General features: G+C 41.1%; 2 protein-coding genes across 7 annotated transcripts; both read right to left on the bottom strand.

The window, feature by feature from the left end:
• Positions 1 to 24162: 24162 nt before the first annotated feature.
• LOC108429569 lies at positions 24163 to 48299 on the bottom strand. Of its 6 annotated transcripts, XM_037539921.1 has the most exons (7): positions 47815 to 48299; positions 42019 to 42109; positions 41058 to 41199; positions 40857 to 40961; positions 39029 to 39139; positions 33115 to 33244; positions 24163 to 25687 (listed from the first exon to the last, which is right to left on the bottom strand). In XM_037539921.1, the coding sequence occupies exons 6-7, from the start codon at positions 33239 to 33241 to the stop codon at positions 24234 to 24236; spliced, it is 1581 nt and encodes a 526-aa protein (XP_037395818.1). In that variant the 5' UTR covers positions 33242 to 33244; positions 39029 to 39139; positions 40857 to 40961; positions 41058 to 41199; positions 42019 to 42109; positions 47815 to 48299; the 3' UTR covers positions 24163 to 24233. The 6 variants fall into 6 exon arrangements, with proteins under 6 accessions (XP_037395818.1, XP_037395819.1, XP_017557108.1 ...); XM_037539922.1 differs by lacking the exon at positions 33115 to 33244; XM_017701619.2 differs by lacking the exon at positions 42019 to 42109.
• A 17367-nt stretch (positions 48300 to 65666) lies between these two features.
• On the bottom strand, positions 65667 to 68541 carry LOC108436246 (mRNA decay activator protein ZFP36L1). The gene is made up of 2 exons (XM_017713017.2): positions 68385 to 68541; positions 65667 to 67962 (listed from the first exon to the last, which is right to left on the bottom strand). Exons 1-2 carry the CDS (start codon positions 68436 to 68438, stop codon positions 66877 to 66879), a joined length of 1140 nt encoding a protein of 379 aa, XP_017568506.1. The 5' UTR covers positions 68439 to 68541; the 3' UTR covers positions 65667 to 66876.
• Positions 68542 to 72089: the final 3548 nt, after the last annotated feature.

Here is a 72089-nt window from a genome sequence, read left to right as displayed (position 1 = left end):
CTTTACCCTCACAGCCTCTTCAATAAAGCAGTGGTCATCTTAGAGGTGTGTTTGGGGTCATTATCATGCTGAAACACTGCCCTGCGACCCAGTTTCCGGAGGGAGGGGATCATGCTCTGCTTCAGTATTTCACAGTACATATTGGAGTTCATGTGTCCCTCAATGAAATGTAACTCCCCAACACCTGCTGCACTCATGCATCCCCAGACCATGACATTCCCACCACCATGCTTGACTGTAAACATGACACACTTATCTTTGTGCACCTCACCTGATTGCCGCCACACATGCTTGAGACCATCTGAACCAAACAAATTAATCTTGGTCTCATCAGACCATAGGATATGGTTCCAGTAATCCATGTCCTTTGTTGACATGTCTTCAGCAAACTGTTTGCGGGCTTTCTTGTGTACAGACTTCAGAAGAGGCTTCCTTATGGGGTGACAGCCATGCAGACCAATTTGATGTAGTGTGTGGCATATGGTCTTAGCACTGATAGGCTGACCCCCCACCTCTTCAATCTCTGCAGCAATGTTGACAGCACTCCTGCGCCTATCTTTCAAAGACAGCATTTGGATGTGACGCTGAGCACGTGCGCTCAGCTTCTTTGGACGACCAACATGAGGTATGTTCGGAGTGGACCCTGATCTTTTAAAACGCTGGATGATCTTGGCCACTGTGCTGCAGCTCAGTTTCAGGGTGTTGGCAATCTTCTTGTAGCCTTGGCCATCTTCATGTAGCAGAACAATTTGTCTTTTAAGATCCTCAGAGAGTTCTTTGCCATGAGGTGCCATGTTGGAACTTTCAGTGACCAGTATGAGAGAGTGTGAGAGCTGTACTACAAATTTGAACACACCGGCTCCCTATACACACCTGAGACCTAGTAACACTAACGAGTCACATGACATTTTGGAGGGAAAATGACAAGCAGTGCTCAATTTGGACATTTAGGGGTGTAGTCTCTTAGGGGTGTACTCACTTTTGTTGCCAGTGGTTTAGACATTAATGGCTATATATTGAGTTATTTTGAGGGAAGAATAAATTTACACTCTTATATAAGCTGCACACAGACTACTTTTCATTGTGTCAAAGTGTCATTTTGTCACTGTTGTCCCATAAAAAGATATACTTAAATATCTGCATAAATGTGAATGGTGTACTCACTTTTGTGATACACTGTATATAATATATATTATGTACTCATAAATATTTTTTAGATATATATATATATATATATTTCACTAAAAAATCAACATGCACACACACATCATCTAACCTGCTAAAAGTTCTAATAATAATAATAATAATAATAAAAATAATACATAGGTGGTTGGTTTATCACCATTGTAAACATTACCTAAAGCTTCTGGCCCATATCTGCATGATTTTATGCACTGATACATGATAGGTGTACGGGTCTTCTTAATAAAGTGCTTGATGACCGTATATCATTTTAAATTCACAGCATTTAGCAGACGCTCTTACCCAGAGTTATACCCGACTTATAAGAAGTGCGTTGTCTATCTAGAGAAAGTATCTTTGTTAGTTACCAATAGTTTAGAGAGAAAGACAGTCCTGAGCTCAGATGGGGGGGGGGGGGTGCTCATTTAAGTGCTGTATAAAGAGGTGTCTTCAGCCTACATTTGAAGACAGCTAGAGACTCTGCTGTACAGACAGACAGTTCATTCCACCACCTGGGTGCCAGTACAGAGAAGAGTCTTGATGCTTGTCTTCCACATGCCTTCAAATTTTCAATCCATAATTTATCCATTAATTTATTTTTGAGGCAGTTCTGAACCTGCCCAATGAACTGAGGAGTCAACAGTTACTTTTGGGTTTGTATGTAAACGTTACAGCTGCAGCAGCTCTAGATGGAGGAGAGCTTTTAGCTCAGTATGTCAGTTTCAAGTACCAAACAGCCTGATTTGGCTTTCTGTTCCTCCTCTTCTGTTCTTCTCCTCCGCTGTTTAACTGTAGCCTAAAGGACATGTTTTCTTTTTTTGGTATATAATGAGAAAGTAAACAAGCTTCTGGAAAACGTATGTTGCTTAGACAAAAAAACAACAACCAAAAAAAAGTGTGTATTCTGGAGTGTGTTAGGCAACATGCGTACAAATGAGATGGTGCTTTTAGACCAGAACTTTGTGTATTTATTTCATTTATTTGACTGTTTTTGGTTACAGTTTGTACAGTTGTCCAGGCAATTGAAGCACATGTTTTTATCCACCTTTAATGAAAATGCACAGCAGTGAAAACTTGTCAGGGGTATTATAGCCCTTAGGTTCACTAACAGCATCATTATGTGGTCATCAAGTCACTTTGCTGATGATACACATAAATGAGAAGATACAACATGAATAACGGAAAAGCTGTTGTAGCTCTTTACATCCAGCTTGATGTTTTATTATAGTGAACTTCAGACAGCCTGAGAGAAAGAGAGAGAGAGAGAGAGAGAGAGAGAGAGAGAGAGAGAGAGAGAGAGAGAGACAGAGAGAGAGAGAGAGACAGAGAGAAAGAACACAGCTGCAATGATAAACAGCACACATTTATTTCTGCTTCAAGAGAAATTTTTATTTAAGTTCCAAAATCGAACCCTTAAACTCAGTTACCGTGAATTTAATCTTATACTTTTATATCCATGTGGTGAAACGTTTAGAAATGATTGCTTACAAAGGTTGTTGTCCATTTGTTAAATGTTTACAAGTGGTGCAATCAAACAGTCAATCCTGTCACACTACTGAATGTGACCCATTCAGAAAGGAAAGCATGAACATGTATATTTTAAATATATTATTTCATTTCAAAATGTAGAAACCAGATGTCCAAAGAGTTTAAGAGATACAAACAACATTAGGTAAGTGAAAGAATGCAGTCTTAGTGAGGGACTTGATATCTAGATCATAATTAAGTGGTGAGTCAACAGTTTCTGACCACAGCTACAGGCATAACAAGCACACCATTAATGCTAACAAAAAAATTTTGGATGCTTTTGATAGTAAAGATTTAGGACTGACCAGAACAACTTCAGTTTTATCAGTGTTTAGCATGAGAAAGTTATCGCACATCCAAAGCTTTATTTTGGAAATACATTTAGATTAGTGTATTGGGAGCGGAATCTGAGGAGGAGTGTGTACTGAGATATGAATATCATCAGCATAGTAGTGAACATTAAGACCATGGCTATGAATAATCTGGTGGTAAAATTGTAGATTAGGAAAAGAAGGGGTCCAAGAACTGAGCCCTGAGGAACACCACATTTAACAGGAGAGAAGGAAGACTTGTGTGAACCTAGTGTGATAAACTGTTGTCTGTTTGTAAAATATGACATGAGCTATCATGCGACTGTATCAGTGATTCCAGTGGAGAAAAGATGAGAAATAAGATCACGATTAACAGTTTCAAATGCTGCACTGTGTGTGTGTGTGTGTGTGTGTGTGTGTGTGTGTGTAAGTTTCTCAAAATAATTACTTACTATTGCAAATTAAAGGCATAGCAGTTCACTTAATAATTAAAAAAATATTGATTTTAAATGTCAGGATTAGGCCTCTATTCTAACAATGTGCACATTTAAATCAAAAGAAAAAAAACCTAAGAAGACAGAAGAGTCATTTTATAGTGCCAACTTTCGAAATTACAGACAATATCAGCCCAGCATTTTAATACAAGGTTGATAAGGCAGATACAATGTGAATGAGTGTGTGTGCATGGAGGAATAATGGGGCAGTTCTTCTTATTGAAGGGTTGAGGCAGTTATATTCCCACCCAGTGAACTGAAGAGTCAACAGTTACTACAGCAGTGCTGGATGGAGGAGAGCTTTTTGCTCAGTATGTCAGTTTCAGGTTTTTCAGTGTGTAATAAGAAAGTGAATAGGTTTCAGGTGTGTTGCTCAGATGTGTGTAATCTGGAGTGAGATGGCTACATGTGTAAGAGTGAGATGGTGCTTTTAGGCCAGGTCTTTGTGTATTTATTTAGTTTATTCACCCAATTTTATTCCAAAGCAGCAACAAAAGAAGTAGAATTGGACTGTGAAGATGAAGGTTACAGTTTGCAAAGTTCTCCAGGAAGCTGAATCTTACATTTACATGCACGTTTAATGAAAGAGCGCTGGAGTGAAAACTTTTCAGAGGCATTGTAGCCTTAAGGTTAATTAACTGCATTGTTATGTGACATCATGCAGTCACTTTAACGATGGTACAGAGAGATCAGAGGATACAGCATTGATAACGGAAGAACTGTTGTTGTAGCTCTTTACATCCAGCTTAATGTTTTATTATAGTGAACTTCATTTACATCTGTGTCAGCCTCAGACAAGAAAGAGAGATATTTTAAAGCTTATTCACATGTAAGATTTTTGTTTGTTTGCTTTCAATAATTTATTTTTGAGCCTTAAATGTACATTTTGGCCTTAAATGTACAGTACATCTGGAAAGTATTCATAGCACTTTTTCCACATTTTGTTATGTTACAGCCTTATTCCAAAATGGATGAAATTCATTTTCCCCCCCAAAATGCTACATACAATACCCCATAATGACAGTGAAAAAAAGTTTGTTCGAATGTTTTGCAAATTTGTTACAAATAAAAAAACAAAAAAAAATAATAACATGTACAGTTTGGAACCACCAGGACTCTTCCTAGAGCTGGTCGCCCAGCCAATCTGAGTGATCGGGTTAGAAGGGAGGAGACCAAGAACACAAGGGTCAGTCTGACAGAGCTTCAGCATTGCTCTGTGCAGAGAGACAACCATTTCTGCAGCACTCCACCAATCAGGCCTATATATTAGAGGTGCCAGACGGAAGCCATTCCTCAGTAAAAGGCACAAGATGGCCCACTTGGAGTTTGCCTTGGAGTTCACTGAAACACTCCGAGTTCATGTTGTCAAGAAGAATTTGCATTTGTGACAGTTTATCCTGTTCAAAATTACTACTGTTATACTTTCATACTGTAAGTTTACTTGCACCTTAATCTTTAAATGTTAAGTACCACTCGTTCCAGCTTACCAGTTTTTATCTGTATCCATGATGAGATGGGATGTGTGGAGTCAATACATCTTAAAAATATAATTTCAATGGATTATGGTACAGTTATGTTCCCTGACTAAATGTGCAACTTATTCCCTGTAAAGGATGTGTACTTATTTTCATTTAGAAAATCCCCCCAAAATCTTAACTTTGACAATCATAGACAAAATCAAAGCATAACATTGTTTTAAAATAAGCACATATACAAAGTAAAAACACTTTGACCCAGGCTATCAGAGAAAATTTTGGCAAAGTACACAGATACTTTTGTCATGCTTCCCTCCGGCTCCTAAGCCGAACAGGACTCTATTTCCCATTATGCTACTGACTCTCACATGACCCCCAACCAATGTCACATGACTTTCATATGTTCACTGCAGGTAGTGAGTGGAATAAACCTGCCCTCAAGAATGTTTTTCGCCATGGCTTAAACCCAGAGGTTTTAACTGAACCAGCCTGTCGAGACAACAAACGTTCATTGGATTGTCTCATTTCACTTTCTATATGCCTGGATCAGCTCCTGAGTAAATGCCCCAAGGAACATATTAAGCTGTCCAATCCAGTTAATGCTAAGGTCCAGAATGTGATTTACAGTCCTGTCACCAAATTAAACCTTCTTTCTGAGCACATGCGGAGTGATTTATACCAGTTGTCAAGAGAGAAATGTCTATGTCGGCTCCAGGGTGGTCTATACCTTTATTGTGGAGGTTTGTATCACATTCAGCATGACTGTGGACTGCATCCACACAGAACCCAGGTGCCAACCCCGGGAAAGTGTGGAGAGTGTTCCCACAAAGGGGTTGGTTTCCAAGTCATTCTTTTTGCCTGTCTCTGTATGCTGCCAACAAAAGTCTATTTGTGTTTCAGCCTTGATCGACTCGGGAGCCAAAGATCATCAGGACATTGTTACCCAACTCAATATCCCTGTGGAGTCATTACCACACTCACTCTCTTTGCCCTTGTTGGACTCCCCTTGGGACAATCACCCATAACACAGAAAACAAAACCCGTCCAGTTACAAGCTAGTTTTTTTACATTAAGAGGAGATTTCAGTTCTAGTCCTCCCATTTTCAGATTACACTCTCATTTTAGGTCTACCCTGGTTAAAGAAGCACAATCAGGTCATTGTGTGGTCACAATGTGACGTTTTGTCTTAGTCCCATTTTTGCTTAGATCACTGTCTGCTTAACCACCACGTCTCTGTAAAGTCTACTACCATAGAAAGTCCAAATATTTTCACACCTGTTAATGTTCCTGAGGTGTATTCTGACCTGATCAAAGTTTTCAGTAAAGAGAAAGCTATGAAGTTCCCACCCCATCGCCCATACGACTAAGCAATAGACCTGATAGACAATGCTCCTCTGCCCAAGTCTTTCATATATCCTTTTACACATGAGGAGGAACAAGCTATGGAGGAGTACACTGACAAAGCTCTCACACAAGGATTCATACGCCCATTTAAGTCCTGCTCTGCTTCTGGCTTCTTTTTTTGTGAAAAAGAAGGATAGTGCGTTAAGACCCTGCATTGACTATCATGCCCTCAATGATGTAACTAAAAAGTTTGCTTACCCTCTTCCACTGATCCCAGTGGCTCTTGAACAGCTGAGAGGTGTGCAATATTTCACGAAATTAGATCTACGCAGTGCCTATAATTTAGTCCATATTTGAGAGGTAGATGAATGGGAAACTGCCTTTGTCACCAATAGGGGGCATTATGAATACCTGGTCGTGTGCTCTGCATTAGCGAACGCCCTGTCAGTGTTTCAATCCTTCATCAATGATGTTCTACGTGATATGTTGGATACATTCATCATTGCTTACACACACATGCACATCCATTTCAAGTACTTAGTGATCATAAGAACCTATAATATCTTCTTACAGTTGAGTGTATAAATTCTCATCAGACACTTTGGTTTTCTTCTTTTCTTGATTTAGAATGTCTATCACATATTGCCCTGATAACCATGACACAAAGGCTGATGCTCTGTCTAGAGTATTCCAGGAGGAGAGCAGGGAGGAGTTTAAAGCAGAAATTATCCTTCCATCCTCAGTAAGAGTTGCACCCATTTGTTAGGAACTTGATGAGGAAATAGAACATTCACTAGCTGAAATATCCAAACCCGAGTGATGTCCTGAGGGTGAACTTTTTGTCCCAGAGAGATTTATAGAGATTAATCTCGTTCTTCGTTAACTTCTGGTCATCCTGGGGAGACATGCACCCACCAGCTCATTTCAGTCTGTTACTGGTGGGAATCCTTTAGAGAGGATATATATAGATTTGTAGCCTATTGTTCTACATGTGCTCAAAGTAACACTCCCAAAACATTACCCACAGGAAAACTCATGCCATTGCCGGTTCCAGCTCCATCGTCCATCGTTACATTTAGCCATAGACTTTGTCAGAGACCTACCTCCTTTGGAGGGCTACACTACGATTCTCATTATTATTGATAATTTCTCTCACAGTGTCAAGTTTATTCCCTTTCCATCACTACCTAGTGCTATGGACACAGCTCTTGATCTTTACACACATTTTCAGACATTTTGGTGATGCTGAGGATATACTGTCAAATAGAGCTGCACAGTTCATGTCGAGAGTTTGAAGGACTTTTTTTGAGCATTTAGATGTTAGTATCAGTCTCACCTCTAGCTATCACCCTCAAACTACATTCCTAAATGTAATGGTACTGTCACGCTTCCCTCCGGCTCCCAAGCTGAACAGGACTCCATTTCCCCTAATGCTACTGATTCTCACATGACTCCCAAACACAGTCACATGCCTTACCCCCCCACCCCACTCTCAGTCTCCTGATTGAATGCTTTCACCTGTGCCTCAGCCTAAATATTCTCACCCTGATGTTTAATCCTTTGCCAAGTTTTGACTAGCCCACTAGCATTACAAAAGGTTAGGATTAGGGTTAGGGTTGTCTGTATCTTTTTTGTGTATGACCTTTGTTTCTCTTTTTGACTCCGTGCTTTGCCTCTCTCTTTGGACTCTATTTGCCGGTTTCGGATCTTTGCTTGTTTATATACTTCGATCTTTTGCTATATGTCCCTTTGCTACTTATATTTTTTGCTATTGCTGACCTGGACTGTTTTTGACTACCCCTTTGTGTCTAAGCTCTATATTAAAGCCTTTCTTCTTAATCTGAAGACTCACCTTCAACCTCAAAAAGTGCAACCTTATGCAGCATTCATTGACCTTCTAAGGGCATGTGGTATCAGAGATGGGTATCCAGACGAGTTGCAACAAGATTCGGGCTATCCAAGACTATCCTGAGCTGAAAAACATCAAAGAAGTTTAGTGGTTCCTCGGCACGGCAGGATAGTATCACTGTTTCATTTCCGTTTTCCCAGCGAGCTGCACCACTTCATCGGTTGAAGAAGGGAGCTGTTTGGAATTGGGGCAGTGCATGTCAAAATGCCTTTAGGGATATTAAAGTAGTTCTTAAATTTGCCCCTATCTTGTAAGCCCCTGATTTTTCAAAACCCTTTGTGGTTCAGACCAATGCCAGTGACAATGGAGTATGGGTGGTTCTCACACAAAAGGCCCAGGACCAGGAGCAAGTCATTGCTTATGCTTCTTGGTTGCTTAATCCTGCTAAACAGGCCTATTCAGTGTCTGAGAAGGAGTGTTTGGCAGTGGAATGGGCAGTTGAGAAATTTAGGCAATACCTGGAGGAACATAAGCTCACTTTGGTCTTGGATTATGCTGCCCTTACCTGGATTTTCAATCAGCCAAGGCCATCAACATGACCATTAAGTTACAGAGCTTTGACTTTAAGGTTGTGTACCATAAAGGTCAGTGTAATGCGGTCCCTGATTCGCCATCATGCAGTCTCCCTCCAGCAGCACCTCTTGCCATCTGTGAAGCTTCTTTACCTTTAACCCAACTCCCAGTGTTGTGGGAAGAGATTGGCACCAGCCAGCTGACAGACCTAGAGATTCAGCAACTAATTCAAGAAGTCAAGCATGACCAAAAAGAACCTAATTGAATCCACTATATGCTCCAGAATAGCTTTCTCTTTCTGAGACTCCCAGAGAAGGCTGGTGTACACAGGGACCAACTGGTGATCCCTTCAAGTCTTCACCTTACTATCCTCATGTATGCCCATGACAACCCACTTAGTGAACGTCTAGGCAGAATGAAGACCCTGATGAGGATACTCAGTGTGGCTTATTGGCCAACCATCAGAGAGGATGTCTGGGAGTACTGCAAACAGTGCCAGGTTTGCCAGAAGTACAAGCCTAGAATATCTAAGCTCAGCAGCCTACTATAGTCCACTGCTCCTGTAGAGCCAGGTTACATGTGGGGTCTGGATTTCATGGTCATGGTTGGTTACCATAGCAGGTGGGTTGAATTGTTTCCACTCCATACAGTTAAGATACCACAGCTTGTGTAAACTCTAATCAGAGGCCTTTTTATAGGTTGGGGATCTCCAAAGTACCTAGTTTCGGATGGAGGACCACAGTTTACTTCCCAGTTGATTCATGAAGTAGGGAGTAACACAAAAATAAACAACAGCTTATCAACCTCACCAAATGCATTAACAAGGTACTGAAATCCATGATCTCATCATATGTTCAGGACAAACACAACATGTGGGATCGATGGCTACCAGAATTCAGGTTTGCAATCAATTCAGCATGGCATGAGAGCACAGGATTCACCCCTGCAGAGCTTGCACTGGGAAGAAAGCTCAAAGGACCTTTGGAGAACCTTATCAAACATGCTCCTGACCCTAAGCAGAGTGCTTATAACAAAATTCAGCATCTGCAGTAAATGCAGAACATGGTAAAGGAGAATGTTCAATGGAGTCAGCTCAGGCAGGCCTGATATTACAATGCCCAGAGAAAGGAGGAAGAGTTTAAAGAAGGCGAATTAATGTGGGTAAGGGCTCATCCCATATCTCAGGCTGAAACTGGACTTTCTGCCAAGCTAACTGCCAAATGGAAAGGTCCAGCCAGAATTGTACAACAAATCAACAAAGTTAATTACAGGATTACCCTGACTCTCCAGGGGTAACAGACACAATTCACATAGAGAACATCAAAGGTTATTACCCAACAGTACCTTTCACTGCGGGGAGGGGGTGTAACAGATATACCTCTGTTCCAGTAGTTGCATTTTGTGTTTGGTTATGAGGCAATGTAGGTTAATACAGCCAGACCTCTAGAGGGAGCTAGTTCATCTTAGTGTCTCTAGTATCCCTATAATGGTGGCAAAGAAGAAGTTAAGCAGCATGGTGACTCCAACAAACAAACCTCTGTTGCTGTGGAGAAGCTCCTGTTGTTCAATTTTCCCAGTCCTTTGTTTGAGGAACTTCCATTCCCTTGTGTTGGATGTTTTTTTTTTTAAACTTTGTGCTGGGTACAAATATTTTCAGTTTTTCAGTCGTAAATTCATTTGATAATACCTGTGTTTACAGAAGGACTTTTGTGGTTCCTATTTGTGAACTGCTGGTGACAAGAGAAGATTCAATATGAGTGTGATGTGATGGACATTCTACTGTGGGACTAACTCAGCTTCCACACATCTCTGTCTCTCCAGAACAAGGACTGTTTTGTGCATTTGTGTGTGTTGGGTTGTGGGTTAAATTACTTATATCTGTGTAGACGTGGGACTAACTGATTTTATATTGCATATTCCCCTTTTCATCTTTGCAATAACACCAGAAAAGGTATACTATATTTTTTGTTTGCTTGTCCATTCATTCATTCACTCAATGTAAGATGTTCTCATTCCCTGCATTTTTATATAAACTCAGTAGGAAAAAGGTCCTATTGGGTGTTATAGCAGAACAGTCAGTCTGTGTTTTCATTTATATTTTTAGTGTATACTTGCACATTAGCACATACTGAGACATATTTACAGCCAAGATGGTAAAAGACATAAAATGTTGTGACTCCCAAGGTGGTTTAATTTTTGTTGAAAGGACAATATGGCTCTTTTTAACATGCCAATCGCAGAGTTAAGTCTACTAAGGGGTGACCAGCATGTGACCGTTTGCTCGCACTGACCATGACTCAGTCAGGATTGCCCAATCCAGCCCAGTTAATGACCATGTTCTGTGGTCCAGATTTTGCGTGGATTGCCTGAAGTCAAATTGAAGTAAAAATTATTGTTATAGCTACATAAAAATGTCTAGGTGCTACAGCTATTAGCTACATTTCATACAACTGTAGTGGCTACAGCTATTAGCAAAAACAATTTGTAGTAAGCTGCAAAAGATGGCATGCTACATAGCTGCTCCCCCATCCCTGAATAGCAGTCATGTCATCAGCTATTTAATAGCACAAAAACTTATGCCAAAATATATTTTTATATATATTTTTTTTCACATGCTGTTGTGCAAATGGAATAGACAACAGGTGGAAATTATTGGCAATTAGCAAGACACACTCAATAAAGGAGTGGTTCTGCAGGTGAGGACCACAGACCACTTCTCAGTACCTTTCTGCTTTCTGGCTGATGTTTTTGTCACTTTTGAATGTTGGTGGTGCTTTCACACTCGTGGTAGCATGAGACGGACTCTACAACCCACACAAGCAGCTCAGGTAGTGCAGCTCATCCAGGATGGCACATCAATGCAAGCTGTGGCAAGAAGGTTTGCTGTGTCTGTCAGCATCGTGTCCAGAGGCTGGAGGCGCTACCAGGAGAGAGGCCAGTACACCAGGAGACGCGGAGGAGGCCGTAGAAGGGCAACAACCCAGCAGCAGGACCGCTACCTCCGCCTTTGTGCAAGGAGGAACAGGAGGAGCCCTGCAAAATGACCTCCAGCAGGCCATTGTGTGTGTGTATATATGTATAATATTAGTATTGGGACTCACCTTCTAATTCTTGAGCCCAGGTATTTCAGCTTCACACATTGCTAACAGGTGGACAAAATTAAACAAAGTCTTGCAGCCTCGATAGACAAACACTGGCAGTAGAATGGGTCGTACTGATGAAATATCATAGAATGCCACCTTTGACATGAGTCAGGTTGTGAAATTTCTGTCCTGCTAGATTTGCCCCTGCCAACTGTAAGTGCTATTACTGTGACATGGAAATATCTAGGAGCAACGACCGCTTAGCCATAAAGTGGTCGACCACATAAACTGACAGAGTGGGACTAGTGAGTGTTGGAGTGCAGTGTCTATCCTCTGTTGAGTCACTCACTAATGAGTTCCAAATTATATCTGGAAGCCACACCAGCAGAAGAACTGTGTATTAGGAGCTTCATGAAATTGGTTTCCATGGCTGAGCAACTACACACAAGCCTAAGATCAAACTGCCCAATTCCAAATGTGGAGAGTGGTATAAAGCACAATGCCACTGGATTCTGGAGTAGAGGAAACGTATTCTGTGGCGTGATGAATTGCACTTCTGTATCTGGCAGACTGAAGGATGATTCTGGGTTTGGCAGTTGTCAGGCAGAACATTAACTGCCTGACTATATTGTGCTAACTGTAGTTTGGTGGAGTAGGGATAATGCTATGGGGTGTTTTATCAACTTTGTGGGAACATTTTGGGGAAGGCCCTTTTACATTCCAAAATGACTGTGCTCCAGTGGATAAAGCAAGACCCATAAAGATATGGATGATATAGAAGAACTTGAACTTGTCGAAGAACAGAGTCCTGACCTTAACCCCATTGAACTCCTTTGGGATTAATTAGTACAGAGATCATGAGCCAGCCTGTCTTGTCCATTATCAGTGTCTGACCTCACAAATGCTCTTCTGGATGAATGGGCAGAAATTCCCATAGACACTCTCTAAAATCTTGTAGAAAGCTGCAAAGGGGGAACCAACTCCATATTAATGCAAATCTCTCATTCTGAAAACACATTTAAATTTGGCTCATGAAGGCCCCTCAAATCTGATGAGTTTGATGCCACTGGTCTAAAATGTCTAACATAAGCAGTCAAAATATATCAATGTATAATATCATTATATAGGACAGTTTAAGCTAGAGCAGATGTTTTCATTTGTCTGGTTGGCCTCCCTTTTCTTACTGGACAGAACCCTGAACTGCCACACATGAAATGAATACACACAGAAATAGATTAGAGGGTAGGGGAAATTATAGCTGTTTGCTCTCTTTGTGTAACTGGATGCCTATGTGATGTTTTTTTTTATGTGCAGCAGCCCTATTTTTATTCTGTTCTCTACAAAAACATTAATCATGCTGATTATATGTGGAGGAGAACCAGCAGTGTCTAATATTTTTTGCTCTGTAGATCTTATCATACAGTTGCACCGACAAACTGTGTTTTTAAAAACATGTTTTTTTTTAAAGACTCTTTGCAAGACACTGATTATTTTGATAGCAGTGATTTGCAGTTCTGGCTCTCTCCCAGACACCCTTAGTCTGAGCCTCTAAGCTCAAATTTGCTCAACTTTTTTTCAACATAGCACGTACCTAAATTTGATGCACTGGTCTAGTCGTGCACCCAGAGGTACAGACTTTCTGCACATCAAGCTGGTCGCAATCAGCATTCTCTCTGCCAAAGTAATCAGGATTTTGTCAGCTGCATTCTGATTTGTTGTCTACATGTCTATCACTGGGTCTCAAAGCCAGGGATGCAGCTCAGGAAGGCAGTTATGGTCCATTGTGTAAGATTCCAGAGTGTTAAGATGCTGCAGCACCAGAGTTAGTAATGAACTGCAAATGTTGTAAATAAATGTGTCTTATATCAGAAAGCTATGACATGATGATAGTCTGCTCCGGCTGTTCTGACTGTATGTGAGTGAGCACTGAACAGGAGCATTTGTATACAAGCACTAGAGGGTCACACCTGCCTCAGCTGCAGCCTTCACTTTGAGACACACTTCATGTGTACACACTTTCTGACTGGAAACAGTTTTGCAGTCCTGTGCGCTGAGATGAGCCTTCAGAGCAAGATACAATGACTGGATTGAAAAATGTGTGAGAAGTTCATGACATGACATCTTTAAAAGATATGTAAAGTTGAGCAAGATGTCCTCAAGTGTTGTAGCTCTGTTTTGAAATTTACCCACTCTTACACATAGACGAGAGTCAGTGATTTGTTAATTTGCATTTCAGTCAAACAGCCCCTTCCTGTCAAAGTAGGTGGTTCTATGCCAAGTTAAGCTACAAAACACATCAGACTCTTAGACAATAAGTGGATGCCTGGCTTGTGAGACTAAAGTCCTCCAAATGGTACACGTGTGGTCCTTCATTCTTCATTTGCCCATGACCTCTGGGCTGTAAGACATCCCATTTCTCATTTTGCTATTCAGGGTGCTGACCTTATCAAGCCAGCGGACTGATATATGCATGCTATCTGGATCCTTATTTTCACCTTATGAGTATAAGTGCTGCACCTAAGGGTGGATCAGAAAATTCTAATCAGAAGCAACATAAAATGCCATGTAGCTTTTCAATAACGTTACTCTCTAAGCACATCATCTTGATATTAGTATCAAACTAAATTGCTTCTATTTATTGGCATACATAAGTAAGTGATGTACTGTAGAGTCTTGTGAAATATAAGCTGTGCTTTTGAAGTCAGACTGATTCTCTGCTGCTGTCATATGTATGTAAAGTGGAAGGGGCATGCAAAATTAACATTTTTACATGACAAACAGCAGCACTGTGCAATCAGCCCCCCCACAGAGTCAGCAGCTTCTGAAACCAACAGGTGTGTGAATTGTTGAGTACAAGGTGGCTCATACTGATAAGATTTTGGGAGAAACTCTCATGGAAACAATGACTGGTGGATTGGCACATAAGTGTAACCAGAATTCTTGGCTTCGTAAGTCACTGAATCTTAAACGACTGATTATTATGAAGTGGAAAAGCATTTTATTTGACTTTCAAATTATTTTCCAGTGCTCTTCCAACAGCAATGTTGTTAACACTCATCTGGATAAAAATAACAACTGGTCTTGGAAGCTGGAATAAGTGTTAGTTAGGATACAGAGATTAAGATGCAAATAAACTCGCAGTATAAAAGTATTACAGCAGTATTTTGTTATAGGATGAGACTGTAATGTAATTGCTTTTTGTCATCATGACCTTCCCCAATCTCAAATGCTCTGAGTGTTTCCACCTTCCAGAAAAAGTGTTTAAAGAGCCACTGCAATTCAGATATGCAGGGTTAGTGTTGCTTTGTGGATGTGAACACCTCTAGGAACTTCCACAAAAAATGGAAATGGTAGAAAATGGTATGAAACTACCCTTAAGTGACCTGAACTGCCTCCTCTCTTTTGTCCTTTAGGAACCTCTACTAGCTAAAACAGCCTACATATAAAAGCATTTAGGCTATCTTTAAACAAAAACCTGGGTATGTGTGACTTCATTCTCATGTCAGACACACAAGGACAGTAGTTAAATGAGCACATACATAATAGTTAAGCATCTTGTCGCTGTCATAACAGAACCTCACATCTCCAAAATGGTAACATAGGTAGGAATGGATCACCAACATGGCCTACACTCTTCAAAATGAATGTGCCAAAAGAGTCCTTCAAACTTTTATGCTCTCAACATGTTTAGGGAAACAAAAGTGGTTCTTCCATGACACTGCTCAAAGAACCTTTAGCACTTTTTTAAAGAGTGTACTAGGTACACATCCCTTATAGCATAGATTTGCAACATAGATTCTTTATTTTAAATACACTTTTTTGTCCAATATTTCTACATAATTATTATTATTAAACATATTGGTAGACTCCTTCAGTTTTGTTGTGAAATGGTGCACTCTAGAGAAATGGGCCAACTCTGATACAGAGCAGGGGTTGTTGCATCTACAACACAAATATAACCACCTTATTTACTAACTAAAATTAACAGTGAACCTACACATCTTATAACCAAGTTTAGACTTAGGCTCCAGCTCCATACCAAACAAAATTTAGATTGGGCTATTTGACTACATCTGGGGGAAACTGTTTACATTTGATTTTTTGCTTAACCTTTACTTTAATCTAGTTCAACACCACAAGGGCCCATATTGTGAAACATTATGCTTTGTCTTAAAATAAAATAAATTGATATATTTAAACAATTTGAAAATGTCAAAAACACACCATTCACTCCCAAGCCTATGCAAACCACATGTGAAAGCTACACTGCGAAAACAGCTCATTTTGAATTTGATCAGCTCACAAAAACCAACACACATATTGTCACAAACTGCTTCACACGAGGGGCAGGAGTCAAGTGCAAGTTTAATTCCTGATGCAAGGTAGGTAATAACAAGCAGGGGGTCAGAAATCCAAAAAAAGCAGGCCACAGAAAGCAGACAAATCCAAAGAGGGCAAATCCAAAAGAGCAGTCAAAAACAAACCAAGAGGCAAGGTCAAAACACCAGAAAACCAAATCAAAAACATAAACGCTCAGAATTACAGCAAAACCAAACAAGACTTTGCAATGAGCACCTGCAAACGCAGGGTATATATACACAAGATGGTAGACTAACGAGGTCAGAGGATCAAGAAATGCCTAGTATTCAGGAGACGGTGACCTCCTGTGGTGGGGAGGAGAATGGCAGGTGGCAGATGTGACACATATATCTGCCTTTAGCCCTGCTCATTCACTCTGCAGGTTTACTGCTTTTTGAATGAAATGCAAAATGGAGTAGCCAATCAGAATCAAGGTAGTTTACATGTTGTCTCTGTCCAATGAAAAACATGTATCTCCATTTTTTGTGATTTTTACTTTTCTGCATCATTTGAGCTCAGCAGCCGTCCTTTACATTGTGTGAAAATTTCATGATGATTTGACCAATAGAAATGCTCTAAAATAGCTTAGAATAAAAACTTCCACAGAAAGTAAAGATTGTTTTTGCTCTGACCTGTAAAATTGCTATTTTGGAGATACGTGTTTTTTGTTCGACAGTGACGATATATCAGTCTTACAGGTCCAGTAACTAAAACACCCTCTTTGATTCTAAGGGATAAAGAGTGGTTGGAAAATGATCATGTAATGTTTTTGGTACATAAACTCCAAAAAATGACATGTAAAAAGACACAGGCAATTTCTGAGCTAAGTGTTTAGATTGGTTGAACTGCAGCTGAATCATGTCTTGGACGTAGAATTGTGGTGTAACTTCTGTCCCATAAGCTGTTGTCGGGGTGGGTGTGGGAGATCACGTTACATTGCACTACATGCTGGGCATTGTAGTGTAGCGCACTGTGAAAAGGGGTAATATTAATGGGCTGCATAGGATTGTGCTGCAGGCTTGATCCAGCCCTTGGGCCTTGTGTTTGGCATGTGGCCTTCAAAGGCATTAAATAATTTGTGTCATGTATGCTCGTACTTTGTTAAACTTAAAAGTCTGAGTGCATTTAACTCCATGTATTATTTGAAACAACTTGAAAAACTAAGTTTTTTTTAGAGAGCTGTCTCTAAAAGTTGAGTGAACTAAAGTTGTCATGGTTTACTTTTCTCTGACAGGAAGTGCTACATTGCTTTGAAAGCTGATTGTCTATTAGCTGATTGTTTGTATATGGCGCCATCAGAAAACTATTTCACGGTTTATTTCATCACAACTATGTAAGAATGTAAGAGTTTAATTTGACGGTCATTGAGCCCAGGGCCAAAATGCCTGCTTATGAACACAAAGAGTAACTTCACTGTCACTGTTGAAGCAGAAATAAATGTACCCAATTTCTCTGCAGTACTGTTTTTCTTTTCTCCTTTTGTTTCATTCTCATCCATTGCTTTTAGCAAACCTTTCCCGGGAGTGTCTTTTCTAAAGAACAAAGTTAGCATCAAAAACAAAGACAGTAAGAAAACAGAACTGAAATCTTTGAATTCCTAGTATAAGACACTGAGTAAGACTCAAGAGAAAGCCTAAGCAGGCTGTAGTTTTCAGACTTATATGCAAACAGGAAGCAGCAGTTGGCCCAAAGCCTCTCAACCAGAGCAGCTGCACAGTTAATTTCCATGCTTTCTTAAACACTTACACCGTATGTTTTCAGCCTTGCCCAGCCATAACCAAATGTTTTCCTCTTATAAGCCAACCATGTAGTTTTTAAAGGGGAATTCACTCTGATTTTACATGTCCCTGCATGATTCAATGTAAACAAAGTCATTCAGAGTGGTTTGGTGTGAAATGCTCTGTTCTAGAGAAACTTAGAGTCAGGATTGCTCACAGTGGAGGTGACAGGAACCAGACGTTGGAAAAGCTCTCTCAGTGAAAGTGATACACTACATGGATACAATATGATGCTCATTCCCTGTAGATAGTGAAACACCACATGACTCTCTTTTATTTAAGAGAAACAAATAACATGCATATGAGTCAGACATTTTACATGGAATGGTAATGATGTTTTTCAACAAGATAGTTTTGAAAGACTTTGACCTATAATATATTTAGCGTAAAATCCATTCACAGAGAAGGGTTGGTTGGATGGTTGGTTGGATGTTTAGTTGGTTGGTTGCACTTTATTGATCCCAGAGGGAAATTGCAATGTTACAGCAGCAAGACATATAATTGCACATACACTTATGTCTAGAGAACTATAAATAAAAAAATCAATAAGAAATAAAATCAAAGTATATCTACTTGCATATTTACATGGCATATGAGACATTACATGTCATTGTGTTTACAAGACAGCAAGCACTGAGTGGTATGAGGTAAACTAAAAGCACATATTATAGACAAACTGTGAGTTGCATCAATATTACAGTGTAAAGTGCACAGCGAATGTGTCGTTACAGTAGCGGTTATGATGTATTGCACAGTGTGTATTGATCAGAGAGGAGATACAGTGATGTGGTTCAGTTCAGTTGAGAGAGCAGAAGATCAGTACTGTCTCTGCAGTAACGAGAATCATTGTAGAACCTTACAGCTGTAGGTAAGAAAGATCTCACATCTAACAAGCATTAATTTCCATGTTGATTGATGCTGGATGTGCTCAGAATTTCCACTCTGGTTTTCCCACTTCACATATTCATACATGATGTCTTGATAGGCTTCTAACAGTAGTCACTGGTTTCCATAGACATATTGGTTATCACTGGGCAACCTAAATAATTCTATCCAATAACATACTCAATCTTGTTTCTTAATAATCTATAATAATAATGAAATAAATCCAAAAGGGCATATATATGCCACATTCAGTTTGTCCTTGGGGGCCTGCCCTGAGATAGTATATGTGACACACTGTCTTTTGGTATTATCGTGATATTGTTCAAATGTGTTGAAAAGTAAAATAAATAAATAAATAAATACTGATACACAAGCTGAGACTTCTTTCACCAACTTTTATATTAACACAAATAGAATTGGCAGCAATATGCACTTTTTGTTTGCATAAAAATAAAAATAAAAATATATAGTCAATACATTTGTAGTATTACTTTTTGAGTAATATAGTATAGTAATACTATGTGCCCACTCGCACTGAACAATCTCTTTCATGGCACGCTGGTTGTTGGGATGCACAAACGCTTCCTGGCAACCCTGGCAAGATGAGGCAGCTCTGATGCATGGCCTCTCCACCATACCAGTGGATCCTCTTCTGCTGGAATGGATGGCAGAGACAAGTAGACCCTGATCTGTTCTTTCACCCAGTTTTCTGGGGTGTCCGTAACTGGATCCTCTTCACCTTTCTGCTGTCTTGTTAAGGGAATTTTTCTCAGCAGGCCTTTCCTTTCCGGTGCCACTGTGGGGGTGTTCTACAGTTAAGTGACACAATCTTTATGATCTGGGCCCTGCATGCCACCACATTGGATTTGAAATGAAAGAACTGAGATGCAATTGAAGTGTAGACTTTTAGGTTTAATTCAAGGGGATGCACAAAAATATGCTATGAAACGTTTAGGAATAGCAACAATTTTTCTACAAAGCCTCCTCATTTCAGGGGCTCAAAAGTAATTGGGCAAATTAACTTCACCATAAATAAAATGTTCGTTTTAATACTTTGTTGAAAATCCTTTGCAGGCAATGACTGCCTGAAGTCTGGAACTCACGGACATCACCAAACACTGGGTTTCCTTTTTTGTGATGCTTTGCCAGGCCTTTACTGCAGTTGTCTTCAGTTGTTGCTTGTTTGTAGGTCTTTCTGCCTTACGTTTTGTCTTAAGCAAGTGAAATGCATGCTCGATCGGGTTGAGATCTGGTGACTGACTGGGCCATTGCAGAATATTCCACTTCTTTTCCTTAAAAAAAAACCCTGTGGTTGCTTTCGCAGTAAGTTTTGGCTCATTGTCCATCTGCACTGTGAAGCGATGTCCAATCAACCTTGCTGCATTTGGTTGAATCTGAGCAGAAAGTATATCCCTGTACATGTCAGAATTCACCCAGCTGCTTCTGTCTTCTGTTGCATCATCAATAAACACTAGTGACCCAGTGCCACTGGAAGCTGTGCATGCCCATGCCATCACACTGCTTCCACCATGTTTTACAGAGGATGTGGTGTGCTTTGGATCATGTGCCGTTCCAAGCCTTCTCCATACTATCTTCTTCCCATCATTCTGGTACAGGTTGATCTTAGTTTCATTTGTCCAAAGAATACTGTTCCAGAAGTTCCAGCGTTCTTTAGATGGTTTTTGGCAAAGTCTAATCTGGCCTTTCTATTTTTGAGGCTGATTAATGGTTTGCACCTTGTGGTGAACCCTCTGTATTTGCTCTCATGAAGTCTTCTTTTTTGTGGTAGTCTTAGATACTGATAGACATACTTCCTGGAGAGTTTTCTTAGCTTGGGTGGATGTTGTGAAGGGGTTTTTCTTCAACATGAAAAGGACTCTGCGATTATCCACCACTGTTGTCTTCCATGGACATACATGCTATTTTGACTTCCCGAGCTCACCAGTGCGCTCCTTTTTCCCCAGAATGTACCAAACTGTTGATTTGGCCATTCTTAACATTTCTGCTATCTCTCTGATGGATTTCTTCTTTTTTCAGCCTAATGATGGTCTGCTTCACTTCCATTAAGTGCTCCTTTGACTACATGTTTTGGGTTCACAGCAACAGCTTCCAAATGCAAATGCCACACCTGGAATCAACTCCAGACCATTTACTTGTCTAATTGATGATGGATTGATGAGGCAATAGCCCATGCAACCCATGAAATAGCTTTTGAGATGATTGTCCTATTACCTTTGGACCCTTGAAAAAGAGGCAGCTACATATTAAAGAGCCATAATTCCTAAATCCTTCCTCCAATTAGGATGTGAATACCCTCAAATTAAATCTGAGAGTCTGTTGATTATACAACTGTATCTTGAATATGTTTTGGTAAACAGCTAAAATACCAAAACTTGTGTCACTGTCCAAATATTTCTGGGCCTAACTGTAAAAAGCTTGTTTTGAAGTGGGGGCCAATGAAACAAGCCATTTGTATGGCTGTCTTTGCCTTCTCTGTGTATCTGTTGTTAAGGTCTTCTGTCATTATCCTTTTCATCTCCTTGGTAAGGGATGGCTCTTCATCCTTTTCCACTTCTAAAGAAGTGTAAAAGACCATTTGATCTGATGTGAGTTAGCAATATAATCTAAGCCCTATTCAAGCTGGATTATTTTTGCCAGAGAAGGTTCAGTAATGTAACTTGTAAAGGCTTTGACTGGCAGATTTGTACAATATAAAGAATCTGTCTAATCTCCCAAATTACATCTGATAGCCTGTACCATAATCTTATTACTTACCTAATTACATACATTATCTTTATTACATTATCTATTACATACAAAAAAATTAACATCCTTCTGTAGTTTTTTTTCTTCCCAGTATGTTGAATTTAGCAAATATATAGTATATTCACATTAAAATGTGTATTTTCTGTATAGGATGCACTTTTCACTAAGAAAATCTACCTAATGTAATTTAACCAGTTTTTTTTATGCCGATGTATCATTCTTTCCTGGTTTCCTTAATCAACCTCATTGCATTTATTGTTCATAATAATGTACAAAAGCATTTTAAAATAACACCTGTAAATACAAAAATAAAAATAAAGTAAAAAAAAAAAAACAATTGTTGCATGGTCCTAAAAGCTGTCAGTGGCAGTTAGTATATAACGAGAAATGGTCAGGGAAATAATGATTGTCAGTTTGACACATCCATTTTTAAGTGTAACCAGAATTCTTGCCTTAATAACTTATTGAATCTTGAACTGCTGACAGATTATTACAAAGTGCAAAAGCATTTAATTTGACTTTACAAACAGCGGTTGTAAAGAAAAAAAGTTCCTGAAATTATTTTTCAGTGCTCTTCCAACAGCAAATTAACACTTAAAGGCAAACACTCTTTTAGAAAGACTTAACTGGCTTTGGAAGCTGGAAGTAGTGGCAGTTACTATATGAAGATTAAGGTGCAATTAAACTCACACTTTAAAAATGTGAATTGAAGAGTGTGAAAAATTGTACAGAATAAGCTGAAAGAAATGCAAAGGCTTCTTGGCAATACAAACTCCCTGAGTTTTCCCAACACATTCCAGCATAAGTGCATAAACAGCGTTCGCCTTTCAGACATGCAGGGAAGCTTTTTTTTCCCCCCCAAATCAATGTTTGCCAGCAAAAATAAACAGCTGCCTTCTCTTAACACTGTGACAAAATTAGCCCTATACATACATTATATATATATATATATATATATATATATATATATATATATATATATATACACACACACACATATACACACACACTGCTCAAAAAAAAAAAAGGGAACACTCAAATAACACATCCTAGATTTGGATGAATGAAATATTCTCATTGAATACTTTGTTCTCTACAAAGTTGAATGTGCTGACAACAAAATCACACAAAAATCATCAATGGAAATCAAATTTATTAACCAATGGAGGCCTGGATTTGGAGTCACACACAAAATTAAAGTGGAAAAACACACTACAGGCTGATCCAACTTTGATGTAATGCCAAAATGAGGCTCAGTATTGTGTGTGGCCTCCACGTGCCTGTATGACCTCCCTACAACGCCTGGGCATGCTCCTGATGAGGTGGCGGATGGTCTCCTGAGGGATCTCCTCCCAGACCTGGACTAAAGCATCCGCCAACTCCTGGACAGTCTGTGGTGCAACGTGGCGTTGGTGGATGGAGCGAGACATGATGTCCCAGATGTGCTCAATCAGATTCAGGTCTGGGGAATGGGCGGGCCAGTCCATAGCTTCAATGACTTCATCTTGCAGGAACTGCTGACACACTCTAGCCACATGAGGTCTAGCATTGTCCTGCATTAGGAGGAACCCAGGGCCAACCGCACCAGCATATGGTCTCACAAGGGGTCTGAGGATCTCATCTCGGTACCTAATGGCAGTCAGGCTACCTCTGGTGAGCACATGGAGGGCTGTGCGGCACTCCAAAGAAATGCCACCCCACACCATTACTGACCCACTGCCAAACCGGTCATGCTGAAGGATGTTGCAGGCAGCAGATTGCTCTCCACGGTGTCTCCAGACTCTGTCACGTCTGTCACATGTGCTCAGTGTGAACCTGCTTTCATCTGAAGAGCACAGGGCACCAGTGGCAAATTTGCCAATCCAGGTGTTCTCTGACAAATGCCAAGTGTCCTGCACAGTGTTGGGCTGTGAGCACAACCCCTATCTGTGGACATCGGGCCCTCATACCATCTTCATGGAGTCGGTTTCTAACTGTTTGTGCAGACACATGCACATTTGTGGCCTGCTCGAGGTCATTTTGCAGGGCTCTGGCAGTGCTCCTTCTGTTCCTTCTTGCACAAAGGCAGAGGTAGCAGTCTTGCTGCTGGGTTGTTGCCCTCCTACAGCTTCCTCCACGTCTCCTGGTGTACTGGTCTGTCTCCTGGTAGCGCCTCCAGTCTCTGGACACTACGCTGACAGACACAGCAAACCTTCTTGCCACAGCTCGCATTGATGTGCCATCCTGGATGAGCTGCACTACCTGAGCCACTTGTGTGGGTTGTAGAGTCCGTCTCATGCTACCACGAGTGTGAAAGCACCACCAACATTCAAAAGTGACCAAAACATCAGCCAGAAAGCAGAAAGGTACTGAGAAGTGGTCTGTGGTCCCCACCTGCAGAACCACTCCTTTATTGAGTGTGTCTTGCTAATTGCCAATAATTTCCACCTGTTGTCTATTCCATTTGCACAACAGCATGTGAAATTGATTGTCAATCAGTGTTGCTTCCTAAGTGGACAGTTTGATTTCACAGAAGTTTGATTTACTTGGAGTTATATTGTGTTGTTTAAGTGTTCCCTTTATTTTTTTGAGCAGTGTAAATATACACACTTAATTATACAGTTGATTTCATTGAATATTCAGTGCTTGTCTAAGTACTTCAGATACAGCAGGAATCAGCTTATCTACATAGTCCCACAGACGTGTATCCCTTATAACGGAATTTGCTCTAACGTTTTTGCTTGGATACCTTTTAATGTGGTACATGCGGGCAATTTTGGGGTCCACCCTGACAGTACCACTTGCTGAATCTAAAACGCCATGTACTGTAGCTTTAAACACTAACCGAGGATTCACAATGACTTTGAAATTGTTGAACACATTTGGGTCATTGGGTATCCTGTATACATGTGGTAGGATGTTTTCTCCTTTAAACTGCTTCCAAAAACCTGGTGTATTCTCAGGTTTCTTATTACTGGAAAGGGAAATGGGAAATACGTTATTCTCAAACTCAAATCCTGCATGATGTTGGTAAATCTTCTCCAGCTGAGGAATGAGTCTTGTCCAGTTATCTTCTTTCAAAGGAAGAATTAGCTCATCCAAATCTTGTAGAGCTACATATTGACTCTCATACATGTAGCGATACACACAGTCATTGAGAGCCACAATTTGCCCAAAGAATTCCAGTTCCCCTGGTGAATCAGACTTCTTCCATCCTCTGGCCACCTTGATGTAGGACGACACAGTCCATGGGATGATGTCCACAAAGCCTTGCCTAACATAGTAGTCCAGAACCTTCTGTGTATCTGGGTAACAACTGGTCTTGTAAATGGCTACCTTCTGAACACCAAGCAGCTTGAACATCTCCATGGCCTGCACAAGCCCCAACACATTCATGTAATCATACATTACAGATATACATACTGTAAAAGCATAAGCGAAGTTTTCTGTCCTGGGCTGTTGATTCCCAACAGGTTGGAAGGATTGTATATTCCATACAGATCTGCCCCATTCATGTGTTTTGGAAGTAATAGCCACATATGCTGGTGTTGTGCATGTAGTGGGGACTTGACAAGTAATATCTGCCGTGCCATAGTCAAATTCAAAGTGGTCAGAGTGAATGTCGAGACGGGCAGCTGCAGAAATGTTAATTCCGTTGCAACATAATAAGCAGTAGTATTGCACTTGTTCACTACGAAACACTATAGCAACTGTTCGTATCGTTTTACTGCTTAAACGGTGCTCCACATAAGAACTGATCACATAGGCTTTGTGGTTTACAACTTTAATCATTGGACCACTCTGAACTTGCACACCACATGCCGTTAAGTGTGGTTTAGCACTTGGTGTAGCACTTCGTGTAGCACTTGTAATTCCAAGAGAAGAATCAGGTTGCTTTTCAGCAGTTTCTTGATGAACAATTTCCTTATGTGTCCCTGTCCTGTCAGGATAAACTATAAAAGGCTTAGTAATAGTTAAACTGTTTTTTAAGTAGAAAAGGATGAAGATGACAGACAAGATGAGAGGCACCAGGAGAATCTTTGGAAAGAAGGTTGGCTTGCTTTGTGGAAAACTGTGCTGCCCTGTGAAGACAAAAAAACAACTTTTTTTGGCTTTGGCAGTTGAAAAAATTGTATTATTTAGTTAAATACAGAGTATTGCTGATAGCTGTTTTACATATTCAGACAAAATACAAGTTTTTTTTTTTTTGTCTGAAATTGCTTCCGGAGCATTAAAGATTATTTGAGAAATGACATGTTGATCAGCCAAGATTTGTTTGGTGTCCAAACTTGGCTTCTTTCCTAGTAAACGTACACTGCATAAAGTGCATAACCAGTTCAAGTTTCAAGTTTATTTGTCATTTGCACAACATGTCAGGACATTTATACATTGAAATGGTGTGGTGAGGCTCAGGTATCACTATACAGAAAGTAAATAAGTAAAGTAAAATATTAAAAAACAAATGGAAATATATTATATATACAAAATCTAGAGAAAATATAAACAAAATCTAGAGGAATATACACAAAATCTAGAGAAATATACAGTAGAATAAGTGTTGTATTCAAGAAACTCTGCAGGAAGGTAGCTCTCCAGGATGGGTTTGAGAATACTGCCCTAACCTAAATACTGCCCTAACCTAGCTAACAGCTGGACTCTGCTCTTGAGACAGAGTTCATACAAGCTGACTTTGTGCCAGCATGATCATATTACCGGACATGGTGAAGAAATTTCTTTTGTGCCTTACTTTGCATCACACCTGCAAAGTAGGTTAGATTTGTGAGGAATCACGGAACACCTTGATGTTAAGAGGAGGTAGCTAATGTATTAGCTTTTTTTTTACATTTAACGTGGACCGCTTGCTATCACACTCTCTGTTGATGATGTAAGGTACCCTTTACAGTGGATGACTGGAGGTGATGAGTGCGGAGACCTATATGACTTTGCAGTCATGGATCTGTTTCATAGTTGTATAGACTATTTTCGTTTTTGTTTTTCGTTTGAATGGGTGCACATGTAAATACGCTTCTTCACAAATGGTAACAGTGGTGCAAAGCCATGCACAACAGTGGCAGTAGTTCAACAACCTTCAGCAAAAACAAGAGATTCCAAGGCGGAGCAATACGCACTGTGGTGGCGAGATGAACAGTAACAGCACGAGGAGCACTCCACCACGAGGAGACGATGGCTCCCAAGAAACCCCCAACCACCCAAAGAGAACACACAAACAACAGCGAAGAGGAATGTGAGCTGTCCTCAGCACAAAGACCCACAGAGAGTGCATCCAAGATTGCTAACCTGTGGCAAATGCTTCAAGGCTTCATTGATGCTCAGCAGCGAAAGGATGAAGAGCAACAGAGAGAAGAGAGGAGGCAGGACCTGAGGTGGTGATCGCTGCAGCACCAGTTCGGGCTACTGCAGGAAGAAGTCCGTAGGGGTCCAACAACAACAGCGGCGCAGTCAAGGATATACAGCCCGGTGGTACCAGCAAATGAGACAGAGGGAGAGCATGTAAGGACACCGCTGATAGCATGGCTAAGGCTCCCGCAGCTCAAAGACACTGACGATGTCAAACATTACTTCCTAATGTTCAAACTACGTGTGCTAGTGGCTAGATGGCCAAGAGCAGACTGTGCTTTTCATCTAGTCCCATTGCTAGAAGGAAAAGCAAGGGCAGCCTATGTTCCTATGAGTGCAGAGGAAATAAATGACTTTAAAGCAGTGAAAGAAGCAAACCAGCCATTAGGGGTGTACTTTGTGTACTTCTGGTGCCGGTCCCAAACCCGGATAAATGGTGAGGGTTGCGTCAGGAAGGACATCCGGCGTAAAACTTGTGCCAAAACTATCATGCGGATCACAAATGTGATTGCCATACCGGATCGGTCGAGGTGCCTCCGGTGCTGTTGACCAGCAGGGTGCCGGTGGAAATTGGACTACTGTAGGTCGAAGACCATCAAAGAGGAGAGGACGAAGGCAGGTTAGAAGGCAGCGAGAGAGGAGGAAAGGCAGGAGTGTGGAGGTTAGAGTAGGGACTCTGAACATAGGGACAATGACTAGTAAAGGCAGAGAGCTTGCAGACATGATGGAGAGAAGGAAGGTAGATATTCTGTGTGTCCAGGAGACCAGATGGAAAGGAAGCAAGGCCAGGAACATTGGAGGTGGATTCAAACTGTTCTATCATGGTGTAGAGAGGAAGAGAAATGGAGTAGGGATAATCATAAAGGAACAGCTTGGGAAAAGTGTTCTAGATGTAAAGAGAGTGTCAGACAGTATCATGAGCCTGAAGTTGGAGGTTGATGGTGTAATTTTGAATGTGGTCAGTTCATATGCACCACAGGGTGGTTGTCAGAGGAGAAAGAGGAATTTTGGAGTAAGATGGATGAAGTGGTAGATGGTGTCCCTTTAGAGGAGAGATTAGTGATTGGTGCAGACTTCAATGGACATGTTGGTGAAGGGAACAGAGGGGATGAAGAGGTGCTGGGTATGTATGGTGTGAAAGGCAGAAATGCGGAAGGTCAGATGGTTGTAGATTTTGCAAAGAGAATGGAAATGGCTGAGGTGAACACGTATTTTCAGAAGAGGGAAGGACACAGGGTGACATACAAGAGTGGAGGGAGGTGCACACAGGTGGATTATATCCTTAGCAGGAGATGGCACCTAAAGGAGATTGGAGATTGTAAAGTGGTACCAGGGGAAAGTGTAGCAAGGCAGCATAGGGTGGTTGTCTGTAGAATGAGATTAGAAACAAAGAAGAGGAAGAGAGTGAAGACAGAGCCAAAGATTAGATGGTGGAAGCTGAAGGAGGAGGATGGTTGCAGGCAGTTCAGGGAAAAATTGCAACAGGCCCTTGGGGGCAGTGAGGAGCTACCTGAGGACTGGGAAACTACAGCTAAGGTGGTGAGAGAAACTGGCAAGAATGTGTTGGGTGTTTCGTCTGGTCAGAGGAAAGAAGACAAAGAAAGTTGGTGGTGGAATTAGGAAGTCCAGGAGAGTATTCAGAAGAAGAAGGCAGCTAAGAAAAAGTGGGATAACCAGAGAGATGAAGGAAGTAAACAGGAGTACTGTGAGGCTAGTCGCATAGCAAAAAGAATGGTGGCAAAGGCAAAGGCTCAGGCCTATGATGAGTTGTATGAGAGGCTGGACAGTAAAGAAGGAGTAAAGGACTTGTATCGTTTGGCTAAACAGAGAGATAGAGCTGGAAAGGATGTACAGCAGGTTAGGCTGATAAAGGATAGAGAGGGAAATGTACTAGTGAGTGAACAGAGAGTGATGAGTAGATGGAAGGAGTACTGTGAAGAACTATTGAATGAGGAAAATGAGAGAGAGGAGGACAACGGGGGAGAGATAGTGGATCAGGAAGTGCAGAGAATTAGTAAAGTGGAAGTGAGGGCAGCTTTAAAAATGATGAAGAATGGAAAGGTAGTTGGTCCAGATGACATACCTGTGGAGGTATGGAGATGTTTAGGAGAGAAGGCAGTGGACTTTTTAACCAGGTTGTTTAACAAAATCCTGGAGAGTGAGAGGATGCCTGATGAGTGGAGAAGCAGTGTAGTGGTCCCCATTTTTAAGAACAAGGGTGATGTGCAGAGCTGCAATAACTACAGAGGTATAAAGATGATGAGCCACACCATGAAGGTATGGGAAAGAGTTGTTGAAGCAAGGCTAAGGCGAGAGGTTCAGATCAGTGAGCACCAGTTTGGTTTCATGCCCAGAAAGAGTACCACAGATGCAATTTTTGCGTTGAGAGTGTTGGTAGAGAAGTACAGAGAAGGTCAGAAGGAGCTACATTGTGTCTTTGTGGATCTAGAGAAGGCATATTATAGGGTGCCAAGAGAGGAACTGTGGTACTGTATGAGGAAGTCAGGTGTAGCTGAAAAGTATGTTAGGGTGGTGCAGGACATGTATGAGGATAGTGAGACAGTGGTGAGGTGTGCAGTTGGAGTGACAAATGGTTTCAAGGTGAAGGTAGGGTTACATCAGGGATCAGCTTTGAGCTCCTTCTTGTTTGCAATGGTGATGGACAGGTTGACAGATGAGGTCAGACAGGAAGCTCCATGGACCATGATGTTTGCAGATGACATTGTAATCTGTGGAGAGAGTAGAGAGCAGGTGGAAGAGAATCTGGAGAGGTGGAGGTTTGCACTGGAGAGGAGAGGAATGAAGGTCAGTAGAGATAAGACGGAATACATGTGTGTGAATGAGAGGGAGGCAGGTGGAAAGGTGAAGATGCAAGGAGTAGAGGTCGTAAAGGTGGATGACTTCAAATGTCTTGGGTTAACAATCCAGAGCAATGGACAGTGTAGAAAAGAGGTGAAGAAGAGGGTGCAGGCAGGATGGAGTGGGTGGAGACGGATGTCAGGGCTGATGTGTGACAGAAGGATAGCAGCAAGAGTGAAAGGGAAGGTTTACAAGACAGTAGTGCATCCTGCTATGATGTATGGTTTGGAGACTGTGGCTCTGTCTAAAAGACAGGAGACTGAGCTGGAGGTGGCGGAGATGAAGCAGTGATTCAATACAGCATCAGACTCACAAAGGATGAGCCAATCCGGCAGACCACTTGCAGAGTGTCAGCACAACTCATTCCAGAACTGAGGAAGGAGGTAGAGGAGATGCCGAAAATGGGCATCATTGAACCACTGAACAGTGAATGGTGCAGCCCAGTCGTCCTTATTCCAAAAAAGGTTGGAGGCCTATGCTTCTGTGTTGACTTCTCAAAGTTAAACACCATGTCAACCTTCGATCCTTACCCCATGCCTCGGACAGATGAACTCATAGAGAGGCTGGGACAGTCCAAGGTGTGATCCACACTTGACCTGTGCAAAAGGTACTGGCAGGTGCCACTTAGCGAGTCCTCTAGAAAGCTCACAGCGTTTAGAACACCATCAGGGTTATACCATTTCCTCACAATGCCTTTCAAATTGCATGGAGCAGCTGCAACGTTCCAGCGGTTGATGGACAAAGTCCTCAGGGGCACCGAGAACTTCGCAGCAGCCTGTATCGATGACATGGGAAATTACTTTGTTTTAGAGACTGATCACAAGGCTTTGCAATGGATTAGGGGGATGAAAGATTCCAACACCAGGATCACACGTTGGTATCTGTCATTGAAGCCCTATCATTTTGACATCTGATATATTAAAGGCTCCCAGAATGTCACAGCTGACTTCCTTTCTCATCAATGGGAAGGTGTCAAGCTTAAAGGGGGGTGGGGATGATGTAGGGTACCCTTTACACATCACAACATAAAGACTGGTTGTATATACCTACCTGTACTTACCTGAGGACTGATTATCTTTGACTTTGTGGAGCAAAAGAGAACTGAATGGGTTCACTTGAGCTTTACTTACCTTGGTGAGTCCATCCTCTGTAGAAGAGGAGGGAATGACAAAACCTGATGATGTTTAAGTGTACACTGAATCATACATATATATAAATGTCATAAATAAATGTAACATTAAGTGAAGAACAGCAAATATATTTACTGTTGCCTGTAAATACATTAGAATATCTGAAGCAGTTTTAACCCAGGCCAGTAATGGTTTATCCTAGGGGAGGAGCACCCCACATATAAGCAGCATTACTGGGGTAAGGTGATGAGTGCGGAGACCTATATGACTTTGCAGTCATTGGTCTGTTTCACATTTGTTTGAATGTGTGCGCATGTAAGTATGTATGTATCCTTGAGTGCCAGTATCATGAAAATGAGTAGTAAGAAAAGCATGAAAATGAGTAGTAAGGACCTTTAAGGTTGCTCAGATTGTTGATGTTGTTTTGGACATAGAATGACACTGAAGCTATATATACAACCCCAATTCCAATGAAGCTGTGATGTTGTTTAAAACATAAATAAAAACTGAATACGATGATTTGCAGATCCTTTTCAACATATATTCAATTGAATACACTACAAAGACAAGATATTTAAATGTTCAAATGGATAAACCTTATTATTTTTTCCAAATATTCACTCATTTTGAATTTGATGCCTGCAACACCAAAGAAGTTGGGACAGGGGCAACAAAAGACTGGAAAAGTTGAGGAATGCTCAAAAAACACCTGTTTGGAACATTCCACAGGTGAATGAGTTAATTGGAAACAGGTGAGTGTCATGATTGGGTATAAAGGGAGCATCCCTGAAAGGCTCAGTTGTTCACAAGCAAGGATGGGGCGAGGTTCTCCACTTTGTGAACAATTGCGTGAGCAAATAGTGAGTTTAAGAACAGTTTAAGAACAACGTTTCTCAATGTTCAATTGCAAGGAATTTAGGTATTTCATCATCTACAGTCCATAATATCATCAAAAGATTCAGAGAATTTGGAGAAATCTCTGCAAGTAAGCAGCAAGGCAGAAAACCAACATTGAATGCCCATGACCTTCGATCCCTCAGGCAGCACTGCATTAAAAACCGACATCATTCTGTAACGGATATTACCACATGAGCTCAGGAACACTTCAGAAAACCATTGTCAGTGAACACAGTTCGTCGCGCCATCTACAAGTGCAAATTAAAACTCTGCTGTGCAAAGTGAAAGCCATATATCAACAACACCCAGAAACGCCGCCGGCTTCTCTGGGCCCGAGCTCATCTGAGATTGAAGCAAAAGTGGAAAAGTGTCCTGTGTTCTGACGAGTCCACATTTCAAATTCCTTTTTCAGGGACATCCTGCTTATTTCAGCAAGACAATGCCAAGCCACATTCTGCACGTGTTACAACAGCATAGCTTTGTAGTGGTACTAGACTTGTCTGCCTGCAGTCCAGACCTGAAAATGTGTGGTGCATTATGAAGCGCAAAATACGACAACAGAGACTCCGGACTGTTGAGCAACTGAAGTTGTATATCAAGCAGGAATGGGAAAGAATTCCACCTACAAAGCTTCAACAATTAGTGTCCTCAGTTCCCAAACACTTATTGAGTGTTGTTAAAAGGAAAGGTGATGTAACACAGTGGTAAACAAGCTCCTGTCCCAACTACTTTGGAACGTGTTGCAGGCATCTAATTCAAAATGAGTGAATATTTGCAAAAACCAATAAAGTTTATCCGTTTGAACATTAAATATCTTGTATTTGTAGTGTATCCAATTGAATATAGGTTGAAAAGGATCTGCAAATCCAAAAACTGGAAAATTGAGAGATTGAGAGATTGAAATTGAGAGATTCTGATGAATCTCAGTTTTTGATGAGGCACACAGATGGTAGGGTCAGAATTTGGTACGAACATCATGAATCCATGGGCTCAACCTGCCTAGTGTCATCAGTCCAGGCTGGTGGAGGTGGTGCAAAGGTGTAGAGAATGTTTTTCACACTTTGGGCCTTGTTAATATCAATCAATCATCGTTTGAATGCCACATGCGTTTTGTTGCTGACCATCTGTATCCCTTCACAGCCACAATTTGCAAATCTACTAATGGCTACTTCTAGCATGATAAAGCACCATGTCACAAAGCACAAGTCATCTTAAACTGGTTTAATGAACATGTCAATGAGTTCAGTGCTCTTCAGGGGTCTTACCAGTCACCAGATCTGAATCCAATAGAACACCTTTGGGATGTGGTAGAACCCGAGATTTGCAGCATGAAAGTGCACCACAAAAATCTCCAGGAGTTGCATGATTTTTCCAATGTCTTGTGGAACCCATGACCTAAACAATTGAGGCTGGTTTGAGAGCAAAAGGAGGCCCTACGTGTATATACATACATACATATATATATATATATATATATATATATATACACACACACACACACACACACACACACACACACACACACATATATATATATATATATATATATATATATATATATATATACCTCTCCATGGATCACCACCTTATCGTGGTGGAGAGGTTTGTGTGCTTGAAGGACCCTAGGAGCTATGTTGTCTGGAGCAAAAGCTCCTGGTAGGGTCTCCCATGGCAAACTGGTCCTAGGTGACAGGCCAGACAAAGTGTGATCCATAACCACCCCTATGAGGACAACAAAGCAGGACTCGTGTACCCTGCCCGGATCAGGGTTACCGGGGCCCCACCCTGGAGCCAGGCCTGGGGGAGGGGCTCGCCAGCGAGCGTCTGGTGGCCGGGCATTCACTCATGGTGCCCGGCCGGGCCCAGCCCGAAGGAGCTACATGAGTCCCCCCTCCCATCGACCCACCACCGATGGGAGGGGCAGTAGTAGGGGTGCGGTGCATTGTGGATCGGGCAGTGTCCGAAGGCGTGGGCCTTGGCGTTCTGATCCTCGGTTGCTGAAACTGGCTTTTGGAACTTGGAACGTTACCTCACTGGCGGGGAAGGAGCCTGAGTTGGTGCGCGAGGTCGAGAGATACCGGCTAGATATAGTCGGGCTCACCTCAACACACAGCTTGGGCTCTGGGTCCAATCTCCTAGAGAGGGGCTGGACTTTTTTCTTTTCTGGAGTTGCCCATGGTGAGAGGCGGCGGGCAGGTGTGGGCTTTCTCATAGCCCCTCGACTCGGCGCCTGTATGTTGGGGTTTTCCCCGGTGGACGAGAGGGTAGCTTCCCTACGCCTTCGGGTTGGGGAACGGGTCCTGACTGTTGTCTGCGCTTATGCACCGAACAGCAGTTCAGAATACCCAGCCTTCATAGAGTCCTTGGAAGGGGTGCTTGAAAATGCTCCTCCTGGAGACTCGATTGTCCTACTGGGGGACTTCAACGCTCACGTGGGCAATGACAGTAAGACCTGGAGGGGTGTGATTGGGAGGAATGGCCTCTCTGATCTGAACCCGAGTGGTGTTCAGTTTTTGGACTTCTGTGCAAACCACAGTTTGTCCATAACGAACACCATGTTTGAACACAAGGATGTCCATAAGTGCACATGGCACCAGGACACCCTAGGCCGCAGTTCAATGATTGACTTTGTAGTCGTGTCAGCGGACTTGCGGCCATGTGTACTGGACACTCGGGTAAAGAGAGGAGCTGAGCTGTCAACTGATCACCACCTGGTGGTGAGTTGGATCAGGTGGTGGGGGAAGATGCCAGTCAGACCAGGCAAACCCAAACGTATAGTGAGGGTTTGCTGGGAACGTCTGGCAGAAGAACCTGTCAGATTGATCTTCAACTCACACCTCCGTCAGAACTTTGACCAGATATCGGGGGAGGTGGGGGACATTGACTCAGAATGGGCCATGTTCCGCTCCTCCATTGTTGAAGCGGCTGACTGTAGCTGTGGTCGCAAGGTAGTTGGTGCCTGTCGGGGCGGTAATCCTCGAACCCGGTGGTGGACACCCCAGGTGAGAGATGCCGTCAAGCTGAAGAAGGAGTCCTACCGGACATGGTTGGCCTGTAGGACACCAGAGGCAGCTGACAGGTATCGACAGGCCAAGCGATCTGCGGCTTCAGTCGTTGCCAAGGCAAAAACCCGGGTGTGGGAAGAGTTCGGTGAGGCCTTGGAAAGTGACTTTAAGTCGGCTCCGAAAAGATTCTGGCAAACCGTCAGGCGACTCAGAAGGGGAAAGCAGTGTGCCACTAGCACTGTATATAGTGGAGATGGTGTGCTGCTGACTTCGACTGAAGACGTCATTGGGCGGTGGAAGGAATACTTTGAGGACCTTCTCAATCCCACCGACACGTTCTCCAGTGAGGAGGCAGAGTCTGGGGACACAGGAATAGGCTTGTCCATTACTGAGGCCGAAGTCGCTAAGGTAGTCAAAAAGCTCCTTGGCGGCAGGGCTGCAGGGGTGGATGAGATCCGTCCCGAGTTCCTCAAGGCTCTGGATGTTGTGGGGCTGTCTTGGCTGACACGCCTTTTCAACATTGCGTGGACATCGGGGGTGGTGCCACTTGATTGGCAGACTGGGGTGGTGGTGCCTCTTTTTAAAAAGGGGGACCGGAGGGTGTGTTCCAACTACAGGGGAATCACACTCCTCAGCCTCCCTGGTAAGGTCTATGCAAGGGTACTGGAGAAGAGAGTCCGGCTTATAGTCGAACCTCGGATCCAGGAGGAGCAGTGCGGGTTCCGCCCTGGTCGTGGAACACTGGACCAACTCTTTACCCTCTCCAGGATTCTCGAGGGTTCATGGGAGTTTGCCCAACCAGTCCACATGTGCTTTGTGGATTTGGAGAAGGCATTCGACTGTGTTCCCCGGGGTATTCTGTGGGAGGTGCTTCGGGAGTACGGGGTACATGGCTCTTTGCTACGAGCCATTCAGGCCCTGTACAAACAAAGCAGGAGCTTGGTTCGCATGGCCGGCAGTAAGTCAGACTTTTTCCCAGTGAGAGTTGGACTCCGTCAGGGCTGCCCTTTGTCACCGATTCTATTCATAATTTTTATGGATAGAATTTCTAGGCGCAGTCAGGGGATGGAGGGTGTCCGGTTTGGTGACCTCAGGGTCACATCGCTGCTGTTCGCAGATGATGTGGTCCTATTGGGGACATCAGGCCGTGAACTTCAGCTTTCACTGGATCGGTTTGCAGCCGAGTGTGAAGCGGCCGGGATGAGGATCAGTACCTCCAAATCCGAGGCCATGGTTCTCACGCGGGAAAGGGTGGAGAGCCCTCTCTGGGTCGGGGATGAGCTCTTGCCTCAAGTGGAGGAGTTTAAGTATCTCGGGGTCTTGTTCACGAGTGATGGTACAAGGGAGCGGGAGATTGACAGGCGGATTGGTGCTGGGTCAGCAGTGATGCGGGCTCTTTACCGGTCTGTTGTGGTAAAGAAAGAGCTGAGCCATAAGGCAAGGCTCTCGATTTACTGGTCGATCTATGTTCCCACCCTCACCTATGGTCATGAGCTTTGGGTAATGACCGAAAGAACGAGATCGCGAATACAAGCGGCTGAAATGAGTTTCCTCCGCAGGGTGGCTGGACTCTCCCTTAGAGATAGGGTGAGAAGTTCGGTCATCCGAGAGGGACTCGGAGTAGAGCCGCTGCTTCTTCACGTCGAGAGGAGCCAGTTGAGGTGGTTCGGGCATCTTGTTAGGATGCCTCCTGGACGCCTCCCTTGGGAGGTGTCACAGGCAAGTCCACCGGGGAGGAGACCCCGGGGAAGACCCAGGACACGCTGGCGTGACTATATCGCCCAGCTGGCCTGGGAGCGCCTCGGAATCCCTCCCAGGGAGCTAGTGGAAGTGGCTGGGGATAGGGAGGTCTGGGCTTCATTGCTCAGGATGCTGCCCCCGCGACCCGAACCCCGGAGAAGCGGAAGATGATGGATGGATGGATGGATATATATATATATATATATATATATATATATATATATATATACTACAGTGTTCCTAATAAAGTGCTATGTGCAAATGCCGCTCATGCCGCTATATCACAAATGACAATAATATGACATCAAAACAGTATTCATCAATATATAGGCCACCTCAAAGACAGACCTTCCACAAGGTGACCCCTATCCAGGAGGAAACCTTTAGAGGCATTACACTCTTCGGACATCTGGTTTCAATCATCACCACAGCGAGCAATGAGCAATTTCCTCTAAAACAAAGCATTTTACATAGAAACACTCACAAAGATACATCTTAACCATTTAAATGGAATTCCCTGTTAAAGCTTGTTAAAGCTATAGACATAGGACTCTCTCTATCCCCCTCACTCTCTTATATATATATATATATATATATATATATATATATATATATATATATATATATATATACACACTGCCCAAAAAAATAAAGGGAACACTCAAATAACACATCCTAGATCTAAATGAATGAAATATTCTCATTGAATAAGTTGAATGTGCTGACAACAAAATCACACAAAAATCATCAATGGAAATCAAATTTATTAACCAATGGAGGCCTGGATTTGGAGTCACACACAAAATTAAAGTGGAAAAACTACAGGCTACACTACACTACAGGCTGATCCAACTTTGATGTAATGTCCTTAAAACAAGTCAAAATGAGGCTCAGTATTGTGTGTGGCCTCCACATGCCTGTATGATCTCCCTACAACGCCTGGGCATGCTCCTGATGAGGTGGCGGATGGTCTCCTGAGGGATCTCCTCCCAGACCTGGACTAAAGCATCCGCCAACTCCTGGACAGTCTGTGGTGCAACGTGGCGTTGGTGGATGGAGCGAGACATGATGTCCCAGATGTGCTCAATCTGATTCAGGTCTGGGGAACGGGCGGGCCAGTCCATAGCTTCAATGACTTCATCTTGCAGGAACTGCTGACACACTCTAGCCACATGAGGTCTAGCATTGTCCTGTATTAGGAGGAACCCAGGGCCAACCGCACCAGCATATGGTCTCACAAGGGGTCTGAGGATCTCATCTCGGTACCTAATGGCAGTCAGGCTACCTCTGGCGAGTGCAGCCCTCCAAAGAAATGCCACCCTACACCATTACTGACCCACTGCCAAAACGCTCATGCTGAAGGACATGAAGCACAACCCCCATCTGTGGATGTCTGGCCCTCATACCATCCTCATGGAGTCGGTCTCTAACCGTTTGTGCAGACACATGCACATTTGTGGCCTGCTGGAGGTCATTTTGCAGGGCTCTGGCAGTGCTCCTCCTGTTCCTCCTTGCACAAAGGCGGAGGTAGCGGTCCTGCTGCTGGGTTGTTACTCTCCTACGGCCTCCTCCACATCTCCTGGTGTACTGGCCTGTCTCCTGGTAGCGCCTCCAGCCTCTGGAAACTATGCTGACAGACACAGCAAACCTTCTTGCCACAGCTTGCATTGATGTGCCTTCCTGGATGAGCTGCACTACCTGAGCCACTTGTGTGGGTTGTTGAGTCCATCTCATGTTACCATAAATGTGAAAGCACAACCAACATTCAAAAGTGACCAAAACATCAGCCAGAAAGCATAGGTACTGAGAAGTGGTCTGTGGTCCTCACCTGCAGAACCACTCCTTTATTGAGTGTGTCTTGCTAATTGCCAATAATTTCCACCTGTTGTCTATTCCATTTGCACAAGTGGACAGTTTAATTTCACAGAAGTTTGATTTACTTGGAGTTATATTGTGTTGTTTAAGTGTTCCCTTTATTTTTTTGAGCAGTATATATATATCCATCCATCCATCCATCCATCCTTTGGGGGGGGGGGGGGGGTTGCTGGAGCCTATCCCAGCAGTCATCGGGTGGAAGGCAGGATCCACCCTGGACAGGTTGCCAGTCCATCGCAGGGCAGACAGACAGACACAGACAGTCACTCACACCCAGGGGCATAAATAAGTAATAATGAATGAATGAATAAATAATGAATAAACTAAATAAGTACACAAAGACCAGACCTAAAAGCACCATCTCACTCTTACACATGTAGCCATCTCACTCCAGATAACACACACATTTCTTTTGCATCTGAGGAACACACCTCTACAGAAGCCTGTTCACCTTCTTATTACACACTGAAAAACAGAAAACATGCCCTATAGGCTACAGTTAGACAGTGGAGAAGAACAGAGGAGGAGGAATAGAAAGCCAAATCAGACTGATTGGTACCTGAAGCTGACATACTGAGCTGTAAGCTCTCCTCCATCCAGCCCTGCTGTAGCTGTAAGGCTCCACTTCTTTTAGCCATGATCCTTTGACCCCGCTCAGTCTTTAACATCTCTAAATAAACAATTGACATTATTTTTAGTTTACTGCAAGAAACAAAGTACCTGAAACATAAACCTGGGAAACAAATGTAGTTCTAATCATTTTCTGGAGGTTTAACCCATAAGAACACAGACCTTAAAGAACACAGTTTACCTTAAAAGGAAAATTATGAGGGATATAGAACAGACCAGCTTTTTGAAATTCTACCTAGTGTCAAAATTCTGTAATGTTACTTATATGTTACATCGGACATTTATGGTAAATATATGCTGTGTTTAAAAATAAATCTGCTTGAGTTTTCGCTAATAATACAGAATTGCCTTTTTATTCGCATTTCTACAACACTGCTGGTTAACGACTAATTATTTTTCAGATTTGTAAAATGTACATAATAAATAGGACTACCTCATATTATAGGTATTCACAACAGCAATTGTAGCTGCCGGAAATTAGAAAAAGACTTATGTAGTGAATTTTAGAGAATGGGTAGATAGTACAAAAATGTTCAGAATTAATACATTGGTGAGAAAAGCTGAAGAGAAAGAAAACTTTTGCATTATTATAATGTTTGCACTATCATTATCAGCTCTTTCATCTGGTAATTTGGTCAAAGCCAAATATATGCTCCAAATATACATGTAATGCTTGAAACAATTCCTCACAATCCAGTGGTCTTTGTACCTCACGACACATGCATCAGAGAGGTCTGTTCTGAACTGAACCATTTCTGGTGTTATGAATTTCCTGAAGTACTCCAGTGAGTATGGAATACAGTATGGAGTACTGTCTGGAGATGTGACACTTTGTCCTTTCAATGTGCAATCAGGGATTTCAAAAGGTTTCTTTCTCCAAGATTTTTTTTTCCTAGGATGGTTCCATTTTTCTGCTTCATATTTAGTTGAGGTACACCATCTTAATCATTTGATTCACTGCTGTCAATCATTAGATCCAACTAACCCATTACTCTCCATGTCTTTATTGCTGGGAGTGTAATCAGGGTATTCAGGGGCTTCATCCGAGCTATCTTCACATCCCTAAAACTCAGTGTCATCTCCACTGATGATCTTGAGTGCATCCTGAAGACTGTATCAGTTCTTGGTATTTATATTACAAGTAAATAATATTCCATTGAAATAGGGTCAACATAGGACACTGGAAATGTTGCTTGCTTGTTTTTTTTTTTTTTACCAAGTAAAGCATTTCAGCTACAGCCAAGGTGTCATTTCAGTACGGATATGCAAAAAATGTTTCATATTACATTTCATTACTAATTTAATTGATTTGACATTATTTTTATGTTTAGATTTGTTAAAATATGCCTTAAATTGAAAAACAAAAAAATGTAATGACATAAAATAATACAATCAGTCAAATTAGTTGAGCAGATAATGTGTGTATTTCTTCTGTAAGTATTTTAAGATTAATATCCCGATGTAACATATGTCACAACACAATTTCATAACTTATATTTCATTATTTGGTTCTAGCAATGGGGTCAGAATGGGTTATGTGTAATATAGGATATGTTATTAAAGCATTAAAACTGTTAAATGGGTTGGAACATGTCTGTAGAAACAAATTACACACTAAAATGAGCTGGTTTGGTCTCATGCACTAACCAAGCACACCACCGTTTTCTTAATAAGGTCACATAAATTCACAAACTGTCATATTAGGGATATCATGAGGATAAAGTGAAGGATAAAGCTGTAGAAGTAATTTTCCAGACCTGTTCAAGTGTTTGTGACACATACATCATCATAGGTCCTTCCATCCGCGGTCAAATAAGGACACGGACAAGGATACAGACGCTGGTACGTTGGAAGACAGCGGGCTACAGCAAATGTATACATATAGTTACAAAAACATCAAAACCAGGCGAGCAAACTAAATAAAGAGACAAAGACTTGGACTAAAAGTAGGTTCTCACACTTATCTGCGTAACTTGTCGCCCTCCGGATCTCACACGCTTTTCTGTTGCGTCATTGCTCTGAACAACACGCCACTCCAGAAGCCCGTTCACCTCCTCAAGACCCAGAATAAGGCGAGCGTGTCCTCAGGCTACAATTAGACTGTAAAGGAGAAGAACCGTTAAGTACCTGAAACTGGCATACTGAGCTAAACGCTCTCCTCCAACCAGCGCTGCTGCAGCTGTTACGTTCACATACAAACCGAAAGTAACAGTTGACTCCTCGGTTCAGTTCACTGGGCGGGTCCAGGGCTGCTGCAGCCCCTCAGCTAGAAGAAGAGCTGCCCCGTCATTTTCTCATGCGCACTGTATGTCTTATACTGGCTGACGCTGTCCGGAATTTTTAAAGCAGCCGGAGACTAAAATGACTCTTTTCGAGCTTCCCAGTTTAAAGATGCACGTTGTTAAACGGGAATCCCAATGGAAGCGCATTTCCACCCATTAAGATCTATGTGCTATCTAAATGTAATTCATCTAATTAATAATCATTTCATATTTTTTCATTCTTAAGAGAACTGTTATGGCGTTAATTTGCCTCACTAAGTCATTATATTTAGATACTATCTTGTTATTTTGAGATCATTATTTGTAGATACTGCGTTATTATTTTGAGAAGCGTTCTCATTATATTACATTACATACAGGCCCGTAGCCAGCATTGTGATGGGGGGGGATCTTTTTCCCCCAAAAGTGGACTTCATTTGGCTCTCTAATCCAATGCCCCCTAAATACACGAGCACACTTCAAACCTTTTAATTTAGACATATTTTATTCATTATAAGTTTGTTGTGAGTCTGTTGTTGCTGTCCTTATTTGTTCGTCTGTTGCTCCCCACTGTTAACATAAATTTGATATAAATGTAAGTGTTACTCAAACTACCTACATATGTGATGTGACTTCATTGTCTGTCTCTGTTGCTCACCTCAGTTGTCTGTTACTTTGTTCCATTGTCTCTGTTGCTGCCCTCCATTGTCTGTCTCTGACGTTGCTGTCCTTTATTGCCTATCTCTCTACTGTTGACATAAATAGATAATAATTACTTCATGAGGTACACTATTGGTATGGTCATTAAAACTTAAACATGAATTAATAATGATATAAATTGAAGTGTTCCGTCTTATTCAAATCTTCCTACAACTGTGCTGGGACTTCATTGTCTCTCTCTGTTGCTCACCTAGGTCTGTTGTTGCTCTCCCTCCTCTGTATCTCTGTTGCTGTCTGTCTCTGTTGCTTTTCTTCATTGTCTGTCTATTTTTCCTCTCCATCTTTTGTATCTCGCCTTCTTTTTCTTTATTTTTTAATTGGGTCTTGCCTTCACTGTCTGTCTGTTTTTCCTCTCCTTTAGGGTCATTTTACGGGAAATTGGACACTTTGGAACTCAACCGACACAGATTTTCATCAAACTTTGTGTGCCTTTTTAGTGGCAATGTAGAACCCCAGAACTGCATTTGCATGAATCTTCCACTAATATAAAGGGAGAAATGGACTAAGAATGTTTTTAGTAAGAGGGTAGGGCACTACACATTCAACCTTGATTATGTCCATTTAAATTACAAACAGATGGTTTTGATGCTGTTTGAAAGCTCTTTTCTGGCTCTAAAGAGTACACAAACAACACTGAACTCAACAGTTAGGCCCTTTTTAGTGGCAACTCCAAAACTGCTTTTGCATGAATCTGGCACTAATATTTCAGAGGTTGTTCATGACATTGCAGGCTATGTGTGGAAAAGATACTGACCATTTTAAAATAGTTTTTTTTATATTCAGATTTTAATATCTCATAATTTATACTCGGCTAACTGTTGAGTTCAATGTTGTTTGTGTACTCTGTAGAGCCAGAAAAGAGCTTTCAAACAGCATCAAAACCATCTGTTTGTAATTAAAATTGACATAATCAAGGTTGAATGTGTACTGATTTCACATGAAATGACCCACCATTGTCTGTCCCGCACTGTTAACGCAGGGGAGTTGTAAAGAAATAGAAGCCCTGCACTCAGCAGCTTACCGATTTTGGGGAGAGGGGGAGGGGGCGAGGGGGCGGCGGGGGGGTGGAGGGGGCGAGGGGGGGATCGAACGAACCCTTCGATCCCCCCTGGCTATGGGCCTGACATACTAACCCTAACCCTATTATATTCATTATATTACCAAAAGTATTCGCTCGTCTGCCTTCACACGCATATGAACTTGAGTGACATCTGTGGAATTATTAGCCTTAGTATTGTTCATATTACTCTTTTAAGATGTATTATGTCTTGCATTGAAAGCCTAATGGTTATATTGTACAATTCTAAGAGCTAAGAGTCAGCACATAAGGCTGTGTGCTGACTAATGGTGGAATACACAAGGACGTCAGATAACAGGAAATACCTCGAAGCTAATAGTAGTAGACCCTGGGATTAGCACACCACACATGTGGTTCATCTGGTCAGATAAGCAGAGCCATTGTCTGGAAAACGGGGGGAGTTGGTAAACACAGGGAATACCTTAAGCTGACCTTGCAGACGCACTCACGTCTCGAGCGCATCCTTAAACTTTTATGATGTGGATTAGTGAGATGGCCTAACACACACATTTGGAGGCTTGATGGAATCTACTGATATCTTGGGTAAGGAAGGAGCGGTCATGCGACTATAAAAAGGGAGTCAGATGAGAAGGGGTCAGAGCTTACTTGGGAGATACATGATGCCTGTTCTCTGTTTGTAACCTCTCCAGAATTCTGTAATAAAACCGTTTGTTTCACTTCAGTCTGATCTACTCGTCTCATTTATTTTGCATCAACGAACACGCAGGACTGGTTTCGTCCACACATCCCATTCTTAATCCATAGCGTTTACTATGATGTCGGCCCACCCTTTGCAGCTATACCAGCTTCAACTCTTCTGGGAAGGCTTTCCAGTGTGTTTATGGGAATTGTTGACCGTTCTTCCAGAAGCGCATTTGTGAGGTCAGAGACTGATGTTGGACGCGAAGGCCTGGCTCACAGTCTCTGCTTTAATTTATCCCAAAGGTGTTCTATTAGGTTGAGGTCAGCACTCTGTTCTTCCACAACAAACTGGCTCATTAATGTCTTTATGGACCTTGCTTTGTGCACTGGTGCGCAGTCATGTTGGAACAGGAAGGGGCCATCCCCAAACTGTTCCCACAAAGTTGGGAGCATGAAATTGTCCAAAAATCTCTTGGTACTGAAGCATTACGAGTTCCTTTCCCTGGAGCTAAGGGGCCGACAATTATTGTTCTCCTGGCAACCGCCAAACCCAGACTTGTCCATCATGATTCGTTACTCCAGAGAACATGTCTGAGTTGCTGTCATTCCCAATCACTTCCACTTTGTTATAAAACCACAGACAGTTGACTGTGGAACATTTAGTAGTAAGGAAATTTCACGACTGGACTTGTTGCCCAGGTGGCATCCTGTCACGGTACCACACTGGAATTCACTGAGCTCCTGAGAGAGACCCATTCTTTCACTAATGTTTGTAGAAGCAGTCTCCATACCTAGGTGCTTGTTTTTTTGGAACTCCTGAATTCAATGATTTGGTTGGATGAGTGAATACTTTTGGCAGTATAGTGTAGCAAAGAAGACAAAGCCCAGAGAAAGGGCTATGTAAGGACAGACAAGCGACTGGCTGGCTGTGGAAGATACAGTAGGAACCAGCGCTGTCAGGCCCACCGCTAAGGAACTTTGCATTGGCTTGGACAGCATGTAAATGCAGAATGAGATGCTATATAACAGTGGGAGGAGCCAGTGTGCTGGAGTCAGATGATCCTGGGCACTTTAGTATGGGCAAAATGCTGAAGCGATTATGCTTCTATTGGCCGGATTGCCATACCAATTTAAAGCTATACATGCATTTCTGCAAACTGTGCATGGCAAAGAAGAGACTGCTGAACAGATCTTACAAGGCCTGTATCCCACATTTTTGATTGTTTTTGTTTTCTTCCCTGAGGTCCACCTTTGACATTTGTGTAGGTTTCACTTTCTATTCTTTATTAAAAAAATATCTTTTTTACAGTGCTTAATGTGTCCACTGTTTGCCTTTATTTCATTCTTTTCAGAAGACTTGCTTTCAGTTTTTTAAAGAAATTCACAGATATTTTTCAACAGTCTTAGAAGTTAGTGACATTTTCTGCTTCTCACACATTCAGTGATGAAGTTCAGTATTTGTATTTCTATTTTAATGTATTTGTTCTTCAGGGGCAGCACAGTGGTGCAGTGGGTAGCACAACTGTCTGCAATTGACTGGTGACCTATCCAGGGTGTTTCCTGCCTTCTGCCCAGTGACCGCTGGGACTGGAAAATGACCACACCCCTTGTGACCCAGAAAGATAAGCAGCTTAAGTGTTTTTTTTTCTTCACTTAGGTTCACTTGATATGATATTTGTGTTGGTTTACATATCAGAAATTAATTTTTACATGGCCATTTTCAGTATAGGGCCTGGATTTCATTCCCTGGCATGGCAACTAGGGTCCATTCTGTATGCATGTTCTCCCTGTGTCTCTGTGAGTTTCCTCCGGTTTCCTCCTACAGGAAGGATGTGTGTTCATCCCTTATAATTAAACAGGTTATTTCGTTCGTTTATGTTTTCCTTTGAGATTAACATTTAAATGGACTCTTCTGATTGGCTGCCCTGTATTGTGTCTCGTCCAGGCAGCCCTTCTTATGCTTCTGCATGATATGGGTCCTTTAAAACTTATAACATTGTCCCAATTTATAAAAGTGGAGAAACTATGATGAAACACTCTCTCACATATTTATCCACTTAACTTAGCACAGTACCACAATTATCATTTCATGCCGTCAGAAAACACAAGATGTAGAGCTGGCCTTCCTCCCACATGTGGGTGTAACTGTGAGCTCAGTTAACTGTTTACACAAGGATGATATCATACTCTTCCATGACAGTTTGGGTGGAGGGGCTATTATACTTTCACAGTATGGCACAAGAATAAGTACAGTAAAAAGTAAACTTCAAATCCAGGTTACTTAGAGAAGTTGTTAATGCATTGTAGCCTTTCCACGTGAGGAACTACAAAGAAACAAAGAATCAAAAATAGACTAGAATGAGGAACAACAAGAAACCACAGAACTATGTGACTGAGAGAGAGTGTTTATTGTTGCTAGAGACTTTAATACTGCAGCCGTGAGGTCAGTGCTCCCTAAATTCCATCAGCACGTGGACTTTGCAATGAGAGGGATGAATGTGCTGGATCTTGTTTACACAGACATTTTCAGCCCCGCCCCCACCGTGGCTTCTTAGACCACATTCAGACTGCTCATCGGGCATTCCAAATCAGTCCAGAAGCAGGTGAAAACCTGACCAGCAGGAGCCACTGCATGGAATGTGTTTAAGGAGGCTGCCACCTGACAGTGACTCTGGCTACGTTCACATTACCAGGTTGAAGTGACACAAATCTGATCTGACACAAACCTAATCTCCCAACTGCTACTGCGACCCTATCTGGATTAAGCGGTCAACAACGATGATACAATGTAAAGAACAGCTGCTTTGACAGTATCAGTATGCATTTGTAAATGCTACCATTTGAATTATTTACAATATGTGATTTTATAACTTCAAAATTATGACAATCACCTGACCTAAAGCCAGATGAGATGGTTTGGGGTTGGACCAGAACTATATATGTAGTTCTACAATTACAGAGTGTTGACAATCTGTTTCTCTGCATACTTCATTAGCCCCTTTTACCCTGTTCTTTAGTGGTCAGGACCCTCATGGACCCTCACAGCAGGTATTATTTGGGTGGTGGATCATTCTCTGCATTGCAGTAACACTGACGTGGTGGTGGTGTGTTAGTGTGTGTCGTGCAGACAGTGTCCACTTACTGTCCACTCTATTAGACACTCCTACCTTGTCAGTATATATATACATATATACATATATATAGATGCATCTCTGTGTCACTGAGAATAGTCCGCCAACCAAAATTACCCAGCTGATGAAGGACTAGAGGTTGACCAACACAAACTGTGCAGCAGCAGATGAGCTATCGTCTCTACATCTACAAGGTGGACTGACAAGGTGGGAGTGTCTAATAGAGTGGGCAGTGAGTGGACACTGTCTACATACATCCAGTATATTTGGTACAGTAAACCAAGCCTACAAAACAAACTGTAAAATACTGTATGTTTATTGTTATATATGATATAAATTGTAATCTCGATACAAGAAAGTCTGTACATGCTGACCCTACGATATTTATGACCACTACAATATGCATTTATTGGTATCACAAAAGAAAACATATGCTTAAAAATGCTGAAAGGTTTCTAAAACTACTTATTATATGATTATATTAGTATTTGTCTAGGAATGGAGCTGGTGGTATTTCCTGCTTCTAACACTCTGACTAATCCCAAACACATTCAGTGACGTTGAGGTCTGACTCCACACCACATATGGAGAACACCAGCACATTCGTTGTTTGACTAATTTTATTTCTGGTCTGCTTTTCTCACCTTTTTTTCTTTTGACTTTCCCTTTCCTTACGCAAGGAAATAATCTTATATCTAATATCTTCTGAGAAATGAATAATTTGTACTTAACATCTGTTTGGACTGAAATAATAAGCAAAGGGTGGTCTCTGACTTTTCTGTTTGAAGGCTGCGAGGAGGGATAGTACAGAGCATGTGCTTTGGAAAGACTAATGAATGCAGTGGTTTCTTGAGAGTAGGAGTAGGGTTAGGGTTAGGGTTACCTTAGGAGTAGGAGATGTTCTGGTGTGTTTTTGCTCCTCTTCTTCTCTCTCATGTACTGAAGCACATGGTTCTTTGGTTGCTCGGTTGTTCAGAAGACATCCATTGAGTCTGAGCTCCACAGTGAATGTGTTCGGCTGTGCTTCTTTGTGCTGTGACACTTCCTGCTTGAACAGAATTAGCCAAAGCCTGTAGTTCTTCTCAAAGGGGCTGTCTTCACACACAGTGGTTTCTTGAGAGTAGGAGTAGGGTTAGGGTTAGGGTTACCCTGGGAGTAGCAGATGTTCTGGTGTGTTTTTGCTCCTCTTGTTCTCTCTCATGTACTGAAGCACATGGTTCTTTGGTTGCTCGGTTGTTCAGAAGACGCCCATTGAGTCTGAGCTCCACAGTGAATGTGTTCGGCTGTGCTTCTTTGTTCTGTGACACTTCCTGCTTGAACAGAATAGGTCTAGCCAAAGCCTGTAGTTCTTCTCAAAGGGGCTGTCTTCACACTTTCTGCCTCATTTAATCTGCCCTACACAGAACTAGTGCTGAGTCATAACAGAATTCAGTGGGTAGTTGTATTTGGGTAGGACGTTGCAGCAGTTACATGTGTCTGTACATTGAAAGCAAGGAATAAACTGTGATCTTCTGTCAAATATGGAAAATTATGAATAAGATAATACTAGTAAATTGATACTGTACTATTTTTTTGTTGTTGTTTTGCATGTGTGTTCTTTACCTAAATTTATACTACCGTAAATAGAGTTTCAAGTAATTATAGACATTTCTGTTGGTTAATTTGTCATGAAATGTTCACAGAATGCAAACAGCCACATTAACGGATAAGTAAATACCAGTCAATGAGCATAAATGTAATGCAGATGTGGAATAAGATGAATATGCATTTATGAATGTGTAATTTTACCTTATTTTATACTGACACAATGCATGTATATAGTCGTCATCTTTCCTGCAGTCTAATAAGGTGTCTTGGTGCTACTGCAATGCACTGTACTTATCTGGTGTACAAACAGTGTTTTATTCTTTCTAAAGACAGCAGCAAAGCAACCTGTGTGTGTGTGTGTGTGTGTGTGTTTGTGTGTGTGTGTGTGTGTCTGTAAATGTGTGTGTGTAGGTGTGTGTGTGTGTGTGTGTGTGAGTGAGTGAACCTATTGTTTAGTGTAACTCACTGACCTGTGAATCCCCAAAAGCAAACTGAACAGATTCTCTCAGAGTCTATCACTGACACAATGCGTGTGGTTTACTATGACATGCCTTTATTCTAAAACATGCCTTGGTCACCCTTTTTTTCCAGAGTAGAGACAGAGAGAGAGAGAGAGAGAGAGAGAGAGAGAGATAGAGAGATAGAGAGAGAGTGAAGGAGACTGTTTTTGCTCATTGTCATAGTGTGAGATCATAGATGTGACACATATGTATTACATACAATTAAATACAGCCAGTAATGTTTCTGCTTGTTCTCTGGATGTTTAAAATAAAGGCGGTGCAAAAGGAAACTCACACTTGTACTCCGTCTTCTCGTCTGCTTTCTCAGTCCCTTCATTACACACACTCGTCCAAAGTCCATTAGAAAAATGTTACTTATAAAATAATCATTTAAATATTCATGAATACTGTGTGATGTGGTAAATTATTTCTGAATGTAAGTAAGTGACCATCACAGAGCCACGGTAGAGAGGGTCAGCAGCTTCAAGTTCCTCATTGTTCATATATATATATATATATATATTAATATAATAAATATTATAATATTAATAATATCTAAATATAAATGTGATGTGACAAACATGATTTGATTTGATTTGATTTGATGATGGAGTTAAATACTGATGCCCCTCTTTGCTTCCAAAATGTTTTTAATGTGTCCTTTTGTTTGAAGAAAGCATTAACAACAGTGTTTTTGTGCTGAAAGGCTTTGGAGAAAGAAGCCATTTGCATTCTCAGGCCTACCCAAAATCTCTCATTAGGAAAATTTCAGCTTTCTTTGGGGCTTTGGTGCAGTATTTCCCTCAGGATTGACAGACAGTCTTTAGCATCTTCAGGCCAGGTGCATCATTTCTAATCAGAGTACAATGTTAGTTCTCAGCTGCTGAAAAAAACGTGCCTCACTTTTGCTAGTTTGACTGACAGCCATAAGTAACATTCTGGTTTTCTTTTTGCACATTGCTCTCCCACTGTCGGACCCCCATCACAACTTGGCTAAGAGAATGGAAAACCACAGGAGACTGCAAAAAATATTGTTTGCAGTGGTGGAGACCTGCTTCGAGGAGTGAAAAATGTTTTCGAGCTGCACTAAACTTATCTTCGAATTCTTAACTGTGGAAGGTTTCCTTCCAGTGCTGTGGCAATATTCCAAGTCGACCAGTACCCTGACCATGGCAGAATGAATTCATTTCAGGTTTCCTGTGGCAAGGTGCCAGCATCCATCTAAAAATACACTTCAGCTCTTTTACATTGTTTTCTCATGCGGAAACTCAAAATAATAGGAGTTTGGACATTTGTGCGAAACCTAAAGTGTATAAATTTCATTATGTTAAAACAAGTGGCATTTATTTTAAACAGGCCATTCCAAGACTGTCTTTTACTTTTTGGCAAAGTATTAAGGTAGCTTATTTCTTTCAAATCGTTGTTGTTTTAACAGTTTTGGTGAAGATTTCTGCAGGTTTGCATCCAAAATGTCTTTGTACGCTTCTGGGTTCATGATTCCATCAATGAACACAAACCCACACACACCACTGTAATGAAAAACAGTCCCAGACTTCGACCTTTTGATGCTGACAAAAATGTACAGTAGCCTTAGTAGAGCCCGGTTGGAGTTCTTGTCCAGTCTACCGTCAGTTTGATGTTGTGCTTTCGATGAGTTTTTCTCTGAAACAAATATTATTTTGTTAAATATTTTATGAAGTAACCTAAAGAATGTTTCATTTTACTAATGGTTAAATGATGAATGCAAATACTTTTCAAGACCACTGCATATTCCAGCAAGTTTACGTTTTTGCGTAAGTTTACGTTTATAGGTTCCAGCAAAAAGCTGTTTGTTATCCTAGTAGAGCTGTTTTGAAAGGTCATATTTTACTGTAAGCTAGCCAAATCTATAAATAATAATAAATAATGACTAAAACAGGCAGCATCTTCAACAAGGTCCAATCCAACTCCTTCACCTTTCCCAGACTTAAATGGACCACAAGGCCAAAGCATTGCTTTATTTAATTCATCTTGTCTGCAAGAGGGATCATACAGACTTTGGGCAACCTCTGCACAGTCTGCTGGGGATATAGACATCATCAGGCTTTGGAAGTGGAAAACAAACAAATAAAAAAACGTTTTTCCAATGTATATATATATAAATATATATATATATATATATATATATATATATATATATATATATATATATATACGTCCATCCATCTTGTCAGAAAACTGTTTTTATCTAATTTAAAAGAATAATCTAGTATGTATGGCCAGATTTCAATGATGTTTTAACAAACTCCAGACATTTTTATTTGGCAACCATAGAAGCTTCTGACAATCATAATAATAGGAAGAAGAAGAAGAAGAAGAAGAAGAAGAAGAAGAAGAAGAAGAAGAAGATGAAGAAGAAGCAGAAAAAAACCTTTTCACACTGGCCTTGACAGAACTGACAAGCTGTCAAATAAACTGCACTACATGGCATTGGCTTTGATTTTCATTCCTTCACTTTTCTCATCATCCCTAAAATCAGACCATATTCTGACAGTGGAATCATGGCTCAGTATTCTGCTAGCCTCTCCAGATTTTTTTTTAGCCATTCAGATGTGGATTTGTGTTTTGGATCATCATCTTGCTGCATAACCATTGCTGCATGACTTGCTGTATGAATTACTCTTCAAGTTTAACCCATGAATAGGTGAATAGACATTCTAATGAAGAACAGAATTCATCATTTCTTCAATAATAGCAAATTGTCCAGTCAATAATAATAGCAAATCAGACTGGTCTGTCCATACAACATGACCTGAAAAGGCTTAGGAATATTCATGTGCTTTGTTTTAGAGTTTGGAAATTCTTTTTTTTTTTTCACGTATCTTCTTTTGATTTCCCCTTTCTTATGCAAGAGGATTATCTTATATCTAATCTCTTCAGAAATATCTTATTTGCACCTCTGACTTATTTTGATAGAAATTAAATAAATTAAGGGTGCTCTCTGATTTTCCTCTGTATTTGTTTCAACAAAAATATGTGTATGTATGTATGTATATATGTATGCGTGTGTGTGTGTGTGTGTGTGTGTGTGTGTGTGTGTGTGTGTGTGTGTGTGTGTGTGTGTGTGTGTGTGTGTGTGTGTGTGTGTGTGTGTGCTTGGTTAATGTAGTGGTTAACACCTCTACCTTCTACACTATAGACTGGGGTTCAGTCCCACACCAGGGCAAGCACCCTACACTATACCAATAAGAGTCCTTGGGCAAGACTCCTAACACCACCTTCACCAGCCTGTGTAAAATGAATAAATTGTAAATCACTCTGGATAAGAGCGTCAGCCAAGTGCTGTAAATTTAAGAAGAAGAAACCATTTTTTAAAAATGCTTTATATGAGAAATTAAAGCATGCATCCCGCTCTGAGACTCCCACGAACTCCATCTCCCAGAATCCCTGATGACGCATCTTAGCACTCCAATCTCCAATCATGTTCACCTGAATACTAACCCTGTATGTCTGTTTCTTCTAGCATTGTGTCTAGTTAGATTTACTATAAAGTCCAGGCTTTTAGACTAGGTACTTTGTGAGGTATTACTTCTTCGAGTACGAGCTGCTGTTTTTCTGATTGCCCTCTTGTTGCTGTTTCTGTCTGCCTTTTCTTCTTTGTCTGTTTGTCTATACCCCTTTGTACTTGTTTGTCTGGTTTGTTATGACTTATCTTTGTTGACTTGGGATTTTTCTGGACTTGATCTCTGCATTTTTAGGATTACGAGTTTTGCCAAAGCCTTTGACAATAAAACCCCACTCTTTGCTTTTTTACTGCAAGCATCTGATTCGCCTGGTTGCGTTACAACACACACACACACACAAACTCTCCTTCTAGGCCGCTTCTCCTTCTAGGTTGCGGGTGGAACTGTAGCCTATCCAAGCGGTCATTGGGCAAAAGGTAGGATACATCTTGCATGGGTCGCCAGTCCATCGCAAGGCAGACATGCATTCATACTAGGGGCAATTCAGCATCTCCAATGGGCCTGACTGCATAACTCTGGACTGTGGGAGAAAACTCATGCAGACACAGGGAGAACATGCATCTACCACACAGAAAGGACCCTGGTCACCTGAAATTAAAACAATAAAAACGTAACAATTAAAAACAGAAGTAAAAGACCAAAAAGAAAAAATACAGAAGGGAACAATATTATAATATTCAGGAAATTGCAGGCCAGGGATTAGGAAGTTATTAAGTGATCACCACCCAAACATCATGCCCCACTAAACCCATTACTTTGTATATTCTTTTGCAATAGCAAGCAGCAAACTAATCTAACTGAAACTGAACTTCTTGTTTGCTGCTGCACTGCCTGGCATGTGCACCCAGCTATGCTTATCAACAAAGGAGGGTCTGCACTTCATACTGGGTGCATTTTAGGAATAAGCTGTGTGTTGTGTGGAGATAAAGCAGCATATTTGCTGGTTCTGAGTAGACTAACTGCTATCTACTGTAAATGTGTAGAATCTCTCCTATATTTGTTTCTCATTAGGACCGATCCACTGTACATTTCTCACTCTGTTTTTATTTACTTGCTTTTTTAACATATGATTATGTGTAAGAAAACCTTGTGGGTTCTGCCCTGTCCTCTACTACCCCTTCTGTGTTTTTTGAATGCCCCACAGATCATTTAGTTCTGGTGTTTGGCCTAGAAAGATGTGATAGGAGAACAGAAAACTGTGCAATTAAGATAAAATTTGACCCCTCAGCCCACCCTCCTGCCTGAGCATTAGGACAAAATATTCCCAAGTTGATGGATTATTAATAGCCTTTTCCAAAATCCACACTTGGGGTTTGTAATTTTACATAAGTAAACACATAGGTGAGGTATTTTCTAATACAGTGAACGCATGGTTGACATAACAGCATCTAAACATTTAAAAAAATCTTTAAAGAGAGAACATATCAGTGGGAATTAGGCTGTGGAAGAAAACTAAATTCTTTGGCATTTGAGAAAACTGATAAACCTATTTATCTAGGCAGTAAACACATATTTGTCTGAAAAAAACACTAACATGGAATAAATACAAATAAACCAGTGAAAAACTCATCTTAACCATTTCCAAAACTCTCCTTGAGGAAGTCCAGTAAAATTACCATCCAAAACCTAGTTTATCTATTCAATCTTTTATTAAATTAAATAAGATGTTGCTAATGGAATTTAACAAATCCATAAAATGTCTGGAAAACATCCAAAATGTTTTTTTTTTCTATTGGTCCGCAATAGACTCCATTTCCCAGAATTCCTTGGGAGACCATGTGACAGTGCAACCTCCACAGTCCACCAATCACTGCTCTAAATCACCTGAGTACTAATCTGTCTCATCTGTTCTCCATGTCATGTGACTAGATCTGATCTAGTATATAAGCCTGGGATTTAGACTAGTTGCTTTGTGAGGTATTGCTTCTCCTGATAGAGCTGCTGAGTGTTCCTGCATATTTGTTTGGTCTGCCTTTGTCTCTTACTGTATTTTTGGACTTCCCGACTTTTCCTTTTTGCCTCTCCCCTTTTTGGATTTTGGCTGCCTATCTTGTTTTTGTTGGTCATTTTCTGTGTCCTGTCTGTTTTGGATCTGACCCTTAACTAGTAAACAAACTAGTAAAGCCTCATTTTCTATTTTTAACTGTCTGGCTCATTCTGTCACATTGCATCTGTCAATAACTAATTTGTCAAAAAATGAGAAGTAATGCTATGCTTTACTGTAATTGTGTTTATTTGTGCTTATTCTGATGTTGTTAGTTGTTTTCACTGGCATATTGACAGCCCAGATAAAAGAGTTGCTTAGGTGTCTATACATTGATCAGATTGTTCATAAAAATGAAAAAAAAAAAACAGTACAGTTTTCATATACAGTATATAACTGTAAATAAATAGTTAGAAATTGTTAGGTCCTAATGTCAGGGCATACTGATCAATGCACAATCTTGGGTTCATGATTATATCATGACCTATGGGGTTCAGGCCTATGGTATACATAAGGCCTTAGGACTTGCGTCAGAGAAGAGACAGAGGCCTCAGCTCATTTTTGTGCGTTCATATGGTTAGTTGTAATTCATAGTGATGACAATATCTGATCAGCAATGCTCTTACACTGTTGTTTAGGCTCCATGTACCCGAGTCCTTGTCAACCTATAACTCTATTTCATCCAAGCCTCTCTCTCTCTTGTCTTGTCGCATGATCGCAATGGTCATGCCATTTGTGTGTATATAAACTCTGCTATTCTGATCAAAAAAATGGGAAAAACCTTCTGACCTCGTCTCTGTGGTCATTTGAGTTTCCCCCAGCTGGCTGGACTCTTAGAAGGTCGGAGGGCTTTTGGCTAGGTTTACAGCTTTGGTATTGAGGTCGAACTATAGAACCTAAAACCATCATCAAACTATATATTAAACACAACATGCTGCTACTGCTTGCCTCACTTGTTAGGGTTTATTAATATAACAACTTACAGCATATCACAGCAGGTAAAGTCTACGTTTACCTTGACACCAGGTAAAGCTGTCTGGGGTGGATGGTTGAACATAATGGAAGCTTTTCCACTATTGAACTTACTTTATTATTGTCAACCTCTGTTATTCATAAGTAGCTTATGGGAACCAGCAATGTTGTGTTTACATGTTGTGCAGCCACTGGTGGCATCTGGGCATGTAAACATTGTCATGGTGACAGCATACACCAATAATGTATGATCAAAAGCATTCAGTCTCTTTAATTCACTGAAAATGTATTTAGTGAGAATGCATTTATGCTGCACCTTTGCAGGCACTTTAACAGTTCCTTGCAATTCAAAACATTTGATTTGAATTTCAAACCATTGACAGTAAACATGTGCAGTTTGAATAGAACGAACTGCATATGATTGTAAATATGAATTTTGGTGAGTTTGCCAGTAATATGATAATGGAAATATTGACACTTCAACTCCTTACCAATCACATAATCGAGAGGATCCAGGGACATTTGGAGGAAAAATATACATAGAATAAAATAGAACATTAAGAGCATTTATTTAAAATGCCTTTCATTTTTCCCATAGCAAAAAATCCTCTAGAGTCTCTAATATGGACATGACACCGACTACAGAACCATGTGACTTCTAGAGGCCTATGCATTAATTTAATCAACTGCAGTTTCCTTAACTGATGTCTCATGGTCAGCGTGTACAGAGAGACCTTCTGGAATGCAGTGTAAGGGTGATTGACCTACCTTTCAGCAGATTTTTAACTCAGTGAAACATGAAGACCACTTAGAACTTTCTAAAAAGACTCTTTTGTTTTCAAAAGGTAAAATATGAATGACTATGTATGTTACTTCTATCATAAAAGTCCTTATGAGCTTCTACTTTCTACATTTACATCAATGTATTATTGAGGAGAATAAAATTGTATGGATTTGCTTTTTTCCCAAGTGCACTTATAACTCTGGAGGGCACTGAAGGCCTAAATCCTGCATTATTCTGTGTTAATAAATCTGTGTTAGTAAATCTATCTATCTATCTATCTATCTATCTATCTATCTATCTATCTATCTATCTATCTATCTATCTATCTATCTATCTATCTATCTATCTGCCTTCACTGTTTGTTTTCAATTCATGCTAACTTTTTTATTTGCCTCTCTAATTACACAAATTGTGTGTCTACCTACTACCTACAACTGTCTTATGGGCATGCTTCATTTAAATGTTAATTTGGCATAAATTCATAATTAATTGGGTACTTACATCCATTAAAGATGTCAAAAATAGCAATAATATCAGTAGCACTGAGAGAAAAATATGTAAAAAATATACCACCCCTAAAATAATGTTTAATAAATTAGCACATATGGTTAGCATAATGGTTCATTATAATGTGGAGTATAACGGGTCACATGACCAGTTCAGATAATGATATGACCATGGCATTGTGGGTCGGAACCAGCACTGATGCAGAGGAATGACTTCAGCCCAAAAATAATCTTATTCTACATGTGGTCCTAAAGTCCTTTGTCAATATTGTGTTAATAATAATATTGTTGATGTGTGGTACGTGACATGTTTCAGTAATTTTATTTAATTTTCTCACATTTCTGTTAGGCTAATGTTTTGGGGCCTGTATATCAGTGGACACCCGCTTAAGAGACTTTAATAGGACTGAGATATGTATCGGAACTTTCTTTAAGTCTTTAATTTTCTTGTCATTTTCACTGTGTCTGTTGATGAAAGAGAGAGAGAGAGAGAGAGAGAGAGAGAGAGATAATCTTGTAATCTTTGTGTGTCTATTTAATTTCTATTATTTATTAACTTTTCCTCTCTTTGCAACTTAATTCCAAACCACTATTCTTACTGTTCTTTAATGTGATTCTTTAATAATGATTATTTTTCTATATCAAATGACATGAAGAGTTCTTATACTCTGTTCTAAATGTTCTTTCTTTCTTGTTCCTTTTTGAGGATGCTTTGGCAATGGTGTAACTGAATATTGTCAACCCAATAAAGCTTATGGAACTGAACAGAGTGAAAGAGGGAGAGAGAGAAAGAGAGGGAGAGAAAGAGTGAGAGAGAGAAAGTGAGAGAATGAGAGAGATAGAGAAAGATGAGGGAGAGAGAGGGAGAGAGAAAGAGAGGAAGAAAGAGAAGGGGAGAGGGAAAAAGAGAGACTTTTTTGACTTTTGACAACACTTTATTGTGACCACATCACGTTACAGTATGTAAAAGTCACATCAGGCCATCTCAGCCCTTAAAGCAGCACGAACAAACTGTTTGCTGAATAAATAAAGAAAGAAAGAAAGAAAGAAAGAAAGAAAGAAATACATAAAAGTTCACTTCACTTTGCATTAAGTAATATCTGGTGCAAAGCAAAGTTCATCATCTAAAACCAAGCACATGGCCTCCCCGCAGCACCACACCACTTTAAACATCTCCAGGTCAGACATACATTTATAATAGTTAAAATCACTTAGAATCCTTGATTTGACCAGCCTAGAGAAGGTTCTTATTACCTCAGAGTCAGCTGCCTGTGCTACATGATTTTTCCGATTCGCGTACACTGCCAGTTTGGCCTAAACAAGAATAAAATTAAGCAACTGGCACTTGAACCTCTCTCTCTGGACTTATTTAAAACCAAGGATAAAAGTATGAGCTGTAAAAATCACATTGAAAGACAAACACAGTTTTTAAAATATCAAAAAGGGGTCGCAGCCTAAAACAGTGCATATAAGTGTGAAATGCTGTTTCCCTCTTAAAACAAAAAGGACATTCTGGAGTAACCTCTGTATTTATAATAGAAATAAGAGTTAACAGAAGCAATGCCATGTAAAATTCTCCGCTGTTTATACAGTGCTCTCCATTCTGGCTTTATCTCATCAGTGAGACCCAGAGCATAACGCAACGGCGTATCAGTTCTGGTCTCCAGTCTCTTTCTATTAAAAACTACCACATTTGAGCTCAGGTCCATGCTCAGCTCCTTTTTACGGTCCAGGAGGAGGCCCTGACAGTCCTATACATCAGGATCAATGGTAACCTTGGAGAAGAGGTCATCTTCATCAGGGCATAGCACTCTTGCACCATAGTGCTTTATTAGTGCACGTTCCTCTGAGGACAGCACTGTCCTCCAGCACTGTAAGAGTTTGGCCGCAACACACAAGGACTTTACTCCCAAGCGAGACAATGCACAGTCCAGACCAGGTCCTGCAACTTCCACTAGCTGACAGAGGGTAAAGATGTTAAAGGAAAGATGAACCTTGACCAGTGCAGAGGACGTTTTGCTCAATATGTCCAGCCAAGACAAATAAAGAACAGGTTCCTAGGTGTTACCTATTGCATACAGGCTAAAAAATTCCAAATTCTAAAAAGTCCATGATAAAACATAGGCAAGCCATCAATGTCCAGTGCTTTAGAGCTCATAAAAAACAGAGCTCTGTCCAGTCTCATTCTCCCAACAGCATATAAAATCCTGCATGCCACCTTCTCTCCATACCAAGTCTTTATGGCCACTAAGGAGTCTCTGAATGAACTGGAGGCAAAAGGTAGCAGTCCTGTTGGCTAAGTGAACCAGCCCTTGTCCTCCTTTTTCTTTGCATAGATGGCCTGTGGTAACCAGTGCAATCGGTCCCAAAAAAAGTCCACTAGCAGTGCCTGCAGGTCAGCAAGAAGATTTTGTGGGGCATCCTCACAAGAAATTTGTGCCATAAAAAAGAAACAACAAGGTAACTGACAATAAGAACCCATCCCAGGTAAGACAGCTGAGGTACTAGCCAATTCCATCTGCCAAGACACCCCTTCACTTTCTCATTGGTGCCCTCCCAGTTTAGCTTTACACACTCGCTGTCCCAAAAATACACTCCAAGATATTTAAACCCACACATCCTCCATGACAGTCCAGGCAGTGTACATTTCCCACCAGTCCATGCCCCAGCTTCACTTTTATTCCAGTTCACTTTAGCAGATGATAAAATCCTAAAACCATTTAAAACATCCAATAAAATGTCCACATCTCTCTGTGAGATGATTAAAACCGCTAGATCATCTGCAAAGGCAGAAACACACACAGATGTGCTACACTTTGGTACCCCAAGGCCAGAGATCTTCTGTCTCAGCTGGCACAGCAGAGGCTCAATTAATAATGAGTACAACATGCCAGAGAGAGCACAGCCCTGTCTGATGCCTCTGTGGACTTTAAAAGGAGCACATAAACCATTATTAACTTTAAGTACACTCTCAATGTCACTGTACAAAACCTTGATCATGGCTATAAAATCTAGGTTGAACCCAAAGTTCTCCAAAACTTTCCACAAATATGCATGTTCTACCCGATCAAAAGCCAATTCCTGGTCTAAGAAAATAAGACCAGTCCTCAAGCTCAGTAACTTGGAGATGTCCAAAACAGCCCGAATTAAGTAAATATTATTAAAAATAGATGTACCAGGCACACTGGTCAAGATGTACCACCTGCACCATCACCTTCCCCAGTCTTTAGGCTAACGCTTTTGAGAGCAACTTGCAGTCTGTGCCCAACAATGCCACAGGGTACCAGTCCTTTTTTCCACTGGCAGACCATCAATCCCTGGCGCCTGGCCATTTTCCATACCCTTAAGGGCCTCGTAGAACTCTCCCAAGGAGAGCTCAGCATCAAGCAATGTGGCAGACTGCTACGTAATTCTGGCCTGCAGTGGGGAGAAACTCTCCTCCACATCTTGGGAACTGGCCTGCTCACTCTCAAACAGCTTAGAGAAAAAGCTGACTCTCTGCTGGTGAATTTCAGAAGGCTCAGAAACGAGATCCCCTGATTCAGGCCGCATAGCATGCATAAACCTTTTCTGTCCGTTTTTGCACTCTAGACCAAAGAACTTTGAAGGCGCATCCAGTTCCATCACATTCTGGAAACGTGAACAGACCAGCACCTCCTGTGCTGTAATCCCCAGCAGGTCAGCTAACGTTTAAGCGCTTTAATATGCTCTTGATCTTTTGTGGCCTCCCCCAAACACTGGAGTGCCACTATTTCAATCTCCAACACTTTTAGAGATCTAATTATGTCCCTAGTGACATTTAAAGTGTACTGTTGTCAAAATACTTTAATTTGCACCTTTGCTACATCCCACCACTGTTGCAAATAAAAGATGTTTTCTGTGACTTAAAACATTCCCAAAAAAAGACTTAAAATTAACATCATCCAAAAGTGTAATATTAAAATGCCAGTATGCTCTCTGAGTTCAGTACACTGAACCATACATTGATCAGTTTGTCCATGTGTATTGTCTTTGGTTACCATGTAAAGTCCTCCATATGTCACACAGGTCATGAGCCTCTAAGAGTTCACACAGACGCCGGCGGGAAGCAGTGTGTGGTTCTAGGTGGTTCCTTTCCAGGTTATCTGCTGTACAGTTAAAATCCCACCCACTGACTAAAAAGTCAGTAAAATCACAGTTGGAGATTAAAGTGCTCAGCCTGTCAAAGAAGACCATCTTCTCCACGCCTACAGTGGGAGCATATACACAAATAAAAACAAAGGTTTCATTCTCATAACAGGCTTGTACTTTCAACAGCCTCCCAGGTAAAATCTCATCAACTGTGTATGAGTAAGGAATAAAATTATTCGAAAAATAAAACACCAACTCCGCCACTAACAGTGGAGTTATGACTTAAAATGACTAGCTCCTCCCACTCTTTAGCCCAATCTACAGCATTATCAACATCACTTTGTGTTTCCTGGAGAAAGAAAACATCAGCCCCATTTATATTTAGAGTCACAGTCTTAATGTAACTCATTAAGCTAACGAAAGGGCGCAAAACTGTGATGGCGAGGGCCAGTCCAAAACAGGGACTAAACACACTAAACATCCTCATCAGTACCCGCTTTATGTAGTTTAGTCAGTATGTTTTTCAGTCTAAAAATTTCCAGCGCATCAAACATCCCCCCCTACTGAAGTGTTTAACATCATTTATGAACTGCTGGGGGTCTGTAAAATGCTTCTGTACTTGTACACCTCTATACCCTTTAGTCACACTCAGGAACTTTTTGATCTCCTCTGCAGTGTAGCATACAGGTAGCCTCTTCTCCTGAGAGCATACTGACCAGCCAGAGTCAAACAGAGAACCCTCACTATCAGTGTCAGCATCAGCACCACTAAGCTCCTTTTTCTCCTGTTTATTCCCCTTCCCCCTCCCTCACTTCTTCCTTTTAGTGGAAACTTTTAAAAACAGGCTCATCCACCATGTCTATATCAGTCACAGCTTCCAGCATCACCACTTCAGCAGAGGCAGTTTCACTACAGCCACTCACCTTAGCGGCCTGCCCCTCAGAGATAGCAGCGCCCCCCTCCGTACTGCCTGGTTCCTCCACAGACGGCTCCAGCACAGCAGGAGCAGACGAGGGAGACCCCTCCATGGCTCATTCAGCCCCCACAACTTTCTCAGCAGCAGACTCCGACACACTCGGCTCACCCCCCTCAGGCGAGCAGCAGCTGCAGGGGGAACAACTAGCACGGGCCCAGCAGCAACAGGCTCCGGCCGCTCCGGTTTAGCCCTCACGGGTGCCTCAGCGTTCCTGTCCACCTTTACAGGATAAGCAAGAACAAGATGTCCCACTTGCCCGTACCAAAAACACTTCATAGCAGTTTTAGAAGGAACATAAACAGCATATTCAAAACCATCTACAGTACATTGAATTTCAGAACCAAGTCCAACTCCTCACCATCCTTCAGATCCATGAACAGAAGCCTCCTGAAAGACACCAGGTGTTTAATCAAAGCATTCTTACAGTGAACGGGGGATCTTCAGAATGGGAGAAACAAGTTTTCCATCCCGGGACAGTTCACAAGCAATAGGCTCGTCCTTAATGAAGGGGAGCACCTTGGACACAATAATCTTTATAGAGGGGATGCTAAGGGGCATGACCAGAGTCAGCTGACCATTAATAGTGACACCACTCTGAACCCGATCATTAGCCAGTTCCTCTGTTTTCATAAACAGCAAAACAGCACTGTATGGGAAGCAGAGACGATGTTGGAGGGCCCACTGCGTTTCCTGCAGCCAGGCAGCACTCCTCTACACTCACCCTGCACACCACCTTCACCCCATGCCTGCGAGTCAGGCTCTCATACATGCTGCTCGGAGATGCCATACTCCCGGCGAACACACCCGCAGCAGACCCTCCACATGCTCACTCACCATGCAGCTACACCTCACTCACTCACTCACTCACTCACTCACTCACTCACTCACTCACTCACAAACACACAATCTCAGAAACTCACAAACTAACAGAACGCCAACTACTTGCACTTTTTTTTGGAGAACATTTCTGTCCTTCAAATCTATGGTCCCTGTAGTGAAAGAACCTCTGGTGCCCTCATGTGGCCACAACCGAGAAACACAACATTATTTTCCAAGAGCGATTCAGATTCAACTAATCTTTAGCAGAAAGGTTTATTTCTTTCTTTTTTGCAGTTGTTGCACAATTGTTGCAAGTGACAGGAGAGATATGCGTGTGGTATGTAATGACCAGCTCACCATTTTCACCTCAGTGACTCTTGTGGTGGCCACAAGGTGTCTCTCGTGGTCTGGAACATGCTAAATGCTGTCGACCAGAGCAATTAAGACTCTTAAAGTCGACTGAAAAATCAAATTTACACAATGTTCTCTCATATGAAAAATGTGGTCAGCCAGCCAAGACATGTTTGGTGTCTGACAGCATCTATGTTGCCAGATGTTACTCAGTTTAGTCAGTTTAAATTTGCTGCTTCTCCCAGGAGAGGCTGAAACAAGAATACACCATTATGGTTGTGATGAATTACATCACATAAGAGTGTATCGTGGTTATAAATCATAAGACACATTTAGACCAATTATAGAGAGCCTGTAAACAACAATCACCACTGCATATGAATACATATGCATATGCATACATGAAGCTGATTGTCATTATGGCATCATTAATTTTTATATAATAAAAAATTATATTTTTTTATTTGTTTTTCTTTCTGTATTTTTCTAAAATACACTCTTAGAAAAGGGGGTTCTACGTAGTAGCAGAATAAAAGAGCGACACAGAGAAACTTGTTCATGCATTTGTTACAAGCAGAGTTGATCACTGTAATGATCTTCTTACTGGACTTTTTAAGAAAACTATACATCCCTTACAACTTGTACAAAATGCAGCAGCACACAATTTAACAAGAACTAAACAGAGAGACCATTCCTGTTTTAAAACAACTGCACTGGCTGCCTGTAGCTTTCAGGATAGAGTTTAAGGTTCTGCTATTAGTCTTTAAATCTCAAAAATAACCTGCTTACATCACAGAGTGTCTGTCTGTTTAGGTTCTGGCACATAATCTAAGATCTGCAGATAGAGGCCTTCTACAGATACCCTCTGTAAAACACAGAAAACATGGAGATACTCATTCAGTTATTATGCTTCTAAACTGTGGAACTCAATTCCACCTTTTATTATACAGTCAAGCTCAATGCTCACTTTTAAGAAGCATCTAGAAACAAATCTCTAACTTAGCATTTAATTAAAACTCTACGTCTCGTGGTTTTTTACTTTCATTTCATTTTCTTCTGATTCGAAATAAATACTAATAACTTATTGCACAACTATGTTTCATCACCTTCTGTAAAGCACTTTTTGATGCCACTGGAAAAAAAAAAAATTTTTATTATTTATTTAAAAAGTCTATGACTTGTATTGTTAGCAGAACCATATATAAGTGATCGATAGTCTAATCTTGTTTTTAAAAAGTTATTTAAGGAACAGTATAAATTGCTCTTTGCTTAATTAAATGGCTGGAAAAAAAACTACATGTGGTTCCTCAAATAACTTTTTAAAACAAGATTCAACTATATATATGCTTAGACTGTTGCTTACATAGGGTTCTACATAGCAGCAACATAAAAGGTTCTATGACTTGTAACAATAGCAGAACCCTATATAAGCTACAGTAAGTAATCTATAGTCTAATCTTGCTTTAAAAAGGTCAACATACAAATTTTCCATTTTCTCATAGAGAAGAGCCATTTTACTATGCGAAGAACATTTTCCAACGTTTTCTTGAGTTGTCACAGTTGTCATGCAGTTGTGTGTAATTTAAAAAGAAAAGTTTTGTTTGGTCAAATTATATATTTTGTCAAAATCAATTAACACATCCTGAAAACGTCTGCATTTTAACACACAACTACTGCTTATTTACTGAATTTAACGTGTTAAAGAAAAAAATAATAAAATAAAACATGGTTTATGCAAAAGTTACAAAACATTTGCTAAATTTATAGATAATTAAATCTAAATTACAAAATAAAACTGCGCTCAGCCTTTTTAGTACTACTTTTTGCTGGCTCATTTTGTCTGATCTAAATTGTTTGCAAAACTCAACAAGTTAATATCTCATAACACACATTGTCACTGTTCAGATGTTCATTCTTCAACAACATTCAAGCACAGAAGTGTGAAAGTTTCACCATGAATTGGTCAACAGAAATGATGTAGAATGAATGGCATCTCTTTAGACTGTGTTCAAGTATTGTGATGTTATTTTTTTAAGCCTTATGGCCCATCTCTGAACTACTTCTCCCCCTCTCTGTAGTTTGATAGTAACCTCCCCAGCAGAGCAATCTGCAGTAATCTGGCCTGAAGACCCACCGTTCCCTCCAATAGACTTGCAAATCACCCTTCCCTTCTGTTGCTGCATTAACATACAGATGTTGTTAAGAAAGAGAGTGGCCTCACAAAGCAGGAGGCATGTGGGGAGAAGTGTCCCTCTGTTTCAATTTTATCTCCTCCCACCCCCTCTGAGGGCCAAAAAAGGCCCAGCCTATTGTCCTCGGCCGGCTGACAGTGGGACGTTTCTCAGTCTGCGGTGCACAAAGGCTCTGAACAAAGAAACAGAAGACACAAAAGCCTTCATCTGTTCACTTGTCTTGGAGTTTGCATGTGTTCATGTGTGTTCCCATCTTAAATTAGCGGCAGAGGTGTCACAAGTGTTTTCAGCGCCGAGTGATATGAGAGTGAAATGCTACTTTGTGTGAAAGCTACTAACCCACAATGACTGTGTCAATGTTAAATATAGAAAAATCATTTTAAAAAAAGGTTTCTTAGAACTTTTAGAGAGTGTCACCGCATAGATAAAGAACTGAAACCAGTACTGCATATGAACTCGCTTCTGAAAGTTTATTTCAAAACAGTCACCAATATATTATAATAAAAGTGGGGACATGAACCTCCCCCAAGGAATGTAAACAGTCCAGTTTTAAATTATATATAAAACTGCAATAAAAAAATCATAGCACAAATTCTTTTTTCTCTCGCTGAAAAAACGAAAAAATAAATAAGTTTAAGTTAACAAAAGGCAAAAGCTTACATCTGCATCGCAGTTAAGGCAAAACATAGGAAAACAAATGAACAGAGAGCCTCACCGTATTTCTTTTTGTAAGGTATCTGCTATGGTGTAAGCTTGCGATTTCTAATCACACCATCGGAGAGAATGCACTTCTTTTTCGATCGATGTATACATTGCAAATAGCATCTTTTGTCTCTTCAATTAAAGGCTGAGAGTGCAAGAGACTAAGATGGTGCAGCACTTGTTCCTATTACATTGTCACGCTGCCACTTAACACATCCACACATGCATGCACCCACACGTTCACTCACACATACGTTTGTTTGCAGTGATTGAGCCCAAACATGATCTCACTGAAGGCAATGGAAAAGTGGTGGCGTTCTACCAGATACAATCCTGAGGTTTCTACATTCAGTCTGTACTGCTGGTGTCACTTAAAGCTAACAGACAGCTCAAACAAAGCAAACACAGTGAAACACAGTAAAGCATGGTCATCCACATAAACAGAAATGCATAAAAAACTTCAGAACACATGAGAAAATGGGGCAATAAATAGTTTCATCAAGGGGGGACTAAGGTTAAGCTACTTAGTAATACTGTCAAGTTCATAAATGCCTTCACTAAAGGCTACATTTTGTGTACAGTATGCTTGGGCGCAGGTTTAGGGATGGATCTACAGCTAATACAGACTAAGTTGCTTTGCTTTGGTTAGACTACTGATAGGTGCACAGCCACTATACATTACAAACAGGATGTTAGTGGCTAATGGATTCTTCTGCGCTAGCGGTTAACTCTTAAATTTTCAAACATAACGGGTACGGAAAGGTTCTCACATAGAACTTTCCTTGCATCTAGGAGACCCAAAAGTGTGAATCTAGAAAAGAAGTACCCAGTACAGCTTCAAACCGGTATACAACAGTATACATTGTTTTTGAGAGAGTTTGTCTACAACTTTTACAAATTAAAAGCAGACACATCTGCTTGGGTTGTGGATGCAATATGCACGGATACACTTTTTCACTCTAATCGTCTGAGACAGACAGGCGGCTGAAGATAGGCAGGCGGCGGCCCTCAAGGCCGGGAGATTCGCAACCGCTCAGGCTTCCCGAGCTGGAGCTTGAGTAGCCCTCCTGGTCAGATAGAGAGTCCGCAGACCCGGTACGTTGCAGGGCCGCTAACCCAGTGAAGGTGAAGCTGTTGCGGATGCTCTGGGAACTTTCGGCTTGACCTTTGGGATCACCCAGGGCATAGAAGCGAGGGCCTTTACTGCCTAGATCCGCAGAGAAGCGGTAGCTGTTCTTCAAGGTTCCAGGCTCAGGAAACAAGGGGGATAACAGGTCAGGACTGCCTGTAGATGGCGGTGGAGAGACTGACGCTGCCCTGGTGAAGGCTAGGGGGTCTGGAAGGGCCTGGAAATTGGTCAAAGCTTGAGAAGAAAAGCCAGCAAAGCTGACACTCTGCCGAAGCAGCTGGGGACGTTCTCTTGATTTTTGTTGCCAGGCACTTTCCTGCTGGTTGTGTTGCTCATCTGCATTGTGGATGAAGTGGCAGCGGGCCCCATATGGGCAGAAGCCGATGGTGTGGAAGGTGCGGCAGGGCTCTGTTTTGTATTTCGGGTGCCGGTCTAGGCCTCGAAGCTCCTCCATCCCATGAGCAAACTGGCACTTGGCGCCATACTTGCAAGTGCCACTTTCTTCATAAGTACGGCAAAGCTCGGTCTTGTATCGGGTGGAGACTGCTGGGTCAGATCCGATGACTTTGGAAGAGGCCAGAGAGCTGTTGCTCAGGCTTAGGCCTGGTGGAGGAGGGGGCAGTGACTGAACAGATGAATCACAGCCTCCAAGGCCGCTCACATGTCCCTCGATCATGCTAACAGAGCGGTCCACTCTGAATGGGATGTGGTTGAGAGAAGAGCGGGGCAGCTGCTGGCCAATGATGCCACCCAAGGGCCAGAGGCAGGAGTCACCTGCGGGCTCTGAACTGATGCAGTTGAACTTTGAGTTGGGCAGAGTGACCGGACACAAGGAATGTCTGCGCTGGAATCCAGCCACACGCTGCTTCTGACCAGCAGGGGGTGCAATATCTGCCATCTCCAAATTGCGAAGGTTCTACAGGAGAAACAAGAAAGAGCTCGTCATAAGAGAAATTTCTTGTAAAAGTTTGTTCATTTCAAGGTATCATAAATGCTGCTTCTCAAGATATGTAATAAGTTCTATACTGTATTTGTAGATTTTGTAATTCAGCCAAAAATGTCTAGGCCATGTGGTAAGTGGTAACAGACAGTTTTGTTGAATACAAATCAATTCCTTGATCAAAATTAAGCAAACCAAGACAAAACAACATTTCAAGAGCAAACACAATCAATCTGAATCTCACAAACACTTCAACATCTTTCCATGTAAATTTAGTGAAAAAATATTGGAGTCACTTAAAACAGCCTGTGCTTTATCAACCATTACAAGACAAATAGTTCCTTATTTTCACAGGAGAACAAAGCAAATACATGAACGTTATTGTCTTGAAAACCCACCTTGCAAAACTCGTCGTCCAACTCCAGGAAGGGCGTCAGAAAGTTGGATGGCATTGTGAAGATGCCTCAGAGGACTGTATTGATACTCAGCCAAGAAAGTGAGAGAAGTTGATGGACGCTGTTGGTGTCAGGCTCTCCTACACTACATCTTCCATCTGCTGGAATCCTCCTTTATACACAAACTTGTAACCCCACCCACATCTTGGCAAGGGGTGTTTCACTGCAGAGTTATTTTCACTCCCTCCACCCCATCTCCCCCCAAGGGTTAGGGGAGAGCCATTCACACTCCTCTCCCAGTCCAACTGAGTCATTGTGTTAAATTTAAACCCAGGAGCTAAAGCAGCCTTTGGCAATTCGCAGCTATTGCTGCATTAACATATGGGATTTTGCACTGCTTATGGACCATTCCTGACCACGCCAAAATCCTAACAGCTATTCACACACAGAACTTTATATGCTTTTGTATTTTAGCACTGCACTGCAAATCAGAACTTGAGAAATTTCACATAACTAGCATACACTGATCATAATGCATTCATGTATAATATAAACCAGAACACTTTTAGAACATCTTTTAAATGAACTCAGAAACCTCAGAAAAATACAGAGGAACTTGTAAAAGTTTGGGGGAATTAATTTACTGTAAATTGGTGTAAAAATGTTTTGTTTTATTTTTCCAAGTAATTTTAAACCATCTGGATACCAAATTGAGTTTTTTGGTTTACACAGTATGGTATTTAGGACCAATTTACATATGGGGTGATTAACTCTCAATGGGTTTTTAACCAACCATTCATACCTAAGGGGCATTAGCGACCCGACCCATATCAACAGAAACTGATGCACAGTGATATGTAACACACAAAGTAGCACATATACCTATACCTTAACTGTTAATGCAAATTAATGTAAAATGATTTAATTTCAAGTAATTTAGGTCCATTCAACATTAAATTTTGAAAGAGTGTTCAAATGATAAATACACATACCATATATATATAAAGTTTGGGTACCCCTGATCAAACTACTTTTAGTTGATTTTCTAAGTGTAAACAAAGTTCTTCAAGGAACAAATCTGCATATTTTAAGTGTTATTATAAATATTTTTTCCCAGTGTGTTACACTCAGTAAATACATTGAACTTGTGTACTAAAATAAGCAGAAAATGGCATATTTAAGTTGCTGTCTGTGAACTTCACACTTTGAAAATAAACAAAACATGCAATCTCCAACATGCAATGTTTTATGTCACGCTTCTGAAAATTCCATGAGAAATTGACCTATAGAAGTGTCCCAAAATGATTTTAATAAAGGAAAAAAATATTGTTACATTCATTTATATTGGAGGTTATTATTTTTTTTCATTCTTCTGTAAAGTTACATGTTTTGGAGATACAAGCTTAAATACTTATATTTGAAATCTGTGGTTAAATATAAGTTCAACACTCACAGGGCCTTGAGGTCTAACGCACCAAAAGCACCAGAAGCACATTCCTGAACACACACAATCTTACTTTTAAATGAAAAAAAGCACCACTGTTGTTTCTTTTAAAGTGTGTGGTCCATTTCTCTGTGACGTGTTTATCTCTGAGAGACCCTGCAGTCCTGAGAGGTTGAGTCTGTACTGGAGCTGTTATGTCTTCCACTTCTATGCTTCATTTTTCCACCGCCATCACCTTGCCACCACTGGGCTTTTTACAGTACTTGATGGGGCCGTTCTTCCAGGCAATCTCAGTCTCATATTATAGTCATCATAGAAATGGGAGTCCATAAGCACCCTGGCCTGGTCCTGATAAGGTAAAGTGTGTAATAATTCATCGCAGCACCATGACCCCCTGACAGTGCTTTATTATTCAGCAATTATATTGTAGTGTCATGACCGAGGGCTCTGCTTTCAGCTATATGGTTTGATATTACGGTGATGGTTTTGTAGAGTGTTCATGATCGGCATGCTGTATATGCTTGTCACTTTTCAAGTCAATATTGAATTTTATTGTATTTGATAATAAAATGGCTTTTTAGCAGCAAACATTGTTACAAATCAAACATTGTTACAAAGAGATACAAAACCTTGTATCTCCAAAATGGTAACTTTACAGGAGATGGAAAAAAAGCTCTCAACTTTAAATGTAAGTCAATGGAACCAGACTTTTTTCCAGGTCATTTTGGGCTGTTTCTTTTGGTCCATTCATCATAAAATTTACATACAATGTAAAGGGCAACAGCCATTTTCAAATTATGTCAAAAACTGAAAAACGACAAAATTGGAGATACAAGGTTTTGTTCTGACAGCAGCGATTTACAGAGATCCATGGCTAGGCTGCTAATGCTGAGTTAGAATATTTGTTTTGCTGAATGTACTTGCAACAACAATGTAACTACTGGTGAAGTATTCACAGATGTAGATGGATTACAGAAGTGTAGCCTATGTAAATACATGTGTATCTTCTTCAGTTTTTACTCATGTTAACTCATGTTTACTTATGCAGTCACACATATAATAGGGTTTAAAGCCAGAACTTCAGCTAGGTTATGATGTCATAACACAAGCGTACTACAACAGCTAACTAAATGTTATGAATGTTATGTTGGTATTTTCTGCACAGCTACAATGTATGTGCCTTCAGAATGTAGATAAATGCACCTCCTGTTAAAATCAGAGACATAGAAAAACAGCAGTTCATACAAATAATTATCCTTACTTTATTACTTTATATGTGCAATTACCTATGCAGATACAGCTATCAATGTGTATTTATGTGCATTTACATAAGTAAAAACTGAAGTTGACGTGCATATGCATTCACATAACCTGTAGTACTGTGATCCATATTTAAGAGGAAATATACCACCAGTAGTTGCGTAGTTGTTAATGTGTAACTGCACAGTTATGAGACCAACATTAAAGTGGGACAAGTCTTTTTCTTTCTCTATTTTTTTTTAATCCAGTTTTAAAACTGATGGCACACGAATATAATCTAATACCAGACAGGGCTCATTGGCTCATGACTTAAATATTTTTCATGAGATATAATATAAGCCTGCATATACATATTTATGTGATCAGTGCTCTTTTTAAACAACTTGGATTAGCTGTTCTCTCTCTTCTGATTCTATTTGCTTCAAGTACACTAAAACAAGCTCTCTCACCACCATCCCCAGGGAAAAAAGCACTGCAAATATTAGCAAAGGGGACTCAAGTCAATGAATGACACTGTCCCTTCAGCACAATGAGACCTTATCTCAGAGTATAGTGTCAACACCTCTTACAATTCAGTTACAGGAGGGATGGGGCAGTGCAAATGGGCCACTATCCAGGGGAACACTTGTTGTCTTGGGACAGATAAAGTGTGGGTATGATTAAACTGGCCCGGAAGACAAGCAACTGAAATCCCGCCATCATGTTTGTGTTTGTTTACAGCACAGCAGAGGAGATTAAAATGCATTTGAATGGCAAGGAACAGAAAGGAAAAGCAAATGCCATTGTCTTTTGTCAAAAAAAGTAGGAAAACAGGGTCAGAAGCTTAACGGTCATTTAAGGTACTACTCCCTTTAGAATCTGGTCCTGCTTGTTTTATGTATTCTGTCCTTCTCACATTAAACACTCAGACTGGGGTGAATTTCGTTGCAGGTGTTGTTCTCTGTAGAATGGCGCCTCTTGAATCTTAGTGTCAAAAGGCATGAGAAAGGAAAGATGGAAAGGAT

The sequence above is a fragment of the Pygocentrus nattereri genome, chromosome 7 (assembly GCF_015220715.1).
Source record: "Pygocentrus nattereri isolate fPygNat1 chromosome 7, fPygNat1.pri, whole genome shotgun sequence".
Lineage (NCBI taxonomy): Eukaryota > Metazoa > Chordata > Actinopteri > Characiformes > Serrasalmidae > Pygocentrus > Pygocentrus nattereri.
The sequence above is the reverse complement of the archived record's forward strand: the minus strand, read 5'-3'. Positions and strand labels throughout refer to the sequence as shown.

What these genes read in the sequence shown, in the direction of transcription:
- LOC108436246 (XM_017713017.2), bottom strand. Translation starts at nt 68,438, where the DNA reads ATGCCATCCAACTTTCTGACGCCCTTCCTGGAGTTGGACGACGAGTTT. An exon ending in TGGACGACGAGTTTTGCAAG is followed by an intron (nt 67,963 to 68,384) that starts GTGGGTTTTCAA and finishes TTTCTCCTGTAG; the next exon opens with AACCTTCGCAATTTGGAGAT.
- LOC108429569 (XM_017701445.2), bottom strand. Translation starts at nt 37,059, where the DNA reads ATGCTTTGTTTTAGAGGAAATTGCTCATTGCTCGCTGTGGTGATGATT. An exon ending in TAGGGGTCACCTTGTGGAAG is followed by an intron (nt 33,245 to 36,942) that starts GTCTGTCTTTGA and finishes TCAATTGTTTAG; the next exon opens with GTCATGGGTTCCACAAGACA. An exon ending in GGATTCAGATCTGGTGACTG is followed by an intron (nt 25,688 to 33,114) that starts GTAAGACCCCTG and finishes TTGTCTTCACAG; the next exon opens with GGCAGCACAGTTTTCCACAA.